General features: G+C 36.6%; 1 protein-coding gene across 1 annotated transcript; it reads right to left on the bottom strand.

Annotated features, from left to right (window-relative positions):
- Positions 1 to 17,554: 17,554 nt before the first annotated feature.
- fam49al (family with sequence similarity 49 member A, like) lies at positions 17,555 to 44,643 on the bottom strand. Its single transcript, XM_042744691.1, is given in 12 exon segments — positions 17,555 to 19,466; positions 19,561 to 19,631; positions 21,308 to 21,430; positions 21,552 to 21,635; positions 22,067 to 22,183; positions 22,628 to 22,705; positions 22,982 to 23,118; positions 24,860 to 24,965; positions 26,120 to 26,241; positions 29,770 to 29,850; positions 33,863 to 33,955; positions 44,247 to 44,643. Coding segments are annotated over 10 exon segments (972 nt in total). The 5' UTR covers positions 29,840 to 29,850; positions 33,863 to 33,955; positions 44,247 to 44,643; the 3' UTR covers positions 17,555 to 19,402.
- Positions 44,644 to 66,310: the final 21,667 nt, after the last annotated feature.

The following is a 66,310-nucleotide window of genomic DNA, read 5'->3' as shown; positions in this document are numbered from 1 at the left end:
AGTTGGTCAGCTGAGCTTCCTCTTGACGGATAACTCTGATTTAGATCAGGGAGTTCTCAAGGATGAAAGTGAATGGAAAAAGAACAAAGGCAAACAGCAGTCAGCTGGCATTTGTTGACCTAGCATGTTGTTTTTGAAGACCTATGTTTATTTCAAGAAATGGTAGGGCTTAACACTGTTTTTGTAGTTGCTTTTTAGAACATTTAGCATTATTTACTCCATCCTTTTGTTGTTTCAAACCCATTTGATTTTCTTCTGTGCAGTGCAACAGGAAAAGTTTTGAAGAACGTGCTGGTCGCTCATTTCCATGCAGTGATGATAAATTAGAGCTAAGGCTTTCAGTCTTCAATCAAGGATATAAAAACTCATAGAACTCAAGAAGCATAAATGTGGTTGATTCAACGTTTGTGCTACAATCACTTTGTTTCCAAAATTATTGTGTAATTGCCTGAAGTTTAACTGCATGTAAAGTGACTACCAAAGTCAAATTTTATCATTTTATCATATGGGTTTTAAACAACATGAAACTGTAGATTTTGAGTGATCTGTTTTTAAAGATACAATTGTGAGTACAACTTCCCTACAATGCTTTCACCCTTTGTTGAACTCTTAGTTTGCTTTGGTTTTATTTAATATGCAGTTAGTTTGTTATGCAAGAACATTTGTTTACCTCACACTGGGATGATTAGCCAGTTTAGTACTGAAGTTAGAGTGATTCTGTTTCTTCCCCCTTCCCTCCCTTCCAACTGCTGATTCATTCCTTGAATAAAAGAAAACCAGCTGATGTAATACTTAAATAGCACAAGTTAAGCCAGGCTGAGAACTGGGTCAAGTTTGTTTGCTTAACTATCCTGTTATGTTCAGTCATGTTCAGAGCCCATAGAAAGTCATGATTATAAAAGAACTGTGAAAGTGCGCTTAATAAAAGGCTCAATCCCAAATCGCTTATTATTCATAAAACTTATAATATAATAATATCAGCCCCTATTTGGATTACTACATATATGCCTGCTTGCAAATATTTATTTTCGTTTAATTTGGGTTGTTGTGCATCTCATTTGTTATGTTGTAGGAATATTTACAGCTACTTTGATCTCAATATATCTGTATCTATATAGACCAAGCCATATCTGTTAGATTAGGGTTAGTTTGACCCAGATGATAACACATTGCCTGTGGTTCAGTGGTGTACCGATTTGGATGGGATTTTTGGGACTTTTTTTTTTCACCCCTTACAATATGCTAAATTATTGGTTTTCTGGTGCTATATTGGTACACAATGTGCATGACATTGTAGTATGTTTCATACTTTTTTTTTTTCTCTCTCTCTCTCAATGAGGGTCATGGTTAGACAGTCCATTCCCTTCACTGGCCCCCTATAAAGGTCCGGTAACCTCCGAAAACCAACTGACATGCAAGATTCGGTTTCCTTTTGCTGTCTTATCTCCCTCTCTCATTCACTTTCTCTGATATTCCCCCTCCTCTCCTCTTACCTTTCTCCTCCATTACCTGTATATCAGCCTAAATGGGGAGGTCACGTCTTCATATTCTCTCTTCTCTCAGCTTTTCTCGTTCTCCCTCCGCTATCTGTCTCTGTCTCTCATTTTCTCTCTTGCAGTAATGATAGCGTAGAGAATGAATCATGTTGTTCTGGAGTGCAGTGGAACAGTCTGTACACCCAGTCCTTACCAGAGGTCAGCTTTGTGATGGAGTTAGTAATAGCCATGCGGCGGACTGCACTTCAGTCTCGCCGGCTCCCCTCGCTGTGGAGAATTAGTGTCAGTTAAGGTGTATATATTGCATTGCATAAACTGGAACACTGATAACATGCCTTTTAACCTGCTGTACTGTGGCCTGACAGTGAACCATGTCTGTCTGCATTGAGGCGTGGACACTGTCAAGAATGTTTGTGTCTGTCAATCTCTACTATAACTCAGTAGTTCTTAATGACAGGTGTGTGTATAGCTTTTATTGGATTAATTTCTTTCTTTATGCGAGAATACTACGGTATTGCATCTGAATGATTTGATTTCTATCCAGAATTCATTTTAAATTAGTCTGTGGACATGTGCTGTTTTCTGGTATGATTTGGTCAATAGCTGTTCCAAGCGCAATGTGGAAAATGTATAACTTGGCCTTTAGAAAAACCAGGCTGTGAGCGTATTATGCTAATGACGAAATTTCCATCACAATCACTGTTTGCATATTGTAGTATATGTATAAAAGTCTAGGGCTGTAACAATACACAAACACGACGGTTTTGAAATCACTGTTTTGTTATAGTTTCGGTACAGGAGGGGGAAAAAACCAAACATAAAATTGCCTTTTTTAATTGAACTGTGGTTTACTGAACAAATTACTTTTTCTAATAAATAAATTCAAGTGTCATAATTTTCTTATGGATAAAAATCTACCTCCGCTTATGCTCTGTAAACTATAGAGAGCCCTTTTATTTACATTACTATAATGTTACAATTGACAACAGAGTCCAACCTTAAATTCAGTTAAAATTTATTTTTAAATATAATAATCAACACTCAACTTAAATAACTATGCTGACATTGGACGTAATACAGATTTAACTTTTCCCAAATAAAATTACTATTTGTTGTTGAAATATTCATTTACACAGTGGCTGTCATAACTTGTTTCATAACTGATTTTTTTAAACACAAATTAATAATTAAGACATCACTAACAGGTAAAGTGAAATATAATATAGTATAATAATAATAATAATAGGGTATAGTCTTAATATTTCGTGAAATGCTGTTCTCTAGACTTAATTTCTCTTGTGAACTAACGAGCTGCGGACATTGATGACTTGTCTGGGATTAAAGAAATGCTACGTGACATTTTGTTTTCATGTCTTTCCATGGTTGAAACACTGATTGAGCAATTACACAAAAACATGAGATGTTCATTCATGTTTATTTCGCATGAAAACTAGTAGTAAAGAGGACGGGATAATCGCGCTCGCTCCTTGCGATGCTGATTTAACTGAGGTGTTTATACAGCAATCTGTCTTGCCACATCAAATAGCGCCAAAATTGCATTTATTGTTTGAATTTCCTGACAAAAATGGACATAATTTGAAAGAGGAGACTTGAGTTTCTTATCAAAAGTGACAATATATAAAACCGGGAGTTTCCAATTAAAGGTTAAAAGTATTTAAAACAATGCTGTATTTATTGGGTACACATGCATACCGAACCGAATAGATTTTGGTGTGACTACGTGTACCGTTATACCCCTAGTAAAAACCCAAGTATACTTTGGCCTTTTGAAGGCTGCTGTCTATGTAGGGAGCAGAGCAGTTTTGTACTTTTGTCTGAATTATGGTCTAGTCTTCTATATATCTTCCTCTTTGTCTTAGTAGTTTGAATTAGATCTGTGTAGTCAGAGGCAGTATGATCGCTCTTAAACTCGTCTCGCGAGTCTACAAGATAATCCTAATCCCCTTAGACAAAACACCAGACCATCTGGAGCTTATATATACGCCACAGCCAGTCAGGCACAGACGCTGATAGTAACTTAACACGCAACCAACATAATACTACAGACATTTGAGCATTTGTGAAAAAAAAAAAAAGAAGTTTGTTTCTTCTTCTTAATTCCTGGTAACTGACTAGATTTTAATAGTGAACACTATAAGACCTCATAATGAATCATGAATAGTGGATTGGTCCTTGTTTTTACCCAGAATAGCGTGAAAGTGTGAATAATATTTACCAGAAGTTAGAGTAAGGGTAGCAGTAAAGTTGTGGCAAGGTTTTGACACAAACATTGCAGTTTGTAATCGCTCGTTTTCACCATAAACTTATGAGAGCCTGTAATACGGGACAGTGTTGACATTCAAAATATCCCTGACTTCAGCACTAGCACTTGTTTTTAACACCGTAACGGTGCTGTCAACTGGAAAACACATTATTTCCTGGCAGAAGACATCATGTTATCTTCATTAGAGAACTAGGAGATATCTCTCAGATTCAGCCCTAACCCAAACACACAGGACTAATGCCACACTTTGGTGAAGGCCGGGTTCGCTATCTTTTCACACTCATGCTCTCAAGGTTGTAATTTGTGGCATTTCTTCCCATTTTTCTCAGCTGGATTCCTGATGGCTATTTAGTCTGGTTTGAATGTTTATCGCGTTGTTGCTTCTCAGCCGAATTAGTCTGGAGGGAGTTCAGTTTGGACGGAAATGAGGGAAACCCATCAGTATTGTCTGGACTGTGTAACTTAACTCAATTAAGCGAACATTTAAACCTTTGTTCAGTTCCCTCTGTGCATATGTGGTGGTTGGGACGACCCGTTTCCTTGTTTGAGTTGGCTGCCGGCCTGTCTGCTACTTTGTGCCCCCATTTGACCTCGATCCATAGGTGTCCTGCCACTTAACAATACATTTACGTCTGTAACGCTCTCGCTCTACAATTCCCTAAACACTATATGGATCCTGTTTTTCCAACCTGTAGTATCTTCATCAGAAAGCCTCAGGGTATTGTTATCTGAACTTGAATTCCACACATCTCTCAGCGTGAATGTCATGCAAAATAAGCAGAAAGACTCATTTATGAAGCTTGTAGCTCATTCCTGTGGTGAGGGAAAGACCTTGCCTGGTAATGTCTCAATAACTATGAATTGGACACACTGGTGTGGCCTAACGTGGTCTGTTGGATTAGAGACCATCAGTTCACAATAACAGCCTTTACCAGCAGCACCGCAGGGAACTATCTTGGCCATCGTTTTGGAGCAGCATGTTCCCTTCTAAACACCTAGTGGTTTTTCTCTGTCGTCTCCTCTCTGTCTCTAGTCTGGGGTGGTTTTTCCCTCCATCAGCACTTCCTCAGCATAAACCGTTACAGTCTTGTTCCTATGGCCGCAGTGTGTGGTTCGTTGAACCTGGTGAAACTCCCCTAGGCGATTGCCTGGTCAGGAGGCCTCAGATTTGCATGTACCTCATTAAAACCGTAAAGTAACAACAGTTAACTGACTTCCCAGGAATGAACACACCCTGTACACGTTTGAGATAATCTACTGAGATGAGATGAGGAGAGATAAATGGTAAAGTTGCATGCAGCTTAAATTTTGACATAGCTTGATCTACATCGGAGCTTATTGTAAATTATATATTTTATTGTATTATATTTTATACATTTTTTATTTTAATTTTTGTTTGTGAAGTATCTTATGCTCACCAAGGATACATTTAGTTAAAACTGTAAAAACTGTAATATTGTGAAATATTATTACAATTTAAAAACATTTTAAGTTAGGGTTATTATTCTTATGAATGTTGAAAAATGCTGTGCTGCCTAATATTTTTGTGTAAGCAATTTTTTTTTGTTGTTGTTGTTTTTTCAGAATTCTTGAATAGGTAGAAAGTTCAAAAGAACAGCATTTTTTATTTAAATAGAAATCTTTTGTAAAATTATTAATTATAAATGCATTTAATGTCATTTGTTATGCATCCTCTCTCTCTCTCTCTCTCTCTCTCTCTCTCTCTCTCTCTCTCTGTATTCTCTCTCTCTTATACACACGCGCACACACACACACACACATAATCTTGCAAAAAACATATGAACAACATTATATGTTATGTTAATCTTTAAATACAAATTTACAGTCTTTGTCTTTATTTAATTCATTTATTTATTCTATTCTTTTCCATTTCATTCTGCTTCATAAAGACTGGAATGAATCACATTTGTTTTGTCATCTGCAGGTTTATATATTTAACACAACTAGATAGAAAAATATTTGTGTAAAATTTTATAGAAAATTAATAAAAAAAATTAATATAATATTATTATTATGCATTTTATATAGCATTTCTGCATCTTGTTTGTTCTATTATTATCTATGTATTTATTCATTTATTTTCCACTAATTTTAGCGTCTTTATACATGAAAATATGTAGCTGCCTTCGTGTTTTAAGAATGGATTCCTTCACAGAGGGATCATCTTGTTTTGTGTCGGTGGCATGAAATGTTTGAAAACCCCTGGACTAGGTTACTTGCAGCTGTGACTAAGTGAAGATGAGCTTTGTCTGAACACATCATTTTTTCTTAGTCCTTGGCAGGAGTAGAATAACAAGAAGCTGGTTTATGTAACTGTACTCTGTTAAAATCGAGCGTAGCCGCTCTCCCACAACTTCCATTTGTACTTGTTCCTTTTTCCGGCCACTGTTTGTGTCCTTTGGTCAGTTGATGAGGTTGAGGAAGCCTGCTGGTCTAATGTAGGATATCTCTGGACATGTGTTTGTTGTCAGAAGCCCTCTCAGGCTTACTGGAAGCAGCCACCTGTTAAACACGCTGCTGACTCACTCTGGTTTTGTTTAAAAGGATGCACTGCACGCATATGTTCTCATCCATACTTACTGCCAGCTGGCAAGGCATTAGAGATTCTCAACACTCACACTGAAGATGCACTTGAATATGTCCTTTTTATCTCTCTTTTTTTTTCCCAACATCTCGCTCTCTTGCTCCCTCTGTTACTGAGGAGGCTAAACCTCACTTCCTTCCTGCCTTTAGAGAACTGAAGAACGAGTCTGTTCAGCAGCGGTGGGTGTAACTAGGCCCATGCTAGACTGAACTCGGCCTTGGATGTTTCAATAAACATTGTCTTAGCTCTTTTCTTTGCAAGAATGAATCTGCGTCTTCACTTCTGTTCTTCCCAAACTCCCACTCACACACTTACTGTCTCTCTCACAATAAAAAAAAAAAAAACACTCCCCCATCACAGATTTTCATAATTTTCGCCTCATGAGCAAGTTGCAATCTCACATAACTCTCTTACGTCAATGTGCTTCACATTTTCTGTTGTGTTTTTGCTGTTAATTCTGCAGAAAGGAAGTTGCACTGGCTAAAGGATGATTTTAAGATATTTCTTATTTCATTAGAATAAGCATTAACATTATTTAGCCTGTACTGTGTATTTTATATAACATTACAATTTATAATAAGTTTTCTATTTGGATGTATATTAAAATTTAATTTATTCCTGTGATGCCAAAACTGAATTTTCTGATTTATTACTGTGGTGTTAAGTGTGAATTTATCCTTCAGAAATCATTGTAATGTACCCCAGACCTTAAATTCCCATTCACACCAAGAACAATAACTTTAAAGATAACTAGAAAGATTATGATATTAGTGTCCACACCAGTGAGCGATACTGTCTGTAAGTGCATGCTTGTCTGCTGCTTCGAATTCTCGAGCTTGTGATAGCAAGATCTGATTCTATTACATAAAGCAATTTGACAGAGTGTTAAGATTGACCAATCAGAATCAAGCATCCCAGAGACATTTATGCAGCTCTTTGCTGCATGTTGTTGCAATTTTGATAATTGTGGCGGTGTAATGGCTTTTTGTAGCTCAGAGGTGTACAGAAACCTGCTTTAATAAGTCGCGTGTGAATAAATGCAAGCGTTTTCTGGAGGTGTCCAAGCATTCCACTCTCTGATTGGGTGAAGCAGACGCGTGTTGGCAATGTGAAGTGGAATGCTTCATTCTCCAGCTAGGTCAGAGAGGACGCATGCCGCTGATCTGATGTGAGAGGCCTGCAGGGAGACATCTGAGGTTCTGCTGTCTGCTTTATGTGTGCGTGTCTGTCCTTGTGTGAATGCTGCTGCTATTAGGAGGAAACTGAGGGCAAAGTGTGCAATTTAGACGCATTTACTAAGTGTACGTGTTTCTGAGTGAGCTTAATTACCTTGTGTTTGCACACTTAAAAAAATGTCTCGGTGGGGAACAGTATGAACCCAAACAGTTTTTGGAAGCCGATTTGCATATTAATGTCTTGTAAGAGCATGCACATGCATCCAGATGCTGGGTTTCGTGTGACTTTGGCGTAGACTGTTACAGCTCTGCAGATTTCCTGCGGTGTTATGTAATCTGAGGGCAGTGGTTTTTTTCCTGCACTTTTTTTCCCTTCCTTGAGCAGTGCAGCTCCTCTCTTCAAAAACTTCCTGTTTTCTCAGTGGCCCACTGAACCCTTTCCCAGAGACAGGATGAGAGGCACTCAGCTAGAAGATACACCCACAGTGACTCGCAGAGAGCTGGTTTTTCACCAAGTCCCAGGAGTACTACTCGGCCTTTCTGCACGTATTAAAAATAATTTGCATCATAAACACTTAGGACATCATAACCGGAGTATGCCCTGTGTGTTGTATTCTGCTCTCGTCTTTTTTGTGATGTAGTGCTGAGGTGAGCATCACTATTGTTATTCCTCATATTTAGGGTTACACAGTGTCCTCCTGTTCAGGCTTTTTAAATTAAGCATGCATTTTATTATCAGTTTAAGACATTTGTGACCCTGGACAACAAAAGCAGTCATGTAGCATGGGTATATTTTTAGCAACAGCCAAAAATACATTGTATGGGTCAAAAGGATACATTTTTCTTTTATGCCAAATATTATTAGGATATTAAGTAAATATTTTGTTCCATGAAGATATTTTGTCAATTTCCTACTGTAAATATATCAAAACTTCATTTTTGATTAGTAATATGCATTTCTAAGAACTACATTTGGACAACTTTCAAGGAGTTTTTCTCAATATTTAGATTTTTTATTTTTTTTTGCACCCTCACATTCCAGATTTTCAAGTTGTATCTCGGCCAAATTTTGTCCAATCATAACGAACCATATATCGATGGAAAGCTTATTTATTCAGCTTTCGGATGATGTATAAATATCATTTTCAAAAAAGGACCCTTATGTCTGGTTTTGTGGTCCAGGGTCACATTTAGTCGATAGCATCACCTATAAAAAATAATGGTTCTTTATTGGAATTTGTTTCATGAAGAACCTTTAACATCAGTGGAACCTTTCCATTCCACAAAAGGTTCTTTATAGATTATTGAAATCTTCTTCATGCTTGGAAAATAACTGGTTCTTTTAAGAACTGTTGACTGAGTGGCTCTTTCAGGAGACAAAAATGGTTCTTCTTTGGCATCACTGCAAAAGCCCCTTTTGGAACTTTATACAGTGTATAAACAAGTAATAGGACAGAGCTGAAGTGTGTGTGTGTTGAATGGGGACTAGATGAGGTAAGGCAGGTGTGGCGGTTGGTCTGGTTGTGATTGTTGTCCCTGCGGCTAGAAAGTGTGGGAAAGAGAGCTGAAAGAATGGCAGCACTCCTCTATGCCCATTCACATTCACTTAATACCACAACACTGTTAAGTCATTCCTACTACGCAGTTCATTTTGCAGTTCCCAATCATATATGTATTTTTATAAATGAAATTAGTTTTCTGTCATCTCATTGGTTTAATTGTAGCATTTTGGTTCAGGATCATGCTTTCGTAAGTGAAAGTGATTACAATGAAATGTAATTTGTTATCATTATAGTGGTGAGGGCTTTACTATTTACTATAAATTTAGAATACTTTTTAAAACTATAGACATGATGTAGCTCTGCCCCTTTTCAGCATTGCACTCATTGTCTTCTGTCTTCCGTTTTTATTTCCACAGCGTGATGGTCAGGTTGTGTGAATTTATGAACGACTCATTTTAAAAACTTCCTGGTCTACTAACAGTTACGACATTCGCTTCAAACAATACAATGTTTATGATAATTTTCTGTTAACTCTACAATATGTAAATCCACTTCACCAGCTTATTACTCTTCAACAGTGATTCTAAAGATCACACTTGATTCTCCAACACCTTATGCATCATATTTATCATCCTTGGTGTGAATGGACATTAAATAATGAAAGAAATTTATTTTTGGGTGAACAATCCCTTTAACAGATAACACCAGGGTGTATTTCTTTCTTTTTTTTTTTAATGTAATTCCTGTGTTCTCCATATCACTTTCAATCCTGTTTGTCTTTTATAAAATACTGTTAACAAAAGCCAAGTACTACTACATGTCATCATCCACCAGGAAGTAACATCACTGCGCAAACATCAGTAAGTATAGAGTTAAACTGTCAGGTTCTGGAAGTAAAAATGCTTTTTTTCAATAGGTGAATTAATTTTACTGATAATTTATAAACCCTCAAACACAGGCTGACTGTGAGCTATAAGGCTGTAACCAATTATATATTCTATATCATTAAAGGTTTAAATATTCCTTTTAAATGTTTTAAAAGAAATGTGTAAAAGCATATAAAAATATAATATTAATTACAATTGAAACATTTACACATTTATAAAAAAAATTATATAATTATTTTAGTATGTGTAAAAGTTGTTTAGTATAAATATAAATATAAAAAATATTTTATTATTTTTAAGTATTTTATTTGTACTTAATATTTAAAATACATTTTTAACTTTACGTAATTTTGAATGGAATTTAAAAAAATCCTTTCTTTTTTTCTGCAGGTGAATTGATTTTAACAATGATTTATAAACCTGACTGACTACAAGGTTGTAGCCAATGATATATTCAAAAGTTGAAACCCATCAGCCTGCATTATTAACCTATTTTTTAAACAAACATGTTTAACAGCAGTTTAACTTGTGTAAATAGGATATAATTTAAAACTCTGAGCTTGAGTAGATCATATTTCTGAAAGTACCGTTTCATAGAAGCACTTCCTTAAATTACAACACATCCACATTTTTAATAAGTTACACTGTGTCTACACTGGACAAAACACTATAGACCTCATTATAATCAGTGACCTGTCTACACTGGATGCGGCGCGACACGACAAATCCCCGACAGAAGACTGCAGCTGCGTTCCATTTATGACGTATTGACACAACATTCGAATGATTTTCAACGGTCGCTTTGTCGCGTCCGGTGTAGACGGTTTAACTTGATCAAACGGCACTGCATAACTGGAATTACTCCTTTTTTGAAAGACTATGCACACAGACCCATCCCGGCAAAAATCCCGCCAAAAAGCTCTCAGCTGTGCAGATACACGGTGTACTGCAGAAATAGTTTAGGGAAAAACAGTTTTCACAGCCTTGAGATTGAAGATATCACAGTTTGATGTGTCTGTTTACCTGAACAGTCTTTCCTCACCGTCTGTTTAGTTTGGTCAATATATGGGTCGATATGCAGTAAAAGGCACTGTCTGTGTGTGTGTGTTGGTAGCGTCCGTCTTAACAGCGCTGCAGTCTCTTTTGTGCCCAGTATTATTATCCTCCTCTCTTAAAAAAAAAAAAAAAAACACATTTATTTTTCACCCTTTTTCGCGCCAAAACCAGGGACGGAACAATGTGGACGTTAGACATTTCCCTGTAACCCCTATAGCGCTGTGTGTGAGTTTCTGATATGTGTGGCATTACTGTCTACTGTACGAGTCTTTATACGGGTGTGTTTGTTAAGCGCTATCTCCTTCCTCAAGCCGTGTATGTTAGTGCCTGTGTGTTTCTAGATCAAGGCTGAATGTTTTCACTGGTTGCCTGGGTGCAGCGGGGCCGTTGGTCACCGGTTCGCGGGAGACGGGGATGGGCGTGGCCAGAGCCGGTCTGCTGCACTCCAGCTGCAGTTTAGCGCGCTCGCTTTCCCGCCATCAGTTCCCGCCATGAGGGAGGGGCTTTGGCACAAAGGCGAAGCGCAGAGAGGAGGATTTCCCGCCAAATGCCTCATATGTAAATAAGCCCGGGTGGGAGGGGCATTCAGTCGTTTGCCGCACGGTTAACTCTTTCAGTGCTGGAACGAAGCCTACATAACCCCTCAGCTCATAAAGATGACTTATATAACCACACCGTCTCGCCTTATGTTCCATGTTAAGTAACTTGTGAAACTCGAGCTCTTACAGCATGTATGTGTCTGTGAACTACTAATGTAATTAACAAAGAATTTAGGTGTGAGATTAATGACTTTACCCTGTCTGGAAATGTATTCTTATTTCTGGGCTAACATTTAAGGGTGTAATGGTCTTTATTACACATTAGTGCAGGAAATTAGCATGCAGAGCTCTTAAGGTTTTAAGTAGTTGTAAGTTTGTCCACTGGGTTTTGATCTGATTGACTTTTCCATTACCATTAAATAGATTTCTGAAGTTAAGGTTGTGTGAATGTTTTGTGTTGGCCCTAAGAGAGAGACTGTCTTTGTTGTAGACTTCTCAAAGTTTTGCAGTGTTACCTCAGGGAGAGCCTCGTCTTTTCTGTTTGCAGTATGAGTTCCTGTGCTTTAACACTAGAATGAGATCTGAACAGTCACAGACCCACAGGAATTAAAGGAACGTTTCACCCAAAACTAAACATTTTCAAGCTGTAAATTACATTTCATAGAATGCAAAAGGAGAATTTTTTGAAGAACCAGCAGACTACACACACAAACACACATATATATTAAATGTGTGTGTGTGTGTGTGTGTGTGTGTGTGTGTGTGTGTGTGTGTGTGTGTGTGTGTGTGTGTGAAACAAGGCTTATCAGCAATGCAATTAAAAATGTTTGTAATTTTTTAAATGCTAAAAAAAAAACATACATCAAATTAAACAATGCTATCATCAAAATGTATTTTATTATATATTATAACTTTTAATATTTTATTATTATTATTATTATATACTTTATATTATTAAAGTATTTTACTATAAATTCTTTAAAAATATATATATATATATATATATATATATATATATATATAAATATATATTAGAATAAAAATTACAAATATTTTGCAAAAATTATGTGGTTTAAATATACATTTTAAACATAAAATGAAATGTAAAAACAAAAATGTAATTTGAATGTAAACATTTACACATTTAGACAAAAATAATTATAATAAAATTATTTTGTATGAATGTGTTCGTTTTAATGTATAAAATGTATACATTATATACATTATATTTTGTATTTTGTACATTATAAATGAAAAAATGTTTAAATTGTAATTTTTTTTTAATTTATTCATAATTTTTTGATAAATAGAATGTTCAATGTGTGTTTTTTTTTATGTGTGTGTGTTTTTGTGTATTATATGAATGTTTAAGTATTTAATTATAACATTTGAATATTTCGTTGGACAGCCTTTAGCTTTGATTATGGCATGCATTTGCCATGGCATCATTTAGATAAGCTTCTGCAATGTCACAACATTTATTCCCGTCCAGAGTTGCATTAATTTTTCACCGGGATCTTGTATTGATGATGGGAGAGTCGGACCACTGCGCAAAGTCTTCTCCAGCACATCCCAAAGATTCTCATTGGGGTAAAGCTCTGACTCTGGACTCTGTGGTGGCCAATCCATGTGTGAAAATGATGTTGCGTGCTCACTGAACCACTCTTTCACAATTTGAGCCCCGATGAATCCTGGCATTGTCATCTTGGAATATGCCCGTGCCATCAGGGAAAAAACAATTAATTGATGGAACCTGGTCATTCAGTATATTCAGGTAGTCAGCTGACCTCATTCTTTGGACACATAACATAATCATCCATGCAGTAATTATCCAGTGGGAGGATCTTAAATATTTGCTTAGTTAAATCCTGGTGGTGACTTTTTTTTTTTTGGACGGGCAGTGTGTGTGTGTGTGTGTGTGTGTGTGTGTGTGTGTATGTGTGTGTGTATATATATGTCTACTGTGTGTTTTTGCTTAGTCATTTTTAAATATTTAAAATTACTTTTACCTTGTTTCCTTATAGACACAAGCAAGCGTACTTGTTAATGTTTTGGCTCTGATATGCTGTGTAACCCCTCTGCTGTTACAGTTGGTGTGGGTGTGGACAGCAGGTGGAGGTGATGACGGTTGGGGAATAACCGCACTTCATTACAGCCCCGTGCCAAGAGTTCCCTCGAACAATAGAAAAAGGATACGCACAACAACTACATTGTTACCTAGACTGGGAGTTATGGGAGTGTACTGATAAAGCAGGATAATCAAATGCAGTTAAATAACACAGACGCACGCTTACATCAAACCTTAATAGCCCCTGTCGTAAAACACAGCCGGTAACTGTAACAGGGTCCATGCCCTCCAGATAGAAAATCTCACACTTAACTTCCCTCTCTTCCTGGTTTTTCCCTTGATGTCTGGGGTGGAACAGCCTGGTTCATGTTGGGCCGGTTTGTTCACCTGCCAAGGGACTAGTTAATCCTGAATTTACCTGGAAAACTCTCAAAAATACAGCCAAAGGCAGCTCCCAGTCCAACAAGCCTCATCTGCAGGAAGTGTGATATAGCTTTCTTAGAGTCTCGATGGACAGATGTGAGATGATGGACTGCCTGCATCTGTACTGGGTCAGCACTGGACGTGTCTAGACATGTCAGCACGGTTTATGACAGAATAATCAGTCACTGATAAAATATTTATTTTCAGATGGATGAGAGTCTTGAAGTTACAAAGGTACCAATGGCTTCAATAAACATTTAATCCACCTATGAATAATGCAGTGCCGATGACTAGTGAGCTTTAGTTTGTTCAATTGTAATTACATTAAGGGTGCGTTCAAGAACCAAGTGGTTAAATCATTAGACAGCTTTTTGTCATTACTTAATAAGGTTAACATATCAAAACAACACAAATATGAACACAACCTGTGTTACTTGGTGCGTTTTTGGTATGAAAAACATTGTGCAGAGTTCTTTTCTTCTATATTTTTTCTGAATTTTTACAAAGGCATGTGTATGAATCATATGTGTACACTTTGTCTTAGCTCTCTTCACAGCTTTCCAATAATAACTGCGCACATGCCGTCTCTCATCTCCTGTTGTTCTTTTGTCCCAGATTACTAAAGCTTTCTCTGCACTAATATCAGCCAGACCATCCTCAGACTCACTGGGGCTTCTGTAAAGACGTGGTAACATTTATGTACACATGAAATATGTGGGTGTAAATGTTTTAATAAGAGCTGAAATGAGGCTATAAAAATTTTAGGGCCCCTTGATACTTTAGGGCTGTGAATATAGACAAGACTGCTCAATTCTAGTACGTTGCTGCCCCCTTGTGGTTGGATGTAAAACTTAAAGACACTGTTGCTGAGATTTAGTCATGCATTTAAAAAATAGTCATGTTTTTGGAAATAGCATAACAGGTTAAATACTTGCTACTGCCAAAATACCAACATACTAGTGTTAGTCCAAGAGAAGAACAATAGCTTTACATGAAGCTCTTTTTGTCTACTGAAAACCAGGTGTATAGAGAAAACACTTAAATCTTGCACAGTGCAGTTTTCCCTCAGTAAACTCATAATTTGCTGCTCATATTTAGGTAAGGGTAGCGATATGGCATCTAAAATATGGTCATGCAGAATAACGCATTAATATGTGCTTTATAAGTAGGCTTCTAATAAACAGCCAATATGCTGGTAAGCAACTGGATAGTGTTCCCTAATGTAAAGCGTTACCTCTATATTATATTGTTAGCATAATCATTTGACTTGAAAGTTGAAATAAAACAAAGCAACAAATAGTATACATTTCAGATTGCATCAGTGTTTGGTTTGTCCTTTGGCCTTGTTTATTTATTTATTTATTTTAATTTTTTTGCTTAAATACACCAGCAGTAGTGTGAACTCTACAAATCTATGTGCAAAATGATAATCTAGGTCTAGGTTCTAAAATAATTCTTATTCATTTTGTTATGTTTTGTTTGTTGAATCATATTTTTTGAGTGAAAATATAGTAGGACTGTATATTAAAAAAAAAATTCAGTACATGTATTGAAAAGTTTGGGAAGAGTAAAGTTTTTTTTCATGTTTTTGAAAGAAGACTCTTATGAATGCATTTATTATAGTATTTGATTAACAATATATGATAAAAAAAAAAATATGAAATATGAATTTTTTTTAAAGATGAATAATGGCAATGATGAATCTTTAGCATCATTACTCCAGTCTTCAGTCACATGATTCTTCAGAAATCCCTCTAATATGCTGATTTGATGCTTGATCATTTTATTTTAACTATGAGTGTTGAAAACAGCTGTGCTGCTTAATTTCGTAAAAACTATGATCGTTTTCAGTATTCTTCAAAAGAACAGCATTGAAAATTATTGAAAATAATTGTAACATAACAAAATGTCTTTACTGTTACATTGAATGAGTTTAAAGCATCCTTGCTAATTAAAAGTATTAATTTCATAAAAATTAAGAAAAAAAAAAAACTTGCTGACCAAAAATTTTAATTGTCAATTATAATCTTGCATATTACTAGCATATTGGCTGTTTATTAGTAGCCTACTTATAAAGCACATATTAATGCATTATTCTGCATGACCATACATGACATGATTGTATTGATAAAATTGGGTTGCATTAATTCTCTGAACTGGTAATGAAATAGACTGTCTTTGCAGTGATTGGCTTTAGTGTAGTGTAGGGGTGGGCGATAAGGCAACAAATATATCACTTTTTTTTTTTTTTTTTTTTTTTTTAGAAATATCACAATTCTTTGTCATGCTAGTTTAACTATTTTGCAAGTTGTCTGAGCATAACAGCCTAACTAATTTTGGTATTTAGGCCAAAACGGGCAAAGATAAAAATCTTTGTCATTTTTTTATATTTGTTATTAAAAAAAAAAAAGAAAAAAGATACACATTACAAATACACATAATATACAAATAAAACAAACAGTGCTTTATTTTCAGGTACAATAGGAGTATTTAGCAGGAGCATTCAAGAAATAGACTGTAAAAATATAAGAATAAAACACTATATTGATCGATTCCTATTAAAACAACTGTATTGAAGTTTTTCAGTCAAGAGTAGTGAGTGATATTTCTCTTTGTGTTTTGTTTTATTAACATTTAAAAGAATAGTTAACCCAAAAATAAAAATTCTGTCATCTGTCTGTCAGTTCTGTCATAGTGTTTTATTTTTTATACCATCATTTACTCACTCAAAATTGTTTTCAACCTGAATGAGACTCTTTCTTCTGCTGAACATAAAAGCAGTTTTGAAGAAAGTGGAAAAACCAACATTGATTTCCCACAATCTTCAAAATATCTTCTTTTGTTTTCAGAACAAGAAAGAAATTAATACAGGTTTGGGACAACATGTGAGTGAGTAAATAATGATAGAAATTAAATTTTAAGGTTAACTATCCCTTTAATGACAGTCGGCAGCATGTTTGATACTGTCCCTTTGAGAGTTGCACGCATCTAATATACAGGCACCTATACTGTTTTTCTCTCAACTGTTTACTTTCATTTTAGACATAACCAACTGAGTCTATATGTAAGCCTTGTGTGTTTTGACAGTATTGGCGCAAAAGATAACTTACTTCAGTAACCAGGCACTACTTGACAGGCTTTTAAAGTGCAGCGTCCTGTGAGAGTAACTCTACCTCTGAGTTAATGCTGATGTGAATGCATGTGGCGTTGCATATTGAGACAGAGGCGCCAGAACTGCATCTTACAGAATGTGAGCTGTAACACGATATTTCTTCAAAAGCAGATCGTCCACGATCAAAAATCGTCATATCGCACACCCCTAGTGTAGTGCACTCCGAAAACAGCACCATGGACAGCAACTCATTCATTCAGTTAGAGTCAAAGCTTTATTATTCAGAAGACTGACCTCATTCAGCCTTAAAAATACATTCTGTGCTTCATTTGATGCAGAAGGTGAAATAACCTTTTATGAAAAGAATAGTCTGAGAGAGCAGCTCAAGTCAATGACAAAACGCCATGTTGAATGTAGTAAATGACAAGTTTATTTCTTGCACAAAATGTACAAAATAACAAGCAAATGGACAGCCCCCTCCCCCCGCCCCCGTTCGAATTCCCCGCTGATATGAAGTTGAAGATCTGGAACAAATGTCTATGGCAAGTCCAATGGTCCAAGCCAAAACGCATGGTTTTCTTAGAGACAACACATACCCAATTCAGATTCACCGAACAATTAAATGAATAAAAACACCGTATTTACAGTCTTGTCTGAACTTTTACAGCATGCCATCTAAATATTCATACAGAGCTTTTGTTTTGCAACAGAACTCCATGTAGAAAACGTATTAGAAGATCAAATCAAGTTCGACTAATGGCGAGACACACCCAAAATACAGCACTGCGTTTGTCACGGTTGTCATCTTCTTTATGATTCAATCTTTTGTTTTTTCAACCCACATCTTTTTTTATTTTTTAATTCTGTCATTCTAACAGAAAGAATCTCTACTGAACATTTGTTTAGGCCTCAAAAGATTCCACAGGAAAGCTCCTCTTATTTACACCAAGTGTTTTGCAGCTTCAAGTCTGTTGTTTTCTGAGTGTATATTATGTATCTCAAGATTTAGGTTGTGTTCATGACAAAACGAATCACTCGGCACATCACTTCTATTTATCTAGGCAATGTCGCAGTCTCATTTGGCAATGATTTGCTTGCAGGCAATGCATTGCTTTGGGATACAGAGGAAAGCAAATCCACATCGCTGTGTTGTCGGTCACAATGGTGTGATTTGGTTTATTAGTTCCTCACTTTCCACAGATGATTATTGTAATATGTGGACTCTGAATGAGACGCAGTGGTACGGGAAGCAGCTATGGCACAGGGCAGAATGTGTGTTTGCTTCTGAATTACAGTTTCATGGCTTACTCACTCCGTTTAGCATCCAAACATTACAAGAGCAAAAAAAAAAAAAAGCTATTTAAAGGATTGTTCGTCTCATGATATGTACAACTGGCCTTTAACCTCCACAGACGAGCTGTTAGCATTATCCAATGTCTCTTACATTGGTATGAAGGCATTTCAAATGATCGTGTTCGCAGTTGTCACTTCAGTAGAGTATTGCTGTACAGCACTAGTGAAGAAGTCTAACAAAACGCTTCATTTCTTTACAAAACTATCCTGTGCTTTCCGAATATATACAGCTAGGTGGTTATAGTATGCGTTTGAGATGTCTCAAGTATGTGATCTTTACATTTATTCTGTAACAGACTTTGTGCCAAAGAGAAAATGCCATGGACTGCAGTTTTATCAGGAAACCCACAATTCCCAGAATGCACTGGATGGAGCGTATCGAGGATAATGAGGCAAAGGCATTACAAATCAAATAGTCTAAATGTATGAAAATGTATCTGAACTATACACAGTTTCAAGCCACATTAAAGTCTTTCCTGTGAAGTGGGACTCGTTTTCAAGTGTGCAAAAATACTCTCAGACGTAACTTGGAATATGAACCATTTTGTTGGTGGTTTTAACGATCACGTTTGAATTCAGTTCCTAAAAGTTTAATATGTTTTTGTAAGACCTTTATATTTGTATCGGGTAGTTTTGTTTGCTTTTTGAATTTTAATATACATATATATATCTCTATTTTTCCTGCTTTTATAAAATGACACACGATGATGAACCATCAACAATCTATATATAGATATATTTATTTATTTTCATATTCCTTTCTCTTTTCTAGAATATCTTATTTAATTTGAGATCAAGTTGCATTTTGCTCTTGTAAACAAACCGGCTTCAGAGGTTTGCCAGCCATCGTCGTTTGTTCTCTGACAGTCAGTCTCTTTCTCTGCGGTCGCTCTTTCTCGCTCTCATTGAAGCAGGGCCCTGATTTGTTTAGAGGTGCTGTCATCATTTAAATGTCTTGTTGTATACCTGGGTGAAAGAAAGAAGCTTTCAGGTCATGCATGTTCTACACATTTTTGTTTTTATCCATGTGCAGTTGGGAAGTGTTGTACTGCACACTCACCTCAGTGCATTCAACAGTCCCTCCACGCTGTTCGAAGGCTGCTCTTTCAACACCTTGATGCAGCCCTTCATCTGCAAAAACACACACACACACACACACATGCATGCAAAAATACAGCTTTAAAAGAAAGGTCACCCCTTTCTGTCCCTCACCCCCGACTGTGATCATGGGCGCCCACCCACACACCCAAAAAAAGCATACATGAACAACCACAAACCCCTCTAGCGCTGCTCTAGATTTAGAAGTACTACAATGTGTGGAGATACTAGGTAGAATCACCCAGGCTTCTCTTTTCATTAAAATGAACACCATAAAAGTAGGCCACATGACCTGAGTGTGCTATATCACACCATAGCTTTTTTCTTTTTTCAGTTTTTAAAAAATGATTACAGTCTCTTCTGCTCACTAGTGCTGCATTTATTTGATCAAAAATACAGTAAAACTAATACTCTTGTGAAATGTTAAAACAATTTAAAGCAGCTGTTTTCTATTTTAATATATGTTCAGTTGTAATTTATTCCTGTGAATTTTCAGCATCATTTCTCCAGTCTTCAGTGTCACATGATCCTTCAGAAATCATTATAATATGCCGATTTTCTGCTCAAGATACATGTCTTTTTATGCTCTAATAAACAATGGTTCTTATTTTCAATGTTGAAAACAGTTATGGTGCTTAATATTGTTGTGGAAACCACGAGACACTACTTTTTTATGTAAAGACATTGATAATGTTACAAAAGATTTACATGGCAAATAATGCTGTTCACTGAACTTTTTATCAAATAATCCTAAAACAGAAATGTTAAAAATATGAAGCCGCAAAACTGTTTTCAACATTGGAAATAAGAACCATTATTAATAATTGAGCCCCGATAATAGAGCTGCAAATCAGCATATTAGAATGATTTCTGAAGGATCGTGTAACACTGAAGATTGTAATAATGATGCTGAGAATTCAGCTTTACCATTACATTAATGAAATTATAATAATAATTTCACAAGATTACTGTTCACTGTTTTTTTTTACTGTTATCCCATAATATTACAGTAATCAGATAAATACAGCATTGAGCAAATATATGCAGTCTTGGTGAGCATAAGAGACTTATTTCAAAAACATTTAAAAAAAATCTGATTTATTCTAAACTTTTTTCCTATATCACACAAAAGCTATAATACAACTATGGCAATTCTTTGGAATCATTTTTGGTAAAGGTGAACATATTTTAAGCAGTCCCTATTCACTTTCATTACATGGAAAGTGTGGATAATCTAACATTTATTTCTGCAAAAGAAATAAAGTCATGCCGGTTTGGAACAATATGAGGGTGAGTAAATTATTTCAGCACATTTAAGAAAGTATAAAATATATAATATTTTCCTGTAGTCAATTTAGCCACATTTAAATGTATTAATTTCACTGCATTAGACATTATCAGATAAAAACATGAGCAAACTAAAGATACTAGGCTTCACTTTTACAAGCCAGTTTTGCAGTTTGACTACAAACCAACTAGTCCAAATTTTCCCAGTTCATCACATTAACTGTGAATGTGATCCACTAACATCCAGAAAGTGTCTAGATATATTTTTTGTGTGACTATATAATGTGAAATAGTTTGCTAAAAATAAATGACACTGTATTTGATATTTTATTATAATCCAATGACATATATTTTAAGTTGTGGCTGAAGTGTCCAAATACTTTTTGGGTCCAGTGTACCTGAAACTAATAAAGTGTTCTTACGTCAATCTTGGAGGTCTTGGCAAAGGCACCCACTGGATGAACATGGTCATAAAGGATGATGACGCCCACCATCACACGCATGCAGAACAGCATGGTGTCTGTGTTAGTAAAACGGCACCGGTACTATATTTGTTTGGGAAGTAAATAGTGATCACTTTAAGATTAATTTATTGTGTTTTGTTTTATTTTATTTATTTTATGTTAATATAGGTGTTTTATTGAAAAGACATTGAATCAGATGAACTTACGGAGTCTCTAACATGACACGGCACACACAGGCCATAGTGCTCAGGCAGTCTGTGGTGTCCTCAATTGGCAAAGTCTTGTTCTGCAACATGCATAGAAATGAACTGTAGAGCCTCTAGAGGGGGACAACATTTCTGGTTTCTCCATTTCATAGGAAGTCAAATGGTTAGAAAAATACCTATATTGAACAAATTAAAACTGTCATTAAAATGTATTTGGATATAATATCTAAAAGTAAAAACTTTTTTCTTTCTATATTCCCCTGACATTGACATGTTTGGTTATACGTAGGCTACTCTTCATCGAAAATGAAAATTCTGTCATAATTTGCCATTGACTTCTTTTAGTATGGAAGAAATACTATGGAAGTCAATAGCTACCGTTAACTGTTTGGTTACCAATATTTTTTAAAACTATCTTTTGTTTTCAACAGAAGAAAGAAAGGTTTGGAACAACATAAGTATTTTTGAACTATCCCACGTTTGCAGAAGATTGGGTGAAATCATGAATTACCTCCGACACAAACTTAGTCGTGGCATTGCTCAGAGTTTTGAGCATGGGTGTGGCTTCGGCGTAGAAGAGCGACATCCGATTGGCCATTTCATTATTCACTTCATTCTCAGCTTCTAACTGTAATGCAAATGTAAAATTTTGGGTCACATGATTAATCTTTTTCTTAAGTAACACATTAACCTTCCCATACAAATGCACTCTCTGCTCAGTCAATTATAATAACTTTGATGCATTTATTTTTAGGGGCATGCACACTAACAATGATTAGCTCAAACTGTTGGTTGCTAATACATGCATTACACTGTAAAACTGCGTCATGAGGCAGATCAAATGAGTTCACTGTCTGCATTTGAACTTTGCCACATTCTTAACAAGCTTTGTCATTCAAATGAAGTCGCCAACTTTAATGGAGTGAATGCTCCTAAACAAAAAGCACTATTTCAGTTTTTCTACTTCAGAATTTCATCTTTAATTCAGTGTGTTGACTTGCCATTTCTTTGTACTGTTTGTGAAACTTATTTTCAGTGTAGTAATATCAATTTCAGCAGATTGTGAACTTACCTGCTGGTTGTTCAGCCGATTCCTGCTGATGGTCCTCCTATAGTAACTAAAGTCATTCTGTATGGCTGGATTTGTCATCTAGTAAAGACAGGATTTAGAAATGTCAAAAGCGCCTTCAGTATAGGTTATTATGGGGGCTACCGGCGTCACACCTCTCACTGTGAAGATTTATTTCCTAGATGTCCATTCTCAAGGGTGCACTTTAGAGAGAGACCAGCTTACAGTGATGCCATTTAGACATTTTACTCAACGTGACTCTCTGAGAACTTCAGTCTGACTGAGTGCAGATCTAAATATTTTAGCTGAGCTCATGCCACATGAAATCAAAGTGAGTAATGTGTGAGAAATGCTCACCTTGAGCTCATCAAAGCTGAGAGTGAAGTGTAGGATCTCTGCAAACTGTTTGGCGAGGGCCTGCTCTCTCTCCAGATGCTGCATGGGAGCGTAAGGTGGGCTAGTGAGGGCCTCCAAAAGACTGCGCAGGGCATTCTCTGCAAACACATATTGTTTACAGATTTGATGGTCCCTTACAGTTTATAGTCATTTCTCTGTAGCAGTTTGTCTTTTCAAATTCATTCACAGTGAATGCTGTTGTCGTCCCTCAAGATTTCCGAAGCCTTTTATCATCTGTTTTTCCCCCTTCACCTCTGGCCTTTAATCTGATTTGTAATCCACATGGCATACCTGCATAATGTATCAAAAGCGCAGCACTGCAATATGTGTATTTGATCTCCATGGTTACCAGCACAACAGTTGCCATTGTGTTTGCCTCTAACGCCTCTCTTTTGTGTTTTTGTAATTGCTGCAGTTTATGATTAGAACCCGTGATCCTGTCAGTGTTGCCTGGATACTAGAGAACGTTGGAAGCCGCAGCTGATACAAGTATTAATGACTTCCAACTGCAGTATATGACTGTGATCATTAATGCATGTTTTTGGCTGCTTTTAAAACTCATTTAATAACCGAACTCCAAACCAATGTATTAATAGGGAATAAAATTAGCAGCAGGCTGTACGTTATCTCAGTTATTATATGGTGTCTTACCAAATTTAGAAATATGATTGTATGAATCTTCCATTTAAAAAATAACCCATTAAATTGTTGTTGTTGTTATAGAAAATTCAGTTTTGCAGTCACAGGAATAATAATTGTTTAAATAATTAATGTATTCTTTTTTATTATTGTTTTTTATTCTTATATCTCTATTGTATTGTAAATACAGCCAAGTTACTTTTTATATGGTAAAGTTTCAGTGTTTGCTTTAACTGGATATTTCTGAGATTCTAGTCATCCATCAAAGATTGCAATATTGAAATTTTTTAATTATATATTACATATTACAAAATATGACAGCTCTGAAAGCAGCATCAGGATATTGTTGTGTTTAAGAGTGAAATATCCAGTTTAATCATCATTTTTTTATAAAAAAAAAAAAAAATATATATATATATATATATATATAATTTAAGTTTATATATATATATATATATATGACCACTCAATGACATTATTGAATCAAGTAATCCAGAGAGACATTTCATAAGGAGTGCTAATGCAATTTCATCAGTATTATCACTGCATTAACGTTATCATAGTGAATTCATGCTGAAGGTCTGTGCTGTGCTGTTTAAAGTGGTTTCCTGTTTGGCGACTAGAAGACATACTGAACAATTTCACCGTCAGAGCTAAGCCATGTCTGAATGTCATTAGTATGCCTAAGCATGTCTCCAGAGGAGCTATCCTTTCCTCTCATCAAATATGCAGCAGCCTTACTATAAATAAGAAGCTGATATGTTTTATCTGGAGGCCTACCGAGAAACCTGACTCTATCAGCCGAGGACCAGATATTGTGGATAGCAGGATGTGTTGAGGAGGGTGGGGCCTCTTTTTACCTTGGCAGGGAAAAGCTTATCTGCATGTTATCTGTCTGGCCAGAGATCTCTGTTTCTTCACTAGTCAGCACTGCTGTATAAAAAGAGGCAGCTGATTGACTATTGCAATCCGTATACTGAATTGTCAGCGTGTATGGGAGGCAGAAACGCAGCCTCCTCTACGCTCTGCTGCCGCGGTTGCCATGCCAACTCTTTACAAGGTCAGCTGCAGAGGAGGACAGAAACGGATGCTTGCAGCACTCGTTGTACACACGGTCAGTGCGTTGGATGACTCGTGCACACAAGGCCCATTACATGAATATAAAAGAAGACAATTGGAAAACAATGGCCACCCACTTACCTAGCCTGAGAGAAAATTCGTAGAATCTCTTGAGCTTGGCCACTAGGGGGCAGACTGCATTCCAGGCTTTCTCCTGCAGCTGGAGGTCATTGGGGTTCTGGATCGCCTGGAGAGAAGGACGAGAGAGAACAACTGAAACCACAGCCTTCATTTACACTGACTATAAACTCGAGGTCAGCTGTAGACTGTAAATGAAGTTCACATTGTGTGATTTATTCAGCAATGTGAAACATTCACTGCTGAATAACTACAGCACATTTGCTGTTTATGGACCAGAATGACTGAAAACTGCTCAAACATTATGCTTTTTATAAGGGTCATATGATGTGATTTCAATTTTTCCTTTCTCTTTGGAGTGTTACAAGCTCTTGGTGCATAAAAAAGATCTGTGAAGTTGCAAAGACTAAAGTCTCAAATCCAAAGAGATTCTTTATAAAAGTTCAAAGTTAACCACGCCCTCCTAAAACGCCTCATTCCCACATCTCTATGTCATTATGAGAGAAGAAGATCTTTTGATTTAATTTAAAACAGTTACTTTGGATTAGTTTTTAGCTGCAGTGTTCTGTTTTCTTGCTTTAACTGGATACTTCTGAGCTTCTAGTCATCTATCAAAGATTTTATGCTCACCATGCATGAAAGTAGCATCAGTGTATCGTCATGTGTGACAGTGAAATATATCATTATACAAAAAATATATGATCACTCAATGGCATTACTGAATTAAGTATTACAGAGCGACATTTAATATGCAGTGTTAATGCAGTTTTGAAGAAATGAATTTCTTTTAAAGAAATTAATACTTTTATTTAGTGAGGATGCATTAAATTGGTCAAAGGTGAAAAAAGACATTTAGCCTATAACGTTACAAATGATTTCGATTTCAGATATATGCTGTTCCTTTTTATCTTTATATTGATTGAAAAAGAATCTTAAAACAATGTATCACAGTTTCCACAGAAATATAAATGAGCACAACTGTATTCAACATTGATAATAATAAGAAATGTTTCAGCAGTAAATCATCATCAGAATGATTTCTGAAGGATCATGTGACACAGAAGAGTGGAGTAATGATGCTGAAAATTTAGCTTTGCATCACAGGAATAAATACGTTTTATAAATATATTCAAATAGAAAAACAGTTGTTTTAAACTGTAAGAATATTTCACAATATTAATGCATCCACCCAGAGCAATCTAGCATTGTAGCAGCAGGTTTTGCAAAGGTAAGCACAACTAATAAATGCAAAAATAGCCCCACCTCTCTTATTTCTTGTCCTGCTCCATTGTAAGACTGTAACTCCGCCAGTATCCCATGGGCCTCTTCCAGCACGGCACTAACCTGATTCCACACGGCTGTCTCTGCCTCTGTGGGCTGAGCATCTGTGGGCAGAAGTCAGAACGAGTCGGTCAGAATGCGACAGATATACATAAATGCTCAAAATGCTCATTGTCCTCTTTCAATTCTTTGGCCAACCTGAGTTATGGATCACCTTTGTCACACTATCACACTGATATCATTTCTTCTAGTCCTGATGGGTTTTGTTTTGTGTAAATTGGATTGCGTTCAACCAGTCAGAGTTACATCAGAAAACTGGACCAATAATTACAAGAAAGCTTCATGGTGTGAGTTAATTTGGTGCTAACATTGGATTATCATCATCTTTTGGCACCCGGAGGGGGAAAGAGCTTTCCAACGAGCTTTGAAAGATAGGAACCATAAATCCATATGGATTAATCTGGTAATGATGATGGTGTTATTGTGAGTCGGACGTACATGAGGAGGATTTTTGGTTGTGTCAGTGTGTGTCAGGATTTGTTAGGGCTGATATTAACAGCTCTGGTGGGAAATGTCGATGAAAGGCCACGGCCAATGAAGCAGCTCCATATGGAGTTGCTGGCGAGGCTGGGATGGGTTTAAAGAGTTGTGTCAGCTTCCAACACAGCAAGCATCAGACATTTGATTAATAAGCTGATGAAAGAAGGCAGGAAAGCAAACAGAATATCATCCTCTGGTGGACGTCTCTATTTAGCTTTTAGTTTTTAACCACACGATATGCAATACATCCAAACAGGAGTCCAAACAGCTGATAAAAACATAACAATAATCCACAAGTAATCCAAGCAACTCCAGTCTATCAATTTATGTCTTATGAAGTGTGTTCGTAAGAAATAAATCCATTGTTAAGATGGATTTTATTCATAACATTGCTTTCTCCTGTAAAAGGTTTATTTATTATTATTTGTTATTTTTTATTTTTTTTTAATTTAGGCTTTTTTACTGAAGGAAGGTTATTGTGGATTATTAAACATTAAACATCTTAATGATGGATTTGTGTCTTACAAACGCTGCTTTTCCCTTCACAAGATGTTAACAGATGGACTGGAGTTGTGTCGATTTTTGTGATGTTTTTATCAGCTGTTTGGACTCTTATTCTGACGGCACCCATTCACTGCAGAGGATCCACTGGTGAGCAAGTGATGGAATGATACATTTCTCCAAATCTGTTCTGATGAAGAAATGATCTCATCTACATCTTGGATGGTCTGAGTAAATTTTCAGCAAATTTGAACTTTTCAGATGAACTATTCCTTTAAGGAATGCTCACACAGTTTTTGTGGGCGAAATCTAGCCATTTCAGTTCGAATCTACTTGATCGTGAATTTAATCTAAAGCCGAAAAGGTTTCCTAAGCAGATTTTGTTCATAATCAAGTTGGTCATACAAATTTACTTCACTGACCAACAGAAAGGTGCTTGGATTGAAAGTGACTTCTGTGTGAGCTGTGCATACATTGGACAAAAGAATGTTTTTTGCACACAAAATTTCACTAATTTGACTGCTTATGTAGAGTTAAGAATGTTTTAAAAAATCTTTTCCCACTATAAAGAACCTTTTGTGGAATGTAAGGGTTCCATGTATGTTAAAGGTTGTTCATTGAACCATAGATGCTAATTAATAACATTGGTTTTTACACTGTGTATGGTGTACACAGTATAAAAACTGCAGCAGGAGGCATTTTGGGAAATGCTGTTAATTGCTAGACCAGATTTCTCAAGCCTTTGTATGGTAAGTGATCTGTGAAGCAGGCCTGATTTACAAGCACACTTCTTTATCCTTCATCCAAACAGAGGGGCTGTAATGTATATAGAAGCAGTTAACCCTATCAGAGGTCCTTGATGCATTTTCTCTGTCAGTGTTTTACTGAATACACAAATAGCTGTTAGTGCTATCAGCTGAGCAAACATACTTCAGTACAAACAAACACACACTCTACACTTCACTGTAATTGCCAATGGCTCCTCCCAGTCATGTCACCTCCAGGTCTGTTTGCTCATCCTGCCTGTGATCTTCAAAGAACAGAGTCTGAAGACAGGCGTCAATGCTACAGTAGCAATGTACTGTTTGCTTTCCCTTTTGCACACTTTTATTGTGCACCACACACACCTTTTGGTTAATCACATGTATCAGAGCCTCAAAGCCTGTTTCTATGCCATTGTGTCTTGTATCTGAAATATTGGATTTTTATGAATGCCATTAGTGGCACACTAACCCCATTTCAGAACTGAGGAAATGTAAACCAGTGCGGTGTAACAGAGGTGATCATTGTTTCGCTATCACAAAAAACAAATCTGGAGAGCAGCTGTTGTCCATTTTTTTTTTTTTGCTTGTATTCAACATTTTGATATTACTACTTTATATTATGCAAATTCTTAGAGGAAGGACAGCCTACATTTTATGTTATAGACTGGACAACAACTACATTTAAGTCTTCCGGGTTCTCACACTTGAGGGACAGGAGTTTTATTTTCTCCATAAAAAAAGGAGATGTTAGGCATGTAGCTGTTAGAGGTGTCATAAAAGAAAGGATTACTCAGGAGGGAGAGAAGTGCTTAGGTAAGGGTTAAAAAGTAACACGACATCAGAGAAAAAGGAAATTGAGGCTCCCCTTTCAATAGGCAGCTTCCATTCCCACTTCCTTAAATCCTCAGACTGGTTAATAATGCATTCATACACACACACACACATCCAGATGCAAAGGACACACAAAAACAGATTATGGAGCCAACACACTTTACAAATCTGCAAAGGTTTGGGCAAAAAAGAGGAGATAAGTTAAGTGTTATGTGATTATGCTTTCCATCCCGCTCTAACTGCTAAAAAAAGCATGGCATTCGTACGACGACCTTTAGTTCAGTGAATCACAGCCGACCTGGAGAGGAGCGCAAAAAAAGTCACGTCTCAAATCGAGGTCACCGAAAACCCTTGAATGCCAGGCATTGATGCACAAACAGGGATGGCGGAGAAAAGGAAGTGAAAATGTAGAGGACAGTGGATGAGGAGGAACTGTGATCAAACGGGAAAGAAAAGCAAACTCAAAACATAAGAAGCTGATGGTCTCACGTTCAAAGTCAAGGAAAACTATTGGACCATGCTCAAACTCGGTGCAAGCCAGCAGTTTCAGGAGATTTCCCATGATCCCCCTGGAACAGAGAGAAGGGAGAAGCATGTGGGTCATGGGAGATGTGACAGACGTGTGTCTGGTGTTGGGTGTGTGTTCGTGTGAATGTGCGTGGAATCTGGGATGGGGGTCGGGGTGTATAGGGTGTGGGGGATGGACTTTAGGTGTCGAGATTCTCGGGTGATGTTGATAAGGTCACATGGTCACACTGAAACTCCTGCTTTCTGCTGTCTTTCTATACATGAATGGAAACGAGTGAACACAATCGTGAAGAGAGCAAAAGGAAACAGTTTCCAAAAAAAAAAAAAAAAAAAAAACTTCAGTCTGTCTTAATCCACCTAGAGGATGCGTCTACACCTGCTCCAACCCTGATACCTCCATCTCCAATCACACACACATACACACATCCGAGCACACGTACACACACCGTACACCAGCGAAAAACTTACTTTCAAAATCCAGGAAAAAATGAGGACAGTTCTCTAAATCCTTGCCAAGGACCTTAATGAGGTTCCCCATGGCCGGCAAACCTGGGCAAGGAAGACAAATACATACAGTACAAAGAAATACAACCTAGATGATACTTATTAGCAAGACTCCTAGACTGTCAGTGTGTATTTTCATTGCAAAAACACTGGATTTTGTCATATGCTGTGACAAGAGCCAGATTGTGCATTGCATAAAGCTGAAAAATGCTGCTAGTTTTTTCATAAGGTAGACTGTAATAAAAGAGGCTGTTTGTGTCTGAAATAATTCAATAGAATAATCCTTCTGACAAAGTGCTTTAACACTGCTGTTATACAATGTTTGTTGTGGGGACAGAAAAAAAGTTAATTTTTAAAATCAATTTTCCTTTCTTTTCTTCATTATGGCAGTGTGGTAAAAATGAATGCATGCCTTTAAAGATGTGAATATTATGTTGTTTGTTGCAATGCAGCATTTGAATATAATACAGGAAAAGAGCAGAAATAACTCAGAGATCATGACACAAATAGCACAGGCAGGAACAAACACCTTTTGGTGGTGATGTAGTATAGTGTGACTTGAGAAGTACAGTAACATAATATGATGGCATGGTATTATTAAATGAACTCACATTAACCCTGTGTAGTAGCACATAGCTGAGGTCTGCCTGTCCTAACCAGCTGTGACTTAACGTTTATAACAAATCTGGCTGTCCATAATGAAAGTGAAATTGCTATGTGACATGACACATTTATAGATAATCAGTTATTGTGAAATGGGATTTTGGACCAATGAGATTTCACCATGGGTGGGGCTAACCAGCTCAACACAACATAGATAGAAACTAAGTGACTGATAAAAACTCTTAGACAGATTTGCTTAGAATACATGTTTTTGCTGCTTATTGCTTTATTGCATTGCATTTGGTTGGAATATAATGTTGTACCATCAAAATAACCATTTTGTTTGTTAAATTAGTTTGCATGCACTAAATATCAACTGCAGTAGGCAATGGACACCAAATGGTGCAAAAAAAAAAGTTTGCAATAGAGGAACAATTCTGGATAGACAATTATATAGAAACATTCAAGAAATAAAATTGCTGGATTATCCTGGCACTGATGTTAACACAAAACCTATCATGGCATTTCCCAAGAGACACAAATGAGCATTTTGGCAGTGTTCAAAATAAGAATCTGGCTGTTACATATCTAGGCTTTTAAATCTTTCATATCAAGCCATATCCTTCGCTTATGGCACACAACACAAAGATGGCTCCTCTCAGCCTGTTTATCACTTAAGAGGCAATATATATCCCCCTCTGCCTGTATCCTGGCAACCACCAGTAGAGCCCTGTTTCCATGGCTGGACCACATTGCCTTTCCCGCCTGTACTCTCTCTATCTGAGGCTTTCATCATCTACCAGCCAAATCCTAGTCTAATGTATAAGACAGTCTTTTTGTCTGTCTATATGTCTATGTCTGTCTGTCTCTATCACTTTGTTTGTTTGTTTGTTTTCTGTCTGTCTGTCTGTCTGTCTGTCTGTCTCTATCTATCTGTCTATCTATCTATCTATCTATCTATCTATCTATCTATCTATCTATATATCTGTCTGTCTGTCTGTCTGTCTGTCTGTATGTATGTCTCTATCTATCTGTCTGTCTATATGTCTCTGTCTGTCTGTCTGTCTGTATGTCTCTGTCTGTCTGTCTGTCTGTCTGTCTGTATGTATGTATGTATGTCTCTATCTGTCTGTCTATATGTCTCTGTCTGTCTGTCTGTCTGTCTGTCTGTCTGTCTGTCTGTCTGTATGTCTCTATCTGTCTGTCTGTATGTCTGTTTGTGTGTCTGTCAGTCTCTATCTGTTTGACTGTCTGTCTGTCTGACTGTTTGTCTCTCTGTCTCTATCTGTCTGTCTGTCTCTATCTATCAAACTATCTGTCTGTCTGTCTGTCTGTATCTATCTGTCTGTCTGTATGTCTCTATCTGTCTGTCTGTCTGTCTGTCTATCTGTTTGTCTGTCTGTAAGTCTCTATCTGTTTGTCTGTCTGTCTGTCTGACTGTTTGTCTCTCTGTCTCTATCTATCTATCTATCTATCTGTCTGTCTGTCTGTCTGTCTGTCTGTCTGACTGTTTGTCTATCTGTTTGTCTGTCTGTCTGTCTGTCTGTCTGTCTATCTGTTTGTCTGTCTGTAAGTCTCTATCTGTTTGTCTGTCTGTCTGTCTGACTGTTTGTCTCGCTGTCTCTGTCTGTCTGTCTGTCTGTCTCCATCTGTCTGTCTGTCTGTCTGTCTGTCTGTCTGTCTGTCTGTCTGTCTGTCTGTCTGACTGTTTGTCTCTCTGTCTCTATCTGTCTGTCTGTCTGTCTGTCTGTCTGTCTGTCTGTCTATCTGTTTGTCTGTCTCTATCTGTCTGTCTGTCTGTCTGTCTATCTGTCTGTCTGTCTGTCTGTCTATCTGTTTGTCTGTCTGTCTGTCTGTCTGTCTGTCTGTCTGTCTGTCTGTCTCTGTCTGTCTGTCTGTCTGTCTGTCTGTCTGTCTGTCTGACTGTTTGTCTCTCTTTCTCTGTCTGTCTGTCTCTATCTATCTGTCTGTCTGTCTGTCTGTCTGTCTCTCTGTCTCTATCTGTCTGTCTGTCTGTCTGACTGTTTGTCTCTCTGTCTCTATCTGTCTGTCTGTCTGTCTGTCTGTCTGTCTGTCTGTCTAGTGTTATCCCTTTGTGCCTCATTCCAACAGAAGCTCTCACGTAAACCTCAGATCCATCAATCTTTTGTCTCCCCAAAGCTCTCACTGAAAAACTCAAACTGTCAACCAATAATTAATCTTCCATATCTGTCACGTCAACAAAAAGCATACAGCTTAACACATACTATGACCGTCCTTTACTTACCAACCAACAAATGTTTGCCTTCCTTCTTCCGACTTCCCTTAATAAAGCCTCACTGTGCTAGTCCTCTCAGTTTTCCACTCCTATCCGAGTCTGTTCCTCCGTTGTACTCCTCCTCCAGAGCTGTCCCTGAACCCAGCTGTGAAGAGTCTGTCTTAATGTGGCTGGTGCCGTACAGCCCCACAGAAACCCTCTTAGCCTTACCAACGGTCCCCTCTGCAGCTCTGCGTTCAACATCGCTCTGCTCTTTTCACACTTCTCTTTTTCTGACAGCTATTTAAAGGCAGGGCTTCATTTAAAAGAGCCTGTTGAAACTGTTTCTCCGTGGTTCCACTATACATCTATGCTTGGTTTAGATGGGGTGAGAGGTTAGAGAACTGCTGGCTTATACTAGTGCAGGGGTTTACCGATAGCTTGAGCTCTCTAACTGCTGTTTCCTGTGTACAAAACATATCCTTTGCTGAATTTAGAATTAAACAGTCATCGATTTGTGCTCTGTAGTAAAAGAAAGTACCTAATCTTTTGTAGTTTTTGCTATTTTCTGGTTTAAAATGATCAGTGATATTAATTTTTTTGTTTGGGCTAAAGTGAAAAAAAGGAAATTCATTAAAGCAGACTTTGTAGAAATAAACACTGAGAACAGAGCCCCAGTGTACTTATTTATAAGGAAGTGACCCTGGTGGCAGCTTGTTGGGCCGACCAAAAACGGATCGCAACTGTCTGAGTGCTTTTGCAAAAACTTGTGCTTACACAGCAATATCACACTGTCCCTTTCTGATTCGCTCAGACTAGTCCAGACCTGACCAAGGAAATGCATATTTATTGTAATGCCACATGCAGGATGTTGTATAATTTTAACACTAAAGCTTTTGTCTCAAATATATGTTGGTTTCATTACTGCATAAAGAGATGAATGGCAGACTGCACTAAATAAGCATGGCTTCAAAGATGGAAGCTAAAATCTATAAATGTTTCTGCATGGCATCTGTTCATAGGCTATTTTTGATTGGAGTTGTGATTCTGCTGTTTGTGCTGAAACCGATGAGGAAATCTGCGCCATCACAAAGTGGGCAGACAGAATGCAATTGCTTTCAGACACTTTTTTTTTTTTGCCTTGTATTTTCACATCTTTTTCTCACTCATGGTGCCATATGGTATGACGAATAGGGATGCATTGTTTTTGTTCCATACCTTTGCTTGCGATTTTCCTCACAGAGCACTTCACTGCATCAAATGAGAGCCTGTATGTTTCTCCTGCAGTATCACAGCATCAGCCTCCGCTACCTGAGAGAGAGAATGAGAAACAAAGAGAAGGTCAGATTAACAAATTTCACAAAAAAGGCTCAGAATACAAACAACATGGCATCGTATTTTTCCTGCCAAAATCTCTCCATATGTTTTGAAATTTTGCTTAAGAGATAATTAAGCCTTTTAGGATTTTTTTTTTCTATTAATGACATTATTTTCATGACCGATATGCAAACCTCATCAAATCCTCATTACTGTAATTAAAAAAAAAAGCACAAACAAATTTAATTCTTATTTCTGAGAACAAGATTAGTGTAACCCATTAATGCAAAAATACATTTACAAACTGTGTAGTACCTATTTTAAAATTCTCATTAAAAATTTAAAATAATAGGACTAATGAAATTTGTTGGAATGAAGAAAATATATAATGGTTCTATAGGCTAGCAGTACTTATTTTCTTTAGGCAAAACATGAGACTTTTTAAAATATTTGTTACCTGCACAGTGTTATAACGGGTCACTGGAACGTATATTAACTTGATCACAAATCTTAATATTGGATTATGGATGTGCTTACATACATTGGCTTGTTTTAAAGCAGTAATTCAGGCAGACAATATAGTGATAAACCTCTGAGGAGGGATTCATGGGATACATTCGACAGGTCACAATCTGATTCATTTCTTGAGTGGCACGGCCAGCCACCAATCGATCATCACACACCCCAGTATCACCCTCCAAATAAGGAGGCATATAAACAGTTAGCGCAATGCATTATGCGGCAATGTCCCTCATAAATCTGAGGCAGTGTGCAGCATCATGCAGCACACAAAGCAACCTGCTCACTGCAGTGACTTTATGACTGATATGATCCTTCTTCATCTAGAATAACATCTCGGGATCATTTACCACACTAACATGATGTAAACTGACTCAGGATCAGTTCTACTGTAGTTCCACTGAAGTGTGTTCATTTTAGACGTTAAAATACACAGCTTAATGCGCAGAGACAAATAACTATACAATTTGTAGGTTTGTTTCACCTAAAAATGTAAACACAATGTATATTTCAATTGAATCTACCAATGAAATTACTCTTTACTTTAAAAAAATAATAATAATTATTAGGTACACTGCTTATGAAAATGTTTACACTACCATTCAAATGTTTGGGTCAGTAACACTTTTTGAAAGAAGACTCTTATGCTCACCAAGGCTACATTTATTTGATCAGAAATATAGTAAAAACAGTAATATTGTGTAATATATATGCCATGGTAGTTAACTAAAATTAAAAGTGAGACTAAAATTAAAACCATAAAAAAGTTGTTTAAAATAGAATATTAAAAACTTTATATTTTAACATCTTTCATTTTAATTTAGATTAACTTTGATGCACTAAAACAACTAAAACTTAAATGAATAATAATAATAATAACTCTTTCTAAACTAAAAATGACAAAATACACAACGACAAAAAATTGACTAAAATATAAAATAAAAAAATGTTTCACAATATTAATAAAAACAGTTATAGTTTCTCAATGATACTGTAATTGATTTTTTTTTATTATTATTTCAGTATATTTTAAATTGTAATTTATTCCAGTGATATCAAAGCTGAATTTTCAGCATTGTTACTCCAGTCTTCAGTGTCACATGATCCTTCAGAAATCATTCAGATAATATGATTTGCTGCTTAAGAAACATTTATTTTTATTATCAATGTTGAAAACAGTTGTGCTGCTTCATATTTTTGTCTAAACCAGGATTCTGGACGAACAGAGCAAATAAAAAGAACAGCATTTATTTGAAATAAAAATAATTTTTGTAACCTTTTGATTAATTTAATGCTGATAAAGTATAACCATTAGTCTATAACCAGTAGTTATTATTAGTCTATAAATGGTAAGCATGGGCGTAGAATACGTGGGGGACATGTTACACAAAACAATGCCCCTGAACGGTAGTGTATAACAATATGCAATAGTCACTAGCAATATTTAAAGTGTTGGATGCATGCTGTGGAGTTTCAGTATAGTCCAGCGGAACTGAATTCACTGCAGTGTTAAGAGACTTCAGACTTATTGACCGTGCAGAGGACAGGGTCATCCAGGGTCACAAAGAGCCAAGACATGTCTTTGAGAGCATACCTAGTGCATAGATCAAGCCTGTTCACCCCCAGAGTGTTTAAATGTCAAAGGATAAAGTTGTAATTATTTGTATAATATATGTCTGACTGATGTTCATGTCACAGTGAACAAAACACAAGGTCAAGCATTTCTTAATGAACTTTGACCTTTGCCAGCGACATCCTAACAATGCTGCGGCAGGACACGGTCACTTCAAAAGGACTTTATCTAAAGGACTTGCATTACAATAAAGAGCTCTCTGAGAAACTGGAACAGATGTTCTCTTCTGCAGTCACTCTTAACAGAAAGCTCTTAAAGTTGTTTTGGCCCGTTTAAAGCCCATTTATAGTTCCATTTGCACTAACACCACATTTATTTTTGTTTTATGAAGCAGAAATGAGTGAGAATAGTCTCTGCACTGTTTAAATGAGCACTTTTTTAATGAAAATACACCTCTGTTATAGAGTCACCAACACAGCGGCTCATGAAACGTGACCAGAAAAACTGAAATTTCATTTATTGATCAGTTTTTAATCAAACTGCACTTTCAGAAAAAATAAAAATAAAAAATGCAAATTTAGGAGTACAACAACTAGCCACGGGGTTAGTAACCTTAAAGGAACAACTTTGTACCCTTTCTACCCTTTAAAGGTGCATAGGGTTAAATAAGACACAACATTGTCCCTTTAAGGGTACTGCCCCAGTGATAAGCTGTTGTACTCAGAAAGGTACAATTTATGCACATAAACTGTATATAAAAAACACATTGGTCGAGCATGTTGTTCTGCAAATATTGCAGGCTCTATAAATTGCTTCTGATGTTCCTCATTTGTAAGTCTCTCCAAATAAAAGCATCTACCAAATGAATAAATATAAATACATGAATAGGTCCAATGTTTCTATTCAAAATATTGCCACAATGAACATTCAGGCTTAATGTGAATCGGTTTTAAGTACGTGAAAATGCTGTTTGCAAATTAGAGTCAAACTACAGTAAAAGCCTCCAAGCCAACACATTATTAACCTTGAATGAGGCATCCGTCTGATCAGAATGTGCTTTTAGAAGGGGGCGTCTTTTATTAAGCATTTTAATTCATAAAGGTATTATATATGGGTATGGGATAAACTAGTCCACATTTTTTTACCTGTCTTTATCAAACTCTTTATTCTCAGTCAGAGAAAACCTCGTGAAAAATAATGGCTTTTTTTACAATACTGTATTAGCAGATATATTAATGAATATTAATGAAATAATAGGCCACCTAAGAGTACTGTAAGTCGACTTTGTAATAACGTCCATTTAAAAGTTATACTTTAATGTACATTTTGAAGTACATTACAACATTTAATTTGATTTGTTGACTAACATACTAAAGCCCATGTAAAGTACTTGATTATAATTTTATCAGTGATAGTCAAGATTACATTTAAAATTAATATACTTTAAATGTACTTAATTACAAATGAATCATTTCAAATGTGTAATTAAAAACATATTTAAATAAACAAGATACAAGTTTCAATACAAATGGTAATTAAGTATATTTTATATTTTATTGTACCATAAATCCTTGTCAGTACACTCAGCATTACCATATTTTAAATACAGTATAATTATGAAATTACATATAAACATGTACTTAAGTCCTGAGTGAGAAAAACATTCTAAGGCTGATTGCATTTAATATAATTTGCATTTAAACGGTAATACATTTTGGACACACTTTATTCTAAGGTCCAGTTCTCCTATTAACAAAGCATTAACTACAACTTTTGCTTCAGTAAACTCCTAATTTGCTGCCTATTAATAGTTAGTAGTATTGGGTAGGATTAGGGATATAGAATATGGTCATACAGAATATGTGCTTCATAAGTACTAAAAACAGCCGATATTTAAATAACAAGCATGCTAATAAACAACTAGTTAATAGTGAGAATTGGTCCTTATACTAAAGTGTTACTGATATTTTCATTTAATTACAATAAACATACAAGTAAGTGTCCAAAAGCATCCCATTAAAAGTAATGTATGCTTAAGTGTACTACTATTTCACAAGGGAAGTCAGGGAACTTCTTTTTCACTCTGCCTATCCCTCTCACTTCCTGTCTATGACATGTCCAACTTTTTTAATGAGCATCATTATAGCTTCTACAGTGTGTGGAGATAGCATTAGCCAAGCATGGCAGGTCCTCAAAGAGAAATGGGTATTGACAGCAGGCTCGCCTCCGGGGTTGATGGGAGATGGCAGCGTCAGCGCCGGATGAAGCGAATGAATGGAAATCCAATGCTACAGATGACAGGGTTGAGGATGCTCGGCCATCATCGGCCCCTTGCCACCTACACCAATATTAGAGAATAGCAAAACATGCTAGTGCGGGAAGAGGAGAGAGAAAGAAGGGAACAATTCTCCACCGCCACCCCTCCCCCATGCTCTCTCCATCCACGGCGCTGGAAGAAAAAAGGCTGAGACCGGAGAAAAGCGCGCAGGGCAATTGCAAATTAGCATTGTGTGCCTTTGCTCAAGGGCTGACAAAAGATAAGATCAAGATAAAAGTCTTGATAGCAGAGAATCTCTCATTGTTTTGCTCATTCCTTTTGATGAGTGGAATTAACTAAAGCACAAAATGAAGCTTTAGATTTTCCAATGAATTACATTTGAAGGACCTTATTAGCAAACCACAATGCAAAACAATGAGCAAACAACAAATGAACTGTCAGGAATGGATAAATGGATTCCACTGTTTTGCTTCATTGTCTCCTTAATAGAAATACAGCAGCAATATCCAGATCCATCATAACCAAATTCTACCCTCAGGCTCATTTTTATCTCGTTAACATCCCCTGAGAGTATATGATGTGTTTAGTTGAATTTTTGTCAGCAAAACCCCACAAAGCATCATTAAGAGAGTGACCATTTGCACAAAGGCACATGCCCCATGTATTGTGGTATTGCCGTCTTGCCCCCTTTCTGAAGGGAAAACAAAAGATGCTACTGCCATTGGTGTGATTGAGCCATTCTGGCAGGTCATCAAGCAAACCACATTACACTGAGGTCTACCTGCCAGTTTGTGTCTGTTTCACCCATCTCTCTGACTTTCTCACTCCCCGTGTGGAACACACCTGCTCAAGGTCAGGGAGCAAAACCAGGTGCTAAATATAGCAAGAACACTTGCAATCTCCTTGGAATAAATCACACGTGTTTGTCTGATGTCTTAGTTCAGAACCGTTCTGGAAAGACCAACATGAATTTCCAGTGCTCCAAGCGGTTAAGCTGTTCGTTCTATCAAGAAGTCTTGCTGGGACATCAGCACACTAGCATCTCGTCCTGAGGACCAGCATCCAAAAAACATATGATAGTTAGCTATGTGGGTCCTTTCATCAGGGTCATCTCATTTTTGCAGTATTCATAACGAAAAAATGTGAATCCTGAAGTAGTGATAAAGTGGTGACTTTGCTTGAATATGCACCCTTCACATTATTATCATAATTATTTGTAATAGATTTTATTAATTATTAAGTTTATTCATTTATTTATTTATAATTTGGGTAACACTTTTTTACAATAAGGTCCCATGTTAATGCATTAAATATGAGCAATACATTTGTTGCAGTATTCATCAGTCTTTATTAATGTAAGTTGATACAAATACAACTGTTCACTAGTTCATGTTAGCTCTGGTCCATTAAATAATATAATAATATAACCATGTTTATGTCTGTAAACATAACTTTTGATTTTAATAATTTATTCGTAAATGTTGAAATGAATATTAAATACAGGTAAGATTAATAAATGCTTTATAAGTATTTTTCATTGTTAGTTCATGTAAACTAGCGTAATTAATTAAAACATTATGGAAAATTGCTATGTAAATAAAATTGCCTTGGCAAAATATTTTATAATGTAACACTATATAAAAATGTACTTAAAGTTAGGCATTGATATTTATTATTAACATGTTGCCTATTCCTTGTATTAATTAAGTGCTTTTTATTTAGCAATTCATTGCACAAAACAAATATTTATCCTCATTCCTCATATTTAATGCCATCTAGGTCATATACTTTTGATCTTGGGTAGTTTTGTTCATGTTTTTTCAAAAGTGAGTTGGATGCACAGCTCAATCACAAGGAGGCTTTTGATACCCATAACTAATGGAAATTTCAACATGACCCAGTTTAAAAACTTGTGTCTTTGGAGCGAGGATATTTGGGTTCGTGTTAACTTGTTCCTCAAGCTTCTGATTGCTCATCAAAGCATTCGGTGGGAAGTCTGGCAGCAACTTTCCTGCTCTCGCTGGTCTGATTTTGCAGGGCAGATAGACAGATAAGAGGAGATGAGAACCCCATTATCAGCTCCACCATCACTCACTTTGCCTCTGCTCAAGAGCCTGTCTGCCAAATAAAAAGTCTCAGTCTTGTTTAATCCTACAGTGGTCTGGTTCTCAATGTCCCAATAGAGCCTTTAAGGAAAACCTGTCTGAAAACAGTCATTTTCACTATTCTGTTTGTTAAGTGAAGCTACATAGTTGAAGCTTAATCATTACAGTATCAGAATTAATGCAAGATTGTTCCACTTTCGGTTTTTCAGACATTTTGATGGTTTTGGACATACAGTACCTCTGCGAATATCTCACATTTCCGAATGTGGTGACGCACTGATTATAAAATGCATGCAAAAGCATAAAATGGTCTCAGAGACTATCCACTGTCATCTAGACACATCATGCCCTTCTGAAAGAGATCTGTGAGTCTGCAGCAGTGTAAAGTGTCTGGCCTCTACATGCTATGGGTGCAGATAGACATACCGTCTCACATAGCGCTGTCTCAGCCATTGCTCTGGCCTCAGGCCTGTAGGAAATCAAAATGTGGACACAGGTCACCGTGACCTAATATAGTATCTGTAACCATTTCCTGTGTAAGCCGTTTTGAGCGATGCACATATTGTGTAGCTACATTTTGTAGGTACCTAAGAAAATGGAGTTTAAATTATGTGAAGAATTGGTGCCAAAACGTACTTGAAGCGAGACACTGATCGTGAAAATGGCAAAATCAATCACAATTACATTCATTACAGTTAAACACATTGAGGGTAAATGAAGTTGCAAATTCGTTAAATCAATTATAGGCGTTAAAGAAAGTTTGATAAAAAGCCTGACCTCATTTAGCGAGACAAATTTTTTAGCTTCCTTTTGAAACTTCATTAATATGCCATAAGATCCATTGACAAAATTTGTGATATTATTCCTGTAAGTCATTGAAGTGAAAGTATAGTGGGATTTTAAGAGGGGATCAGACAAGCTATTAAAAATAGTATGCGTGTCTTTACACTTTACAATGGCTCTGTAATCCCTCATCTTTTAAATGGAAATGTCTTTTGAACTTAAGTTAGTGGTGTAGACATTAATCCAGCAATTTCATAGCACACAGGTTATCAGTTGACTGGATTTGGTTAGATTTGATTCATTACTATTATCAGGTTGTTTAAAATTAGCCTTGCGTTTTACTGAGGTTTCAAATTTAATCCATTACGCCTCTTATAAAAGATGTCAGCACTCTCATGGAGATAAACGGCACCAAGCTAAAGATCCCAGAGCAAGGTGTTTCTTTCAAGTCATGATGTATTTCATATACACAAAGAAGATATTTTGAAAAATGTGTTTTTGTCCATACAATGAAAGTCAATGGTTGTCTGAGCTCCAACGTTCTTGAAAATGTATTCTCTTGTGTTTTGCAGCAGATAAAATGTCATGAAAATTTGGAATGACTAGGGGCGTCACTACACCCTTTTAGAGTACTGCTGTGCCCCAGTAAAATATTTATAAATCTTTATATGTCAATGAAGATAATTGTATACTGACCTGAGAATCATTTTTCTGATAATATAATAATAGTGTTTAGCGATTTAGAATCAGAACTATAATGCCAGATTCGCAAATGACCCACTCTGTTGATCAAATTGGTCAAACAAATTAGTAAAAAGGTCTGAAATTGTTTGTGATTAATTCATTTACTCAAACACTGAATTGTTTGTCGCAGATATTATTTTTTTTTTCATTGTAGAAAGCAAAAATTTTTCTATGACGAAGCAGCACTTTATTGCACGTGCAGCTTGTGAATAATTCTGTACTGCAGGTATAGACCATTTATATCCATAACATTTAATAAGATTTTGAAAATACGGGCAAATTTTATTTTATATGGGGGCCTGGCTGTGCCACAATTCTGATGAAACACCAGAAATGCCCCTGGGAATGACATGAGGGTAAACAATATAAATGATGTCAGAACTTTCATTTTTGGATGAACTGCCCCTTTAAGTACCACAAAAAGAAGTTTTTGGTGTTCTGCACATTATTCAGCCTTTGAGATTTATACATATGCATTATAATGCACGTATGGGTCAAGCTGCAGCGGTGATGGTGGAAGCTTGTCCCAAGGTTAGCAAAGACATTTCAACCCCCTCCTCTCCTGATTCCCACGCTCTATGACTGTCCAGCTTCAGGCCACTTCCCTGAGACACACATGACATGCCACACTCTTTACCCTGACCCACTTACAGTACAGCACATATCTAATGCTCATGTGGAAGGTGGGGGTCAGAGTCACTGCCACCAGCACAGGACCAGAAATCACAAATCAGCTGAAAGCAGACCACTGAGAATGAACAGCTACTGTATAAAGCTTTAATGATTTTTCTTTCTTACAGCAAGTAGATTTATATACAATTTATCTGAAATAGGAAGACAACAAAGAGAAACCGGTCAGTGCTATCCGTCTAACTTAATTGTAACAAAGAAGAGATAGAGAGATGCATGATGGAGACGAGGTTCAGACGGTATCTGACACGGAGGTAGAGAGAAGGACAGGAAGAAATGCAGACAGGCATGTTTCCATGGGCGAAGGGGAAAGATTTGGGGTGAGAAACTTGCATCATTGGCTGCAGCCAATCAGAGGCCTCGTATAAAATGTTCAAAGGGAGTGTCCTAGCAACAGACAAGTAAATACATTTTCAGCCTCAGATTGATTATATATAAAGGTAAAGCATATATTTGTGATAAACTGGTGTGTGTATGGTGCTGACACCAACTAATGAGATATATAATAATTTGATGATCAAATGCAAAAAGCATTTTCGATCATTTCTAGTAGTAATAAAATATATATATATATATTCATATATTTGCTGTCAGCTGCATTTATTTGCATTAATTTTGAGTAGGTTACAAAACAAATTTGGTGTGATTCAAGTTCTTTTTAATACTCGAGTCTTTTGTACTTGTTCAAAGAACAATGATTTTATATAATGATTAAAAACGAAAGCTCACCACCCTCGCAAGTTCATTACCAGTAAATTACAGATTTTGTAGCCACCCAACCTGATTTTTTCTCGCCATGTCAGGGGTCTGGCAACCAAAAGCATTCATATCCGGACATGTATGACCAGACTTCATATTTTAGGGCTTCATTCATACATCCACCTCTCTCTTCCCCCCTCAGGTGTGAATTTTCTCTCCCATGTACACGAGAACGAGCAAGGATCGAAAAAAGGAGTGGTTCGTCTCTCCATTCATGGTTTCATTCATTTCTCTCAGCCTTTCACATGCTACATGTTTTTAGCTACAACAATGCACATGCATGCACACATACAACCGCATGCAGCCTAATTAGCCCTGTGTGGTTTCTGGTTTGCACCGAATGCCTGTGCAAATGCCCACTGGGAATAAAATGACATTTCTATGAAGATCAAGCTATCACTTTGCTTAAAGAGAAAGAAAACGCTTGTACAGTGCTCCTTATGCACCACTGGCCTCAGTAAATGCGAGAGGGTGTGTATTGATTAGGCTAATAGGTGCGTTAATTAGCTTTACTAAAGCAGACGGTTAGTTTTACAGGACGTGTGCCAGAGTGTGTGTGTGTGTATAGGCTGCCATGTGCTGCAGTGAAAGAGGACGAGCCCCAGTTGACCGATCGTGGGGTTGAGAAAGTAGAACACCCCTTTCCCTCTCTCCTCCAATCCCTCGCTTTTTCTTCTTCCGCACCCAGCCGGCTGCGACGGATGCCGGTACAGCATCACCTAGGTATCGCGCTAGCCTCTCTCTCTACCCAAGCAATTAGAATGAATGAAGCAGAAATGAGATACAACAAGGCTGACACACAAATAAAGCAGGAAACAGAAAGTGTCCACTTACCGGCTCGGCGTGTTTCAGAGAGGTAACAGCGGTCCAGCTCTTTCCGCAGGCAAAAGGAAGAAGAGAATGGATGGAGGGAATAAAACAAAACAGAATAAAAAGGGGGGAAAGAGCAGGGCCAGAAACAACACTCCGTTATCCCAGGGAGCTGAAACTGTGGGTTTCCCTAAACGCACGGCTAGTGTCTGCTTAAACCACAAGCTCACGCTGAGTGTGTGCGTCTCTCTCTCTCTCTCTCTCCCTCACTCGCTTGCTCGCTCACATTCAGGCACCAAATGGTCTCTCTCACTGTCTCTCTGCTTTCAAGACAGTCCTGCCTAGCAGCTGCTCATCTATGAGAAATAGAACGCTCTGTTCCTCTCTCTCTTTCTCGCTCTCACAAAGACCTCCGCTAGCCTCTCCCCTTCACACCTCCCCCTAACTAACAACTGACTGCTGGTGTAGGACTGGGGTTGGGGGGGTGGGAGTGTGCGAGTATGCGAGCGGACCGTTATGTTTGTTTGTGTGTGTAAGGGTGGGGGGATTTAACCCTTCTTCTTCAGGCTGCAACAGCAGGTGTGTGTGTGTTTGTGGGTGACATGGACGTGGCCCCTCTGAGAAGGCGATGGGGAAATTGAAATGAGGCATGTCTAAGTGGCCAGGATAGCTATTGTTTGTGGTTGTCACACGATTCATAAACTAATGTATACATGAAGACATCCAGCCATGCATACTGGGACTGATGTTAGATGTATTCAGAGGTACAGTAAAATGCTTGTTTAATCCAAGCAAACTACTGGATATTGAGATAACTAAAGTATTTTATACTAGTTTTAGGTTTAAGAAAAATAATTGGACTATGTTTTACAGGAAAATACTGTTTAATTCAATGTATTACTGTATTTGCCATTTCTTTGTAAATTTTCGAGAGAAAAATGTTTCTACACAAAATGTTTCAGTGTACATCAATGGCCAGCTTCCATTGTGTTTGCAAACAATCATTCTGTATACTGACTTGCTTTCAAGTACGGTAAATAAGCAGATGGCAACATAAATTAAGGTTATTTATCAGCGATACTCTTTGCACTGACATATTTGTTTTTAAAACAGTAAGTTGGTAACTATCGCAAAAAAAAAAAAAAAAAAGTAGTGGTTTGTGTATGTGAGATGATGTTGTTAGTCAAGAGGGGCATTATCATTATAGAAAGAATCTGATTGGACACAAATTTGGATACGCCCCTAAGTGCAGGATTAGTCATGAATATTTTCAGTCTGTGCATTTGCCATTTTATCAGTAGGAATATTCTAGCTCAGTGTTTCCCAAAATGGTGTTTCATGGGGTAACTGCTAGGGATTTGTGAGTTGATGGTAAGCTATTATGTGATTACATCAAAAAATGTAAAATTAAAACAATACATAATTTTTCAAATAAAAGCATTCGAAATAAAGCACTAAAAAGCACTTTTTTTCTATTTGTTTATCTGCATACAGTATGTCATGTAACCAGTGCCTGTCATCAGAGAATTGTGAACGTGCGAATAAATTGTTATATTTTTGAATAGTAACTTAAAATCTGAGGGGTGTTCCAATTAAATATTTATGCCAAAGGGGTTCAGCTGGAAAAACAAGTTTGGGGGTCTCTGTACTAGTATGTAGGTGAATAAAAAGCCTCAAAACTCAGAAGGTGGTTTGTGTTTCTGATGAAAAAGTACCAGTTTAATGGAGTTCATTTCATTTCAACGTTCAGGGAGACGGCATCGTGTTTTGAGACGTCAGTGGGTGAATCATGCTTTGTGGAAAAATACAACAAAATGCTTTGTAGAAACTGAGAAGAACAAGATCATGTGAAGGTAGAAGTGTGTGTGTGTCAGTGTGAAAATGCTTTTAGACATGCTTACTCTAAGCGTGAGTCTCCACCAGTGTAATGGTAGTGCATTAAAAAAAGACTCAGACAAATGTATATCTAATTATAGATATAAGCCTTCCTGTCAGCCTGCTCCCCCCTTAAATAAGAGGATGTTCTGAGGTTTCACTTTCAGACTTACTCGCATATTCGTTCTGTTGTAATGTGCATTACTCTTGCCACAGGCTCATGAATCTTTTATTTAGATTTGAATTCTTGGTTGTGGGCAGAATCTGAAACCATTGAAAGCAAATTTAAAGATATTAATGCTTAATATTGAAAATTTACTTGTACTTTATATGTGTCATTTTCACTAGGTTATTGCTTGGACATTTCGATGCCTATCCTCACATCTCTATGATATTCTGATCTCTAGAAATGACTTGGGTCCCTTCTCTAATGTATGTCCATGGGAATTTTTGCATGTTTTATCACCAACCAGGCAAAAATGTCAAATTCTATTACATTAAAAATATAATAACTCACCTCTCTTCAACAAACTGCAGGATTTGCGGCATGATTCATGTATGTTGCACACTTAGTTGATGAGTTAAGTTTAATACATTGTTTAATACTAAGCATGAGGTGCAATAATAGTGATTGCTTGTTTTAGTAAGTATGAAGCAGTATGATTGACAGCCACAGTAGCGCCAAATCAGCAGAGTTTGTTCCTGCTGATGTCATAAACAGACCTGCTTATTGCCAGGTGACAGAGACACGTGCTGAGGTGGTGTGTGGGGAAATGTTATTGTGACATTAAAAAACGAGTGGAGAGATTGCACCTGACAATTTCCTGCACAAAGCGACCGTATTCTCATATCTTTTTCTCCATTCTTTTATGTTTTCTTATGCCACGTTCTAACTTTAGAGGTGCGATAATACTGACTATGAATGACAGGAAATGAGAAATGAGGAGGAAGAAAAATAAGGAATGACAAGACAGAATAAAAATATTTACATAATACTATTATGCAATATATCTTTAACAAAAAAGTGCATGAGTCTGTTGTTTTGGGTTCTGGGGTATTTATTAGTGACACCTAATTGCATTATAACCTAACTGGTTATAACTGAATTTCTGCTTTATTTTTACTAATTTACTCAACAGTGTAGGTCATTCAGTCACATAACAGTTTTCATAATCTGTTAATTCAGAGTTTTATTAACTGTAAATTTGTGGAAAGACATGCCATTACTATATGGGTCAGTAAGATTTTTTATGTGCTTTATATATATATATATATATATATATATATATATATATATATATATATATATATATATATATATATATATATATATATATATATGTGTGTGTATATATATATATATATATATATATATATATATATGTATATATATATATATATATATATATATGTGTGTGTGTATATATGCTCACCGAGGCTGCATTTATTTGATAAAAATACAGCAAAAACTACAATAAAGTGAAATATTAGTACAATTTAAAATATCTGTTTTATATCTGAATATATTTTAAAATTTAATTTATTTCTGTGATGCAAAGCTGAATTTTGAGCATCATTACTCTAGTCTTCAGTGTAACAATCCTTCATAAATCACTCTAATATGCTGATTTGGTGCTCAAAAAAACATTTATTATCATTATCAGTGTTAAAAACAGTATCTGGATCTGGATTCTTTTAAGAATAGGAAGTTTAAAAGAACAGCATTTATTTAAAAAGGAAACTTTGCAACATTATACATGTCTTTACTGTCATTTTTGTATACAATTTTAGTATTCATTTCTTTATTTTTCTTAAAAAAATGTATTGCTCCCAGTCTTTCGATTGGTAGTGTATTTTCCATGTTTCAACAGCTGAACATCTCACATACTCAATGTCTTAACATTTAATGGACTGCTTTAAACTATAAATTTAAAATGGCTACTCTGACTAAAGTCTATTATAGCACAAACAACTCAATTCTGCTTCTGTGCAACAACCTGAAAATGTCATATTAACGTTTACAAGAGAAAAATCTCCTCAGTCTTTCAGAATGATACCTTATTTCTGAAGTCAATCTCATTGCACTCAAACTATTTGCTATTGCATCATGTCTTCATACCTGAAGCATCAGCTGTTTTTTTTTCCTTCAACACCCTCTCATTCACCATTCTCGTCCGCGTCCTCTTCCATTTATTATGCAGATATTAGCCCAGTGACCTAAATCTTCCATTGGAGGGTGAAACTGTCCTAGTGAAGATTGCTGTTTGCCAGCCTGCTTGATAGTGGTTTGGTAAACACTAGATATGTTGAATCCAAGCGGACAGCTGTATTCTTGAACTCCAAGCACTCTGTGAAACGATGTACAGCATGTGATACAGATATGCACTGAGATGTATTCTGTGTGTACGTGTGGGAGAGCATGCATGTATCTGTGTTACAAGATTATCATTTGGCTGAGACAAATTAGTTTGGAGTCCTATTCTTATGCCTGACAGTTCAAGAATAAATCTGTGTTTGTAATTTGAGGCTGTTGACGGTAATGAATGTGGAAGTGCGACCTGCCGCGTTTACATACGTAGCATAATGTGTTCAGGTCTATGAATGGATGTGATGACTCATGCTAATTAGCATTTAGTCGAGTTTGACCTTTGCATGAAATCATAGCGCTCTGGCGTTCACCACTCCACCACTGAACACTACACAGAACCACCATCAGGCCAAAACTCATGCCATTATTATCCTTTAACTAATGGTCCAGTTGAGGCAAGAGGCAATGACAAATAATTGCTGAAATGTTCTGCGTAGGCCGCTACTTAAATCAAGAAAACTTTTTTCAAAGTTCTGAAGTATTTAATAGCAGCTAGACTAGAAGTTCATTGGGTTTCCAGTGGGTAGAACTGTACATTTATCACTTGTAGGTGGACAGTAGTGCTGCTAAGCAGCAAAACACTGGCATTTCTTGATAGTACTGTAATACTGCTTTGCCTTCATGCCATTTAATCCTAAAACAATAACAACTTTGACAAGTCTGGCTTTTTAGTCTGTTTGTGATGTTTTGTATCTCTGTAAGCCATGATTCAATTAAGGCGTTTTAAAATTAGAATCCTACTTTGAATGCCTTGGAGTTCCATTTTTATTGAATAACACAACTTTATTTTGTTCTTATAGGATTAGTTCACACAAAAATTCAAACAAATTCAAAAACTCACCCTCATGTTGTTCCACATCATCCATTTGGTAGAATGGACTTTCAGTGGAGGGACAGACATCTCTCCATTTGTTTTGAAGATTAACAAAAGGGAGTTTGGAACAACATGACCCATGCCAAAATAAGTGCACTTCCAATAATGTACTTAAAGTGCTCTATTTTCACGCACTAATTTTGTACTTTATTTATTATTCTTTATTCTTATTATTATTCTTTAGTAGTTCTTAAGATAGGTACGTAAGAAAATCTAATTGTACTCAACTGTGCTATTTTGGGACACCATGAAAATGAACTAAAATGTTCTTTTAACACTATCTCTGTATATAAATAAAATTTATTTAGATACCACTCATAGTATATTTGAACCCACTAGTGTATGAACATGGTAATTAAATTTTTTTTATATATACAGATAAAGTATGTTAAAAGCACATTTTAGTTCATATTCATGGTGTCCCAAAATAGCCCAGTTGAGTACACTTAGATGTTCTTACGATTATCTTAAGAAGTACTAAAGAATCGTTTTTAGTATGTTAAGTACAAAACCAGTGCATGAAAATAGAGCACTTTAAGTACATTACTGGAAGTGCACTTTTGTTTTCTCCTGGGGAGGCTGAGTAAATGATGACAGAATTATCTTTTTGGAAGAAATATCCCTAAGTCAGGAATCATCATCTGTACCGTCCTGCAGACATCCGTTCCAACCCTGCTCCAACACACCTGCTTGTCATTCTCATGTGACCCTGAACACCTTGATTATCTGCTTCAGGTGTGTTTGACTGGAGTTAGACTGGACTGGTTTCTACAGGACGGTAGCTCTCCAGGAGCAGAATTCGTGGTCCCTGTTTTAATGCCGCATTCCAGTTGTACTCGGAAGTTGGAAATTCCGAGTTCCCAGTAGGAACTTTAAAATGGAACGCCCTCCCAAGTCGGAGTTCTGACTCTGAATCACTGAGAAATTGCAACAAGTCCAACTTCAGAATCCAATATGGCTGCTCAGTGCATCAACAGAAGAGAAACAGTAGTAGTATATTGTTTATTAGCAGTTATGTTTGTCTCAAAAAACTCAGTGGTACAAACAGTACTATCCAATTTCTATTTGTGGACATGGTACTACGGTCTTATCTGTGCCTTTTATGTGTTTTAATTGACTGGTATTGCTAACAATGGGTGTGTCCGTCTTGGTTTTCTGACTTCTCTACTGGAACACGATCCACTTGGGTGTGATGTCATTACCAGCCCAATGTCCGACTTTTGAGGTAAATAAAACACAGATTACTTTACCAACTGGGGATCCCAGCAGGTGATCCCAGTCCTGTTCCTGGAGATCTACCTTCCTGCAAAATTCAGCTCTAACCCTGTTCAAACACACCTGAAACATCTAATTAAGATCTTCAGAAGCACTTAATAATTACAGACAGGTGTGATGGATCAGGGTTAGCACTGAACTCTGCAAGTAGGTAGATGTCCAGGAACAGGATTGGGCACCCCTGGCTTATAGACTTTTAGGTGCTCTTCCGAAGACCATCATAGCCCAGCAATAATTACCTTGTTAATACTGGTCTGGTGAACCTGCATAGTCAAGATGTTCACCTGCAAACCCTTACTTGTCAACCCTTCTGGTTAAACAAGTTAAGGTTAAAAGATGTCTGGTAGGTCTGGTCAGGTCAGGTCATGCAAGTCTATTCTTCGATGGCTTTTTGGTTAGTTTGAGGAGCACAAGTCCAGCAGAAAAGCTCTACCTCTATTAGCTGAAATATTTATATTTGAGCAATATTTCCATGCAGTTCAAAGCTGAGCAGTCCATAATTCATACTACATCCATTATTTTTTTGGGTCAGTTGTGTCATCCCATACAGTTGCCTACGGCTGCAGACCAAAATAAAGTAGCCCATAGATGTCCGGCCACCCGAAAAAAAAGGTCACACAAGATGCTAGCGCACACTTTTCATGCTTGTGTAATCATTGCTAGCATTCTACCAGCATTATCAACAGATGAGGACAGAACTGATAGCATGTTTGATTAATGCAGGGTTTTGTGACCTTGGATTCTTCTGGTTTTATCCATGGCTAGGCGTTTTGTGATACCTTTCAGTCTGCACCTGTCCCCAATGTGATGTATTTCATCTATGACGAATGCTATGGCATTTGGTTTGTGCTTTTGTGGGGGTTGCAAGCGACACAAAGAAAAGTCTTCAAATGATCCCACTCAATGAATAATACTCAGTACAGGACTGACGCCACATTCGTCTGAAAATAACCCTCACAAACATGCTGTAACATGCTGTCATCCCACAGAGAAATCCATAGGCATATTAATCACATCCCTCTCTCTCCCTCCCTGCTACTAAACCTATTTTAGTCCTTTTATTCGGGGCCACTCAAAGAGGTGGCGTTATTCACACCATCTCCATCACTTGCCCCCACCACCTCCCCTTACTCTCACAAAGCTCCTCAGAACACCCCCGTAAAACGTGAGCCGATAGTACGGTCCAGCTACACTCTTGCTCGTTCCTCTCCCTGCTCTCACTCTCTCCTTATAAGGGAAAAATGCATTGAGAAAGAGCGGGAGAAAGGGCTGTACCAGCTCTCAGCAGCAGGCAGGGGGACTCTGTGGAGAGAGAGAACGAGCAGAGGCGGGAGGGAATCGTTGGTTCTGAAAGGACAGCGCCTTGATGTTCCCGACGAGAGCAGGAGAACATACAGCACACACTCAGAGCTACATCTGAATACATCAAATGGGAAGGATGCTGTTAATAGTGTGGCTGAACAATTAGTGACTATGAACTTTCTCAGTTTCTTTGATGTTTTCCCAGTTTCTGTGTTCATTTTGGTAGCAGGGTTTGCTAAGGCCTCAGCTATTTCTCATACCAAAGTGACATTAGGTTTAATGATTTGAAGGGTAATGGACACACAGATAGTGATATTCATGTTGAGTAAATTTGGACATGCAGAGATTGTATTGAAAAATGCCAATTGCAACTGAGGCAATCACATAATAGATAATTATACACATAATAGATATTCTCACGTGGCCATATTATTAATATGTGACCCTGGACCACAAAACCAGTCATACAGTAAGTAGCACGGGTATATTTGTAGCAATAGCCAACAATAGCCTACACTGTATGGGTCAAAATGATCTTTTATTCTTATTTATTGTCAAATATTCTTTTATGACAAAAATCATTAGGATATTAAGTAAAGATCATGTTCCATGAAGATATTTTGTAAATTTCCTACCGTGAATACATAAAAGCCTGATTTTTGATTAGTAATATGCATTGCTAAGAACTCCATTTGGACAACTTTAAAGGTGATTTTCTCTTTTATTTTATTATTTTTATTTTTGTTTTTTTTATTTATTTGTTTATTTATTTTCAAACAGTTGTATCTCGGCCAAATATTGTCATATCCTAACAAACCATACATCAATGGAAAGCTTATTTATCTAGCTTTCAGATCTTTTAATCTTAATACATAACCCTTAAAACTTGTGACTGGTTATGTGGTCCAGGGTCACATATGTCATTATAATTAGACTGCTCCAAGGGCAAATATTTTAAAAAGTTTTGTGTGTGTGTGTGTCACATGCTTTTACAGGTGGACTGATAAATGTCTATGTGGCAGTACAGTACATTTTGTTGTGACACTTCAGATTGGCCGTCTCAAATCAAACCCTTACTGTACTGCTACGTCTTCCCAAGCAACACTGCCGAGATCAGACACACATTAGTGAGGATAATGAGGGCTGCCCTGACTCTAACACCTGTGTGCTGTCAGGATCTGCTCTCAGATCACAAACAACAGACCTTCATCATCACACATTCAGCCTCACAGAGAGCACAAAGATGAAGCAGTTCAATATGGAAGTATGACACAGCATATTGTTACACGTCAATATGCTCTCATATACTGGGGCGGTTGAAGGGGCTGTTCATCCAAAAAGGAATATTCTGTCATTGTTTACTCACTCTCTGGAGATTTAAAACCCATATGATTGTCTTTCTTCTGTGAAACACAAAAGGATTTATGTATAGCAGAATATCCAAGATGAAAGAAGAATATCCATGATTTTCAGGGCACACAAAACTATCATATGAATTAATATGACTTGATGCAAATACTGTATGGCTACTTTTACAATGCTACAATTAAGTTTTTTGTCTTTTTATGAATGTGACAGTTCTTGGTCCCATCTGCTTTCATTGTTTGGAAAAGAGTGTGATTATTCCTTAATTTTTTATTTTTAAAGTTTTACATTTTGGGTGAAATATCCATATAACCATTTATAAAATAAAAATATCAGAACATTTTTCTTAGTAATAGCAATAATAATAATAATTATTATTATTATTTAAATAAATAGCCATTTTATTTTTCAGAGAATGATGTCAATTCATTTATTATAATGTTTTCATTAGTTATTTTTAAGTTAATTTAAATCTTATTTTTGTAAAATATGGGTACATGTATAATTATATTGATCAATTTGAACTAGTGCTGTCAAATGGTTAATCGCATCCAAAATAAGTTTTTGTTTACATAATATGTGTGTGTACTGTGTATATTTATTATGTGTAAATAAGTACACACACATGCATGTATATATTTAAGAAAAATATATAAATTTATGCATGGAAATACATGTGAATATTTGAATATATATATACTGTATGTGAGTGTATTTATATATATACAGTACATAATAAATATACACAGTACACATACATGTATTAAAGTATGTAAACAAAAACATTTATTTTCAATATGACTTATCGCGATTAATCATTTGACAGCACAAATTTAAACACAAAACTAGTGTCATATTAACCAACCTTTTATACAAGAAGGACATTGCCCTTAGATTACAATGATGGGATGAGTTGGTTTAAGGTTAGAGAAGGATTATAGTCTGATTGTAAATCCACTTCAGCTAATAAAGGTTCCACTGATTAGACTGTGCAAATCATATTTAGTCTGGTTTTCATATTCAAAATTTTCACCCAAAGAATTTATCCTTTTGTTGCCCTTTCTTACACACAGTTTAATTCTTGTAAGCACTATTGTGACTGACCTGTGAGTAGTGTATTTAATGATTCTGGTAGTAGATTCTGCTGTATGCAGTTTAGAGCTATTGAGTTTCTTTGCTGTATTGACTGTACTGGAGCTGGCCTGTGAGAATACAGCTGGGATTAATGTTACTGCACCAATATCATCTCGTCTCTGCCCACAGCAGCTCAGACTGCTGCTGCGGAGGCTTTGTGTGAGAGTCTGTCTACAGTTAAGGCTTGCTTTTGTCTTAATGTGAAGATTAAGTGTTGCATAGTGTATTTGTGTGTTTATCGCATGCTAACACATTTTTAATCCTCTTTGTCGAACTGAAAATAGAGTTCAGTAATTGTCTATTCTAAGAAGGTTATGATAACTGACAAGCCAGAGTTAGGGTTGGTGGTATGCTGAAAAAAAATGGTCTAGGATTTATTTTGAAACAATTTTCACTCAGTAATGGCTGGTCAATTCAACTCAAATGCACTTGATGGAAGAACATTTGGGCTGAGTTGTGTGCAAGATATTGTGGCAAATGGACAAATTAAGTTCATGTTCAGCTTTAGAGCACTACTTGGGCCTTTGTCTGAGACAGTATTAACCCAGTTGGAGAAGATTTTCATTTTTCATTTTTGATTTGTTACAGTATAGCTGAGAGGAGAATATAAAGAATTTGGGTGAGGCCCTGGAGTGAATCGGCACCGTGGGTGTGACAGTGTTTGCTGGTTTTTACTTGCTTGCCAAGTGTTTGTTTGTGGGTAGTTGTAAAATGGAGACCTTGGAAGTTTGTTTGTTCAAGCTGGTTTCTGTGTAATCCTGAACCGAGCTGAGTGAGAATGTGTTGGGTGGTTTTATTGTGGTGAGGTAAAGGAACGAAAGCTCTGGGGGATCTCAGCTATATTGATACACTGCAGATGCAAATCTGTTTAGTCACAGGTTCCACGAAGGAGGCCTGCTGGAGGAGATCTGGGAGTTAAACCTCAACTAACTCTACTTTGTGCACAAAAAGTATTCTTGTAGTTTCGTAAAATTACAGCTGAACTACTGACTATTTTACCAATGTCCTTACTACATTTCTGGACCTTGTGGTAGTACCCTTGCTGTCTATGGGAGGGTCAAAGAGCTCTCAGAATGAATAAAAAATATCTTAATTTGTGTTTCCGAAGATGAACGAAGTTGTTGTGGGTTTTGTGGGTTTTGAGGGTGTTTAGTTATGTGTAATTATTTTCATTTTTGGGTGAACTATCCCTTTAATGAGTATTATCTCCTTGGTACGGCTCACAAATGTATGTGTGAGTGTGGGGTGGGACTGTGGAGACCTGGGAGTTCCTTATCTTGACAAAACATCTGCTCTACTAATCTCTATTAACCTGTGGGCTCTCCAATTTACCCACATCTCTCTGGGCTTGCTTCGAGCCTCCAGTAAGAGTCCTGAATTTCAGTGAGAACCTCTAAGGAGACCAGTCTCAGGGAAGAAATATCAGGGGGATGCAATATTGGAACATTTGGAGATAAGCCTTGCGTTACCCTTAGGAACTGCCTGGAAGAGGCATAGTCATACTCTCATGAAAAATGTGTGGATTACTGTAGGTACTTAAGAACTGTGAGGTGAGTAGGGCTGCACAATTAATTGAATTTCTAATCGCAATTACAATTATGGATGCCACAATTGCGTAATCGTTCAAAGCGGCAATTAATCGTTCAAAGTCCACTTATGTTATTCTGCATGCTTAAGATGCATATTTTTTTTCTTTCTACATGTTATCTTAAGGGTTTTTCCATTGTTTTAATTTTAGTTTTATTATAACACTATAATACCATTCATATTTTTTACTTTTTTTTTATAATTTAAAGAAGAAACCAATCCAATGTATAGTTGACATTTGAGGCTTAATACTACAGAAAAGCACTAAAGGTTTTTCAGTTAGAGTGTTTTCAGCTGGTTTATTTTCATATAAAAATACGGCATGCAGTTGCATCAAACAATGATATAAACATCATTCAGTGTAAATTGTGATAATTGTAATTGCAATTTCAAGGGAATAATCGACAATTATGATTTTTGTCATAATTGTGCAGCCCTAGAGATGAGTGTCATGGAGGTTCTGAGTTAGTGATACTTGTTCAATGCAAGTCAGCTGCCCTTTTTTTGAGAATAAAAAAAAGCATATCAAGGAATGCAGAATTAATACCTGTGGTTCCTGACGATACACCGAGGTCTTATGAAACAGAATGATCTGTCTGTGCATGAAACTAAACCGAAATTTATTTACCACATAACAGCCACTCTAATTTATTTACAACATAATAGGCCAAACTGTAAAATTTAAGGAGTAACAACCATTTTAAATACAGGAGTGAATCAACCTAAATTAACATTTTGTATGTGTACAGAACAGAGCTGTTGTGTTTTATGCTTGTAACATGCTCTTCCACTTTATAATAAGCAATGAATATTATTGGACACGTTGATTGGGCTTGGTTCATAAATACACCAACTAGTTAAATTAAACATACTGCAGTAAAAAAAAATAAATAAATAAATAAATCATATTTGTAACATAAGATGTAGCCTCGTTACACAGCATGACATGACCAGGATAGTGCAGTTTTCCCTGAGAACCAAGGCAAATTTGACTTTTATTTTATGCAAGAGTACAAACGAGTAGTTCATATTAAGTGACTGACATTTTAGACACAATGTTGTCAATGTTGACTTCTCGCTTGATATGCGTAACAAAAACAGTTCCAGACAAAGATCACAGGATAGTCGCACACCTCTGAAAAACACGTCACGGTGTTTCATTACTGAATGAGTCAATGATTCAATAACCTATTCATAACCACAGGCACTTGCATCATTCTTGAATGAATCAGCCGTCTGAATGAATCGTTTAAATGAATGACTCAATGACACACTCATTAAGACACGTGCCATCTACTGGCGGGCGGTTTACTTTCAAATTTAAAAGAAGCCTATTATTGTATTTTTTTCTAAAGTTTCATATATTAAATAATGATTTAAAACATAGGGTCATAATATTTATGTGGTTGTATTTTTGCACTGTTAATGCATTTCAGCATCATTAAACTGTCTGTGTAAATGCATCTAAATGCCATTAACTTCAGCTGCTTCCTTTTCTTCTGCAGTTAAAAGATCAATTTTGTTGATACTGATTTAATTTGATTAGTAACAGCCCTATAGTGTCTTATTATAATAACCGAAATTATTAATAAAATGTAAGAATTTGAAAGGCATGATGTTCACAGTCGGAGCTGGCACGGTTTCATTCCCACGTGTGGAGAAACAGGGGGAGATAGACATTTCTACAGTGACTCATAGTGAGCTTTCATGCATCATATCAGCTATAGCTGCGACGGGGTTGAGCACCCACGTACTGAACTGTTTCAAATGCAGAAAGCCTGAGTAAACCTCTGATCATCACTGTTATAAAAATATGCACCTTGACACAACATAAATGAGAGGCGGGAAGATGAAGTTAAAGGAAGTAAAATGAAGACAGAGGAATAACAAGAGACTCTCTTTTTGAATCGTGAGACATTACAACATTTTGTGTGTATACTCTCCTTCTTTCTAGAGAGAGAAAAATGCAGTGTAACAATGAAAATGTGCCACCTACACATTTACACTAGGAAACAAACTGGGTGTGTGTGTATACAGTTTTGGTGTGTGGATGCGCTTTATTGGTCACATCTGCAGAATCCTGCTTGAAGAAAGAAAATGGGTTCGATGAGTTCGTTTTATGGTGCTGTATACACATGATGTGTATTTATGTGTGCACATCTGTATGAGTGAAAATGTGCATGAAGGAGTGTATTTGTGTGTGTGCCCATGTGTGTGAATGTATGTTGGTTAACTGGCTGGAAAAGGCCCATGGTGAGTGTAGGAAAAGCAGCTGCTCCCATATGGAAACAAACTCAGTTTTGTGCTCCACTTCATCACCACTGTGATTAGAGACGAGCCTGACCTACAGTTAACTGGAGCACTGGGTCAACAACAATGTGCTCATCTGTTGAAACATTTTGGCTGCTCCTTGCTCCATCTGGCATCACAAAATTAATACCCGTAGCTCCTGATAATACATTGAGGTCTTATGAAGCAAAATGATCAGTCTGTGCAAGAAATAATTTTTTTTTTTTTTTACATTTTTAGTCTGTTTATAAGTGATGATTTTTTACTTTTTCTACTCTTTCTGCAAGTTACATTGTTACACCAGGAAGCAATTAATTCATTAAAAAACACTAATTTAAGAAGTGACTGGCTACATTCAAATATGCATACTTCTCTATTAAATAGTAGGCAAAATATATATATGTGAAAGGGTAGTATTTCTGAATTCACAAAACAGTAGGCAAAAACTATCTGGATGACTTACCACTTCAGATAAAATTCTGAAATTTGAATCCATTGGACACTTTACTGTCCCAAGTGACTCTTTATGAGTGAATCATTGAATCATTCATTCAAAAACATTGATTCATTGAGGAATTAATTAAGTGAATGTCTGCATCCAAAATTGCATAATTCCCTACTATGTTGTAGGTGAACAATATGTGAGACAATTGTCTGAGACAATGACCAAATTCACAGTATTCACAAACCAGTAGCTGAAAAGTCCCTGGATCATCAACTATTTCTGATTAAATAAGGCCATGGCAGAGGATTCTTGAATTGCAGTGAAGCAACACCAAATTACATTCATACTATACACATTCATAGTATATAAAACATACTTTTTTTTTAACAATCATTAAGTAATTGCTTATTCAAAAGAAGTATTAACTTGGAGATTATGCGATTTTCAGACATAGCCACTGTCTTTATAGATGAATCATTGAATCATTCACTCAACTGTTTTGTTAAAAAACACTAATTTATTCAAAAATAAATGAAAAGGTATTATAAGTGAATCACTGAATCATTCACTCAATCCATTCATTAAAATGCTGATTTATTCATGAATGTGAATATGAGTGCACATGGATTTAACATTACAATATTAGTGTACATGTTTGGGTCCCACTTTATGTTAGGTGGCCTTAACGTACTTATATTTAAATTAATAATTTGATACAATGCACTTATTGCAAACGCTGTCTACGTCGAGCTCACAGCATTCTTAAGAACTCCTCTCACCCTGACCACAGACTGTTTAACCTCCAGCCCTCCGGGAGGCGCTTCAGGAGCCTCCTGACAAGAACCAGCAGATCCAGGAACAGCTTTTTCCCTACAGCTGTCTCCTTACTGAACTCTGCCCTCTGACACCTCCCACACCATACACACAGACTCCTCCCCCACTTCATCACTACATCTGACTGATTTATTATTTATTTATTTATTTACAACAAGCAAAAAAAACAGTAAACTTGCTATTACTTGCACTACTGTCTGTTCATCCAGAACACTGAATAATCCATTTGCCACTGGAATATTTTCTATGCACTTTACTGACCATTGCAATAGTGTAAATTATGTTCATATGTTCATAGTTCTGCCTATAGTGTACATACACTTTCACATAATCCATCTGTATAGTATGTTCATAGTACACCTATCTGTATATCATGCTGATAGTATTTAAAATCTGTAAATTATGTCCATAATACTTATCTGTATAGTTATTGTACATATTGTAGACCTTTTATATTCTTTACTTACTGCTTATTGCACTTCTGGTTAGATGCTAATTGCATTTCATTGCCTTGTACCTTACATGTGCAGTGACAATAAAGTTGAATCTAATCTAATCTAATCTAATCTATTGTGTACATACATGCTTTTACATTGTGCATATATTTTAAAAAAATACCTGCATGTAATTACATCTGTAATTAATTTCTGTATTTACATTTATAATTACACTGTTGACCCATCCCTTTCACCTTAACCCACTCTTAAACCTATTGCAAAATAATATGAAGACAATAAGAACATTAAACACATTTTTGATGTAAGTACATAGTAGTTAAGGCCACCTAATGTAAGCTGTTACGGAGTTGGGGTCTATCGGTTAGGAAAATTAACAGAAAAACACCTAAAGACTTTCCTCCAAAAATCAGACAGTTTTGGACAAGACCAGAAAGAATGCAACAGTTGTACAGTCAAGGCAGTTTGGGTCAAAATCAGGGAATATTTTATTTAATTCAGTTCTAGACCAATGGACTCTGTGCACCACCTTAAATTGAATTTATTTATTTTTATTTTACTTTTTAGAGTGCCGGGGGCCTGCAATCCCGTTTAAATAAATATGTAGTGCATTATGTATATAAACCTAATTTTAACTGGAGTTGCATGACGCAGTTTGTGTGTGAGAATGGAGCGCTGTGTGTTTTTCAGCACCGTATTCACAACCTCTTTTTTCACTTTCACTTCTCTCTGGGGAAAAAACGTCTCTCCCCTGCCGTGCCAGAATCAGCCCGGCCTATGTAAAAACCCGAGTCATGATGACTGTGGGAGGTCTTTTATACAGCTGGAAGCTATGAGAATATTGTGTTTGATGTTGCTTCACAATAACATAGCCATTTGAAGCGCTTTAGATGCATCTCTCCATCAGATCTCAGGATAGAATGATGGCTACAGAGAGGCATAAAAGCACAGAGGATAAAACCAGAGAACTGAGAAAATTGCACACTCTCTATGTCCTTGTCCCTCTCCATTAAGCGTGTTCAACCATAATGAGAAAACACACAAATATGCAAAAATACATACCAGAAGCCCTCAGTTCCCTTAGGAAAATTGTATTGCTCACAACTCAGGAGACACAGTTACAGTGTGCGTCATTTAAATATCAACTTTGTTTCAGATGTTTCTCCTAAAATTTATGAGGGGAAATAAAAATAAAAATGGGTACTTGTCTCCCATCAGGCTGTTTAACTTTGCAAAGCAAGAAGATCCTACTTGCACGTTTCCTCATAACTTAAAATCATATGTAATTTTGTATTTTTTGTATTTTTGTATTTGTAATTTTTAATACTTTACCAAATAATCACTGCCCAATCATTGTCATCATCTCTGTGAGGAGAAAAGGCTCAGTTCAAAAATGTCATTAATTTCTGATTTTACATGCTGAGATTTTTATTAGATGTTGCTGTCAGACCAGTCAGTATTTATGAATAAAATATTAAATTAAACTGATTGTCTGTCATAAAGTGTTTTCTGAGTTTTTTTCTGACATTCTAGAAGAGACATACGTGATTACAAGCGTTCTATTCTACAGCTAAAGGGGACACGGTATCTTTGTTCTTCCTCTCATGTGCACATAATATAGTTTAAATCTAATTATCTCTACTAATATCACACACAGTACTTAATTCAGCTTCTCTTAAATGGGTCCTAATAATACGGTCATTAATATCTATCAAGTTAATTAAGCCTGACTACATAAAACAGATGTAGAGTTGATATAAATATACACACACCACTGATTTGATCTGAAAGAGGGGATATGCGATTCTTAAAGGTCAGAGCTTAAAAGCCAAGTGTAATGTGTCCTCCTGACCCTGAAGCAGTCAGTTAGTAAATGAAGGAGAATGAGAGTGGACGAATAAAGAGGCAGTTCTTTATGGTTTGTTTAGATCAATACTGTCTTTTTTAACCTTTTTTAGCTCTTGTTTGACCAGCCTGTGTTCCCTTTTCACTTGTTTATCTTATCTGTTTCATCACTCTCTTCTGTCACCTCAGTATTTATTCTCTGGTTGTTGTTAGTGATCATCTCCATTAAGTGCCTCTCAATTGTTGTCCTTCTTTTCTCAGGACAGCTGTCCTTGGCTTACTGGAAGAAGGTGTGGGACAAGAAAAAGAGAGTGAGAGATGACCCCTGCTAGAAAATGACCATTCATTCATTCATTCATTCATTCATTCATTCATTCATTCATTCATCGCTTGCTTGCTTGCTTGCTTGCTTGCTTCCTTGCATGCATGCAAACAGTGGCCTCAATAACATTGAGATATTTAAAACACAAATGTATGAATGCCCCAAATGACCTACAACTTGATAATGCCTTTTTAAATTGTATTTATTTAATTTTATTTTATAGTGTACTTTATTTAATATTTAATATTTTATTTTGACAGCTTTTTATAAAATAGGATTTAATGTACAAAAGCTCCAAAAATATTTACCACTGAAAAATGTATATGATTGTCCCAGAGAAGGGGGATTCATGTAAAATAAGTAAAGCAAACAAACAAACAAATAAATAAAGTTATTATTAATAATAATAATAATAATAAATCAAAAAAGAAAAGCTCCACATGTGAATTTTTATTTTTTATTATTTTTTAATTTGATTTTTATAGATTTTATAAAATAGGTTTTCCTGTATAATAGCTCCAAAAAATATTTGCACACTTAAAAAATGTAAATGAATATCACAGAGTGGGAGATTGAAATGAAATGAAATGAAATGAAATGAAATTATGCACTATGTGATATTTCTTTTTATTTTATTTATTATTATTATTATTATTTATTTATTTTATTTATTTTTTACTGTACAATAGTACAACAATTAAAAGGTATATAAATGTCCCAAAGTGGTCATATGAAACAACAACAACAATAATAATAATAATAATGATAAATGTTGTACATAATATGTGTGTGTGTGTGTGTGTGTGTGTGTGTGTGTGTGTGTTTACAAATATATATAAATAGAGAGAGAGAGAGATTTTTTTAAACAAATATAGCACAAACACACTTCTTAGCCAAAGCATTAAAAAATGGGAATATTTAACTTCAAATGTTTTGCAATACTGAGCATATTAATAATCATTGTGCGGAGGCCTATAAATACAGTGTCTTTGTCACTGATGTCATGTGCTGTTTTCGCTTGTCTCAGTGTCTCGTGAAGGCATCTGCATTTAACCCTCTTCACAGGCATATTATTCTATTTTAATCCGCTGTGGTGCCCTAACAGCGCTCTGACACCCCTGAGGCTGTGAATCTGAGTGCGAGCGTGTGAGTGAAAGGAAGGGGTGCAGCCCGAGCCCCACACACAATGCTCCATATGGAGACCCGATGGAGAGGAGGGAAAAGAAAGACGCAGATGACCAGAGAGTGACACACTCAGTGATTCACGTAGTGAGCAGCTCCTCAAGGCATGTGATTTTGGGGCGAAGAGGTCTGCTCTGAGATGGAGAAGGCCTGGAATAAGCCCAAACACACAGAGAAACACGCTACTAATAATCCAAGGCCTGCATTTCACTGATAGTGTTTGAAGAGACTCATTACAAAGACACACACTTCTGCAGGCCCGCGGGCGGCCGCCCTGGCACCGCTCCACCTGTGTGTCTGTGCGCCTGGCCCTGAGCTCTGAGGGAGGGAGGGAGGGTTGTTAGACAGCTGCCCCTCAGCCACGGCCAGCCTCCTCCTACCGGGTATCAGTCATGGCACCATCCCTCGCTCCCTTTCATTCTGAGCTTCTCCACGTGGTGCATTCACTCCAAACATACTCATCCCTTCTCTTCCACACAGACGTCACATAGAGCTATCACCAAGGCAACTGTGGTGTAGTGCACGAGCCTCATTGAGCCGGTTTGTTCTGTGCACGGCCCACGCCCTGAGCCCACACTCAATACTCACCACAATCAATCAGCATGTGAGTTTTAGCTCTCACAATACACTCATAGTTCAGCACAGCTGCAGATTCGGCTCATCAGGACTGGCAGACTGGTTTGTGTGCACTACAGTGATGCCCATTCAGGGTAGAAACAACTACAGAGACACTATAGAAAGATATTTTAAGTCTGAGGTGATTAATACATGGCGAGAATGTTTGTATTTATGTCAAACGTATGTATTTCTTCTGTCTTTGTAAGTGATTTTAAAACAATAAGCTTATCCATAAATGTCATGTGACAGGAAATTTACCTCCTGATAGGCTGATGACACCACAAGAATGCAGACAGCCACAAAGTCCTTCATTAGCAAGTATCAAAAGCTGTGATGTTAAAGGAAAATATTAGACCATTAATTATGTTGTACACAACATATATCAGGAATACATAATTATTATGTACATATATGTGTGAGTGTGTGTGTGTGTGTGTGTATATGTATATATATATATACACACACACACACACACACACACACACACATACATACATGCATATACACACACGCTCTCACTCATATGTACTGTATGTGTTTATATATATATATATATATATATACTCACCGGCCACTTTATTAGGTACATCTGTTCAATTGCTTGGTAACGGAGGCTACAATTCGCAAAGGCTCAACAAAATTGGGCAATAGAAGATTGGAAAAACGTTGCCTGGTCTAATGAGTCTCGATTTCTGCTGCGACATTCAGATTGTAGGGTCACATTGATAATAATAAGAAATGTTCCTTGAGCAGTAAATCATCATATTAGAATGATATCTGAAGGAAAGACTGGATTAATGATGCTGAAAATTCAGCTTGACATCACAGGAATAACATTTTAAAATAGTTAATAGATAGTTATAGAAAAAAAAATATTTAAAATTATAATATTTAGCTTTTTTAATCAAATAAATGTAGCACATAAGAAAGTCATATAATAGCATTGTGTGATTTAAATTTAGGCATTAGTCTGTTTACTACAAATGATGCCCTCCTCTGCACTCTCAAATCCAATTTGTGTTTGTACATAATGATCTTGCCACATGAGGATGTACCTTTTCAGGTTTGTTGTCAGTGACAGCGATTGTACCAATTTTTAATTTAATATGTATAGTAGCCTAATGTCCCAAGATTAATATTTCACAATTGCGCTACAAAAGGCACTTACAGTTTTAATGTGTTTCTTATAATCTCTCCATGTATTTACTCAGTTTACTTGCTTACCTTATTTATTTGTACTATTTACTTGCTCATTTGCTCATCATGTTTATTTGATCAAGAAATGCCATGCTTGATTTCATTCTAATGAACCCAATTAATGCCTAAAAACTAACATTAATAAACTGATCTCTAGCTCCCTCTAGTGTTCAGTCTCACATATATCATCTTTCTCAAAAAAATAAATAAATAAATAAATAAAAAATACATGTGCCAACATATGGGGGAACCAAACACAGACAAATATTTATATGTTAAGTAGTTTCATATATGCTCTTTATAGCGTCTGTATTGCTGAGATATTTTAAGTCAGATGAGTTACTAAGTATGATTTATACAGCCCCGTGCCACATGATGGCAGTCTATTCAAATGATCTCATTTGTGTTTTGTGTGTGTGTGTGTGTGTGTGTGTGTGTGTGTGTGTGTGTGTGTGTGTGTGTGTGTGTGTGTGTGTGTTTGCCCACAGGCTTCTGTGTCATGCTGAAGCCACATAGCGAGTATTCTGTTGCCATGGCAACCTTCAGTCACTGAGGCCAAAGGGTTTCGCGAGACAGACGCTCCATCACTCAGAAGACAGACACACTGTAGTCTGTCATCTTCAAGCATGATGATGATGATGATGATGTAATAACCATGGGCAGAATATCACTGTCCTACAGTGCTCATGCAGAGCTGATGTGACACATGAGCACACGCATGAATACACAGTAAAAGTGGAATCAGTGGAGCAGAAACACACAGGTGTGACTGTATGCTTCAACACCTTCTCACGTTTGTGTTACACCCACTTTTGATGCCAGTCGTGGGACAGAAGATGGTTTGGGGGACGCGCAACTGTCCCTCAGTATATTTACAATTATTTATATCCCCACACGTTTATTTTTTACATTTAGATTCCATCGAGGGTGCTTTTGCCCAACTTCCCAGGAATATTTCAGGCCATTGGTACATTGCAGTGCCTGTTTTCATCAGAACAGAGATACAATCTTTGAAATCCTGTTCCCAAACCTGTTCCTTGGGTTATTAAATTGATCTTGGTGCAACTTCAATCAGATGTTACAAGAATTGTTGTACATAATTGAGTGTAATTGAGTGTAAA

This window comes from Cyprinus carpio, chromosome B19 (assembly GCF_018340385.1).
Source record: "Cyprinus carpio isolate SPL01 chromosome B19, ASM1834038v1, whole genome shotgun sequence".
Taxonomy (NCBI): Eukaryota; Metazoa; Chordata; class Actinopteri; order Cypriniformes; family Cyprinidae; genus Cyprinus; species Cyprinus carpio.
This window is presented reverse-complemented; position numbering and strand designations above follow the sequence as displayed.